This window comes from Vombatus ursinus, unplaced genomic scaffold (assembly GCF_900497805.2).
Source record: "Vombatus ursinus unplaced genomic scaffold, bare-nosed wombat genome assembly UNPS02014799.1, whole genome shotgun sequence".
Lineage (NCBI taxonomy): Eukaryota > Metazoa > Chordata > Mammalia > Diprotodontia > Vombatidae > Vombatus > Vombatus ursinus.
Window position 1 is genome coordinate 46,753,741 of NW_020954577.1, and position 62,973 is coordinate 46,816,713.

The 62,973-nt window shown below is 46.6% G+C and overlaps 3 protein-coding genes across 4 annotated transcripts; 1 reads left to right on the forward strand and 2 right to left on the reverse strand.

Moving 5' to 3' along the window:
* Window positions 1–1,338: 1,338 nt before the first annotated feature.
* LOC114050554 (60S ribosomal protein L14-like) lies at window positions 1,339–8,859 on the reverse strand. Its single transcript, XM_027872335.1, has 6 exons — window positions 8,738–8,859; window positions 7,568–7,669; window positions 3,892–3,986; window positions 2,406–2,505; window positions 2,264–2,317; window positions 1,339–1,660 (listed from the first exon to the last, which is right to left on the reverse strand). The coding sequence occupies exons 1-6, from the start codon at window positions 8,738–8,740 to the stop codon at window positions 1,376–1,378; spliced, it is 639 nt and encodes a 212-aa protein (XP_027728136.1). The 5' UTR covers window positions 8,741–8,859; the 3' UTR covers window positions 1,339–1,375.
* On the forward strand, window positions 8,739–15,514 carry LOC114050352 (52 kDa repressor of the inhibitor of the protein kinase-like). Its single transcript, XM_027871947.1, has 5 exons — window positions 8,739–8,835; window positions 11,956–12,032; window positions 12,136–12,279; window positions 12,806–12,930; window positions 13,035–15,514. The coding sequence occupies exons 1-5, from the start codon at window positions 8,739–8,741 to the stop codon at window positions 15,298–15,300; spliced, it is 2,709 nt and encodes a 902-aa protein (XP_027727748.1). The 3' UTR covers window positions 15,301–15,514.
* An 11,785-nt stretch (window positions 15,515–27,299) lies between these two features.
* Window positions 27,300–60,525, reverse strand: LOC114050640 (ectonucleoside triphosphate diphosphohydrolase 3-like). Of its 2 annotated transcripts, XM_027872475.1 has the most exons (12): window positions 60,497–60,514; window positions 58,383–58,436; window positions 57,334–57,378; window positions 50,839–50,966; window positions 47,575–47,692; window positions 44,412–44,562; window positions 39,697–39,856; window positions 38,459–38,692; window positions 33,987–34,259; window positions 33,730–33,840; window positions 31,988–32,122; window positions 27,300–28,734 (listed from the first exon to the last, which is right to left on the reverse strand). In XM_027872475.1, the coding sequence occupies exons 2-12, from the start codon at window positions 58,420–58,422 to the stop codon at window positions 28,543–28,545; spliced, it is 1,587 nt and encodes a 528-aa protein (XP_027728276.1). In that variant the 5' UTR covers window positions 58,423–58,436; window positions 60,497–60,514; the 3' UTR covers window positions 27,300–28,542. The 2 variants fall into 2 exon arrangements, with proteins under 2 accessions (XP_027728276.1, XP_027728277.1); XM_027872476.1 differs by lacking the exon at window positions 57,334–57,378 and having other exon boundaries at window positions 60,497–60,525.
* Between the last annotated feature and the right edge of the window lie 2,448 nt (window positions 60,526–62,973).

Here is a 62,973-nt window from a genome sequence, read left to right on the forward strand (position 1 = left end):
CAGTTACTGTGTGACCCTGACCAAGTCACTTACCTGTTTGCTTCAGTTTCGTCATGTCAAACAAACTGGAGAAGAAAACGGCAAACCACTCCAGTATCTTTGCCAAGGTAACCTCAAATGGGTTCAGAGCTAACTCAACATCTTGTACGTCTGTTAAACATTTTCCAATTAATTTTAATCTGCCTCTGGCTCCATTTGGTCTGCTGGGAGTTCTCACACACCTGCTCTAGAACAATTGTTGCCACAGTCTTGACGACAGTATAGTCTCTTTACTGGTCTCCATTGCTAAAAAGGCCTTTCCCCCCTTCCCAGTTGGTTTCATTATCCGGAACTCATTCCTCAACACCACCCCCAACACAACTCCTAAAATCCCAGGCCTTCTCCACAACAGCTCAAATGCCAACTCCAGCAGACCTCTCCTGATCTCAGCGTTAATGCTCTTAAAATTATTTTGCACAATATTGGATCCACTCATTTGTCTATATTCGTACACATTGGAATACAAATCTTGAAAAGCAGGGATATTTTTGTCTAAACCCAATGCCAAGCACATAACAGGCTTCTGTCCTATGACTAGCTGTTCAGTCACATCTCCCTTCTGACCCCTTGGGGGATTTTCTTGGCAGATAGTAGAGTGTTTTGCCATTTCCTTCTCCAGCCCATTTTATAGATGAGGAAACGGAGGCAAACAGGGTAAAGCAACTCATCACACAGCTAGCAAGGGTCCAAGTCCAGATTTCAATTCAGATGATGTCTTCTGAACTCTGGACCTGGCGCTTCCTCCACTGTACCACACTAGCATACGCTAGGTAATTAATATTAAAGATCTGACTGTCTGAAGGGGATTTTGAGACAGTTCATTATAACCAGACACTTTGAACAGATCATTATTTAATCTTACTTATTTAAAGCTACCACTTTACCCATCTCAAATGTGAAAAACACGCAATCGCACACCTGCATCATTCAACAGCACAACCTGCTTTTCTTTGCTCACTAGTTAAGTAGTCCACTCCAGTCAGGCAACTGCCTGAAAAACTCAGCAACGTCAAGAGCCTCAGCTGTCCATCCACCTCCATCCAGCCCTCCTCAGGATGAACATACCCACACCATGGGCGAATATGTCCTTTCTACGTTGGATAAGCTAGGATCATAAATTTAGAGCTAGAAGCGCCCTCGTCTTAAGGATGAGGAAACTGGGCCAATGAGTAAGTTATGCACCCAGGGTCACACAGCTGCGAGGCGGCAGAACTGTCATCTGAACTGATGTGACAAGGGCTGGCTCTCCATCACATGAGATTAAACTCCAACTCAACAAAGAACCATCGCGACACTAGGTGTGTAGCAAAACCTTTATTTGATTTCTGGCAGCCTCTCATTTTTTGGCCTTTGGAGCAGCTGTTTTCTGGGCAGGTCCTTTCTGGGCAGGTCCCTTCTGGGCGGGTCCTTTCTTGGCTGGGGCCTTCTGGCCAGAGGCTTTCTGACCCTTCTGAGCCTTCTGGCCCGGGGCGGCCTTCTGACCCTCAGCCTTCTTTGAGGGGACCTTCTTGGCGGAAACCTTTGCGGCCAGCGCCTTCTGGGCAGCCCCCTTCTTGGGAGACCCCTTCTGGGTAGACGCCTTTTGGAGCTTCTTTACTTCATGCTTGATAATTCGGTTTCTCTGAAATAGTTTTACAACAGGACAGAAATCACTGCTTGCTCAATGTTTTCTGAGCCCCCATTTACACACCCAAATGTCCTCGGCTCATCTACCTTACATGTACAGGAAAGGCTCAAAGGCAGGAAGGATCCTGTTAAGTCCCGACTGTGTTAAGACCAGCAAAGATTATGCCAGGTGATCCACTTTAGAGTCAGGATGTAAACAAAACCAAGGCAGCAAGGTCCAATTCCCAACTGAGGGTGCACTTATAACAAGCAACAGTTGAGCTCTCCAAGGTCTTCACAAGAAAGAATGTTACTTAATGATAAGAAATGTGAGGAAAGGAATTCTTGGAATAAATCTGCCATCACGTGAATACAGTCACTGGGCCACAAGGACTTCTGAACGTGCAATTCGGTAACATTTTAAAAGGCAGACCTAGTTCTCTTCCAGAAGCCCAGACCTACACCCATCTAAATGCCATGAGTTGTTAAGAAACAGCCAATGGCAGCCCCAGTTTGTGAAGATCAGGTAGCTTGGTTACCTTAGAGCATGTGGAAAGGTTGTGCACTGACATCCCTGACAGAGCTATTACTTTAAGAACATAAAAAACTTATCACTTACCATTTTCTTGGCCTTCATGACTTTGTAACGGTCAAAATCTGTCATCTTAGCTTTCTGTTGAGAAAATAAAAAATTAATTTTTCTACACCTCTAAGATGTTAGGAGAACTCTTGAAGCCCCTCACCCAACACCCAATCAATACCCTTTCTCTGGCTTCAATCTTCTTGGCCCATCTTGTGGCTTTCCATTTTGTATTGATCTTTTCTTTCTCCCAAGCAGCCCGGACATACTTCTGACGAGCACTAGAAAGAGAAGACAAAATTAATCAATATTCCAGATTTCTTGTACTTGAACTTATATTAAACTATTACTAGCCCTGATGCTGCAGAGCTCTTTAGCAACAGATATTCTTTTTAAAAACTATCTTCAGGCTAATTGGTCCTTCACTGTGGCTTAGTCACTCAACACCGACTAAGTATCATTTTATACAGCAAACCCAGAATCAAGAGAGTTAACTTTTAAAAACAAGTCCTTCCTGCTCAAAGGAGATGCAAGGTCCATCAACACCCCTGAGCAGGCCCCTCAGAGCCAGACCGAGAAGACAATGACAGAGTTCTCCCCGTACAGGAGGCCATGAATCCTCTGCTGGCTCTTCAATGAGTACCTTCACTAGCCTTGTATATACCCTGTGCCTAGTAGTGTCACACACATACACACAATCTTGCACACGCACAAGCGGCTTGATCAACCAGCTGACAAATGGCAACATGGCCTGGGGCTTCTGACCAAGCTAAAATCAGGGTTACAACTAAGTGTCATCTCAGTGACACTTTTATGAAAGCATTTAATCTGGGAGGTATGGCCAGTGAAATGCTGTCTTCTGAACTAGACACATAAGCAGAAGGAAAATTGTGTGCTGTTGTTCAGGCAAAACTCAAGCAAAGTAACCACTCAAAGAATGCAGCCAAGCCAAGCAGAAAGGAGCCCTGGGTCTGGGGGTCTGGACACTTGAATTTGAATCCAGCCTGTGTGCCCCTAGGTAACTCACTCTCCCCTCTTCCTGGTCCAGTTTCTTCAGCTATAAAATGAAAGGACAATCTTAAAATGATCTTATTCTAGCAACTATAATCCCATGAAGAATCCCAGGCAGGGGCAGTGAAGACTCCCAATCAGTGGACTGCCCAGCTGCCAGGCATCCACTCTAATTTTGTTACTGAAGATCTAAAGACCCTTCCTAAGGGTGTGCAGCACTGTATTTGCGGTACCAGGCCAGTTGCTTTTGGGTAAAGATGACACATGGAGAAAGTGGGGTATCACAATGAAACAAACAAAATACAAGAGGCAAGGGTTATGACTGCCCACATAAATCTGGCCAGTGCATGTCAGTTAAGACTGTAATCTCTCAGAGCCCTAAATAATCATCACATGCATCTCCAGCATATGCTTTTCTTAATGTCTTATGGTCTTTCAGAAAGTGACCAAACATCAGCTAAGAAAAGGAACCCAATACACTGCAGTGTTACAGTGGCAAAAGAAAAATCCATAAACAAACACCACCATTTACATCATTCAGTCTTAAGATAGTTAAATATGTACAGATATTACTGAAGAGAAAAACGAAATTTCCCCAAGTTCTTCTGAATTAAACAAACGGATAAATATTGTTTAAACAATGAAGAGAAAGTTACCTGTGTGGGAACTTGAGCACGAAGTCCGTAAGTTGCATACATTTAAATGGCATGGCCTGCCTCCTCACACCACTGCATGGGCCATCAACCAAAGCCTAAAACAGACAAGGGCAAGACCCAGTCACCCTCCAGTCCCATCTGTACAAGGCACAGGAATATCAGGGGGAAATGAAGCTCAAACTACGGTCCAATGACCACTGAAGCACTCCCTTTCCAAACAGCGCCCCACAAAGAATAGGAAACACAATGGAACTGTACAATTACAGGCACAGAACCATGGCTTCCATTTCTTCTGTGGTCTCCACAGCAGGGCCTCAACACTGGCTGAATGAGTTGGAAACAACATCCAATTCACTGGGAGAGTTTAAAAGGCCAAGGGGCACCATAATGAGCTTCTAGGTATAGTCAAGTCAGGTTATGCTGTGGATAATTCATACTTCCAAGCCCCCAACTGGCAGCTAAGTGTAGTCAACGAATGCTCTGCAGCACTGGCTAAAGTCTGACATCACTACAATGTTAACACTACCCCCCCAAATCACAAAAGCAGGGCAGAGTAAAAAAGAAATCCTCCTCTCATGACTTCCTTTTCCAGATCAGGCAAAATACTATTTACTCTCTATTACTTCACAAGCCCCAAATTTTAAACTAATAACAATATTTACAAAGCACTTACTGTGTGCCAGGCTATGCTAAGCATTTTACAGTTATCTTATTTGGTCCTCACAACACCCCTTCGATGCAGGTGCTATTATTCCCATTTCACAGATGAGCACTTATTATACTTATTCATCATTCCATTAAGTGCTGGAACAAACATTTTAAAAATGACAGTCTCCACTGTCAAGGATCTTCTAATCTGCTAGACAGATCGGTATAACACAAAATGGGGGTGACAAGAACAAAGCATCCCTTCAGATGAAAGTGGTCCAGGAAAATCAGAGGGTGAAAACACTGGGCTGGGGGGACCAAGGAGGGTTAAGGAGATGGCACCTAACCTGGGAGTTGAAGTTCTTGGAGATTTTGACAGAGAAATGAGATGCCAGAAGGCATGGGAATGCGTGTGGGAATGTAGTGGGGGACAGAAGGCTGAGTTGAGAAGTGGATAAAAGTAATATGAAATAAAGCTGGAAAGGTGGCACTGTGGAAACATTGATTCCAGATTATTTTTATCCTAAATGCAATGGGAAGATCTGAGAGTAGTAAACTGACCTGGTCAGATCTGTCTTTATAAAATACCAGGGTGAGAGACGACAAGGGTAGTGACATGGTGAGTCAGATCAGGATGGATGTATGGATGGGATTTGCCACCTCCTGTTTTATGGATTTGTATTCTACTCCAAAGCATGGCTCTGTGTATGATTTCTCTTCTCCACTAGATGCTAAATCCCTTTTACCTTTGTACCCTCCCTGCCTTGTACCAGAGAGACATATAAATACTGAATGATTAAGGATGGACTAAATTGCAGGCCTCATAATTCAAAATGTGTGGCACCTTAAGTCCTCAGCTCAGTGATACAGTATAGCAGATAAGTGTTGGATTTGGGATCAGTTCATTCAAATCTGGCCTCAGACACTGTCTCTGTAATATCCTGGGCAAGTCACTTACCCTGAATCTGTCTCAGTTTCCTGAAAAAAAAAATGGAGACAATAACAGCACCTACCTCAGAGGATGATTATGAGGATCAAATGAGGTAAGTTATGTAAGACACATGACAAAGTGTTAAAACGTATAACCTTCTGTGTATTCCCTACGGTATCCAACACAATAAAGGAGTGAATATTTCCTGATTATCACCTCTCCAAAGTAACATTGTGGTTAAAAACACTGTTGAGAAATCTTAAGTCTTTTACAGTATGGTAAAGACCTCAATTATAGTCCTAACTCAGGTTCATAAGCTGTGTGACTTTAGGTACATCTCTTACCCTCTCTGAGCCTGTTTCTTTCTGGGGGCATGGAGGACAGGAAAGGTGGCTTAAAAGTCAGGAAGACCCCCAGTTAAAGTTGTGTCTGTTGTACAACTATGGATAAAACAGTGAGTGCACATCAATGCTCTAAGATGAAGCTACAAATCAGTTTTCCTTCACCCCTGGGTCACATGGATTTCCTCTGTGCACACATGATCCCATCCCAGATCCTCCAGCTGACTGCTTCCTCTATCACTTCTATTCTCCCTTATCTTCAATCTCTCCCCACATCCTGGCAGCTTCCCTATTGCCTGCAAACATCCCCAGGTGTCCCCCAATAGCCACCCACCAACCACATATCTCTGCTCTTTGGTGACTAAACCCAAGGTCAGGTATAGTTATTTGTTTCCTCTCTTCTAAATGCTCAAATCTGGCTTCCAACTCCTAAAATTACCAAATTGCCCAATCTAATTACCTTTTCTTAATCCTCCTAATTCCTCATCTCTCTACAGCCTTTGATCTCGTCAATTACCCTCTTCTGCTAATTTCCTCCCCCCCACTGGCCATTCCTTCTCAGGCTCATCTGCTCCATCTTTATCCAGGTTAGGCCCACTCACATTAAAAGCGTCCCTCAATGATCTGTGGTGGACCCTCTTCTCCCTCTATACTATTTCACTCATTGATCTCATCAGCTCTCATGGATGTAATTCTCTCGGTTTTCATAATTGTCACTTATACAGCCCTAACATCTCTCTCAACCTCCAAGCTCTAACTACTCATCAGTCATTTCAACCTGGATGTCCTGTAGACATTTTAAACTCAACATGTCTAAAACTTAAGTCATTAACATTTCCCAACCCTCTTCCTACCTTTCACATTACTGTGAACGGTATGCTTTCAGCCACCCAGGATTACAATCCAGGTGTCCTCCTCAACTCCTCCCTCTCACTTACCTTTGAAAGTTCTCTTGAATGTATCCCTCTCTCTCCTCTAGTACAAACTCTCCAATCACCCCGCTCCTAGATTACTGCAATAGCTGCGGGGGTGAGGGTTTTTTGCCTGCCTTGTCTCTTCCTACTCCAACCCATTCTCCACTGGGCTGTTCACCTGATCTTCGTCAGTAGTTGTGACCATGTCATTGCCTTCTTCCCCATTAAATAACTCCAGTTCCCCACATGACAGCAGGAACAAATACAAAACCCTTCATAATCCACACCCTACATGCTCTGATCCACTGACAGTGGCCTCTGCCCACTTTCCCCCATGCCTGGAATTCTCTCACTCATCTCCGCCCCCTGCCTTCCCCAGCTTCCTATAAGTCCCACCTAAAATTCCTTCTCCCACAGATGTGTATGTTCCAGATACCCCTTAAAACTAGTTTCTTCTGTTGACTTATCTCCAATTTATCCAGTTTGTGTAAAGTTCCACAGTAGTTAGCACATACGTGTTTGCACGCTGCCTCCCTCACTAGTGCATGAGCTGCTTGAAGGCAGAAATTGTCTTTTGCTTTTCTCGATCTCCAATGCTTAGTACAGTAGCTGGCACAGAGTAGGTACTACGTAATAATGACTTGACTTGAAGTTGTCAACAGATGAAGGGCAGTTTAAGAGTTGTGGACCAAAAACTGGAATAATGCAATCTAGATTGCAAGTGTTGTGGTGAAACTCAAAAACAATGTGAGGATGGCTTAAAGAATACAAAGTGTTATTGGCGGTTGACACTTTGGGCAATATCGAACACCTATGGAAAACCAATGTTTACATAAACCTACCCTGTTCTGATCAATAACATCCACAATAGCCACCAGCTTGCCGGCATGTGGCCCAAAGGAAATGTAGGCCACCCGGCCAATTTCCACATAGCGCTTGAATACCTGTTTGGGGGGGGAGGGGGGAGAAAAAAAAAACATTAGGACTACTGTTAAACAAAAATATAAAGACTTAAACTAATGCAGCAGCCACTAACAAATGTCAAGTTAAGTAAAGGAGCTGGACAAGTGTGTTAAAATGATGGAGCAACAGATCTCCTACGGCCTAAAGCTCTAACCAGGGCCGGGGAGCCTAGACCAACGCTGTTCAGGCCCCTATGCATGGAGTCAAAGTTTTAAACCCAGGGCCTCTCACTTAAAACCTGTTAAGCTCTTCGTTCAGTTGGTCACTTAACTGAACTTCGTTCAGCTGGCGTCAGTTTCCCCATTTGTAAAAGGGGTAAGCCTCCCTGCACTTCCCTCCGAGGCTTTCCTTCCTCCAGGAAAGGCGATCAAGAAGCATTCCGAGGGCAGAGGAAGGAGGTCTGGGCTCGGGGTGAAGAGGACCCTCCAGCCCGCACCCCGGTGCCTTAGGCAACGCCATTAACCGCTGAGCCTCCACTTTCCTCGGAAGCCTCCGAAGCCCCTCCGTTCCAGCCCGTCCTATCGGGTTTGGAGGTGACCGCTTGCACGCTCCTCCCTTATTAGAGCGAGCTCCGGGAGGTCACGATTATCGCGACCTTTCTGGGTATCCCGACCGACACTTAGTAGCACCGGGATAAGCGCATGATCCCGGGGCCGCTGCCCGAGACCCCCTCTTCGGCCCTCTGGCAGGGCGCGGCGGTCTCCCCCCGACCCTCCGCTCTCCGCCCCAGGGTCCGCGTGGCCCGAGAGCTGAGCCAGATCGAGGCTAGGCCACCCTGGCCCCGCGCAGGCGCACCACGACCCGGCGGGGCCCCGCGCAGGCGCCCTAAGTCCCGGTCGGGGCCCCGACCCCGGCTTCCCCGCACGCGCCGGGAGCCGGGGAACGCGCCCTCGCCCCGTGGGCTCTGCCGCGGCTCCAGGCTCCCTCCCACCATCAGGTCCTCCCCGCGACCGCCTGCTGGGTTCTCGGAACCCGGCGCCCCCACGAGCGACCCCGCGGCAGGCCCTCCCGAGCCCCGAGGCCCGGAGCCCCAGCCCGCTCCTACTCACCATGTTGGCGGCGCCGAACGAGAAGGAAGGGCCTGCAGGGGACTGCGCACGTGCAGAATGCAGCTCCCGCCCCACGCCGGCGGGCGCGTACAGGAGTCGTAATAGACTCTGATTGGCTAGGCGTCTAGTTTCGACGCACGCGCACTGAGAGAAGCTCGCTTCCGACTCAGTGGGCGGGGTGAGGAAGTCTGAAACAACTCTTACGACACCTGGAAGAGCGATGACTGGGCGTGGTGCCGCGTCTGCGCGTGCGCCCAACTGTACCCGGACATTTATGCCCTCACGAGGGCAACTCCACATGACTTCAGTGGGCCTCGGAGCGTCCCAGGGTGATTCTTAGGTTCCTGTCTTGGGAAAGACCTGGAAGGGCTGGAAGAGGCCATCCAGACTTTGGGGGGGGGGGGGCGTTTCTGGCTCTGCGTCACGTGGGATCCACCAGCAAACACAGAAGCGAGCTTACGATCCAGTGGGCCCCTGGCATTAAAAAAGTGTTGATTTCATTTCAGCCTAGCTGGCCTCCTTGTAATCCTGGGCGTTTTATGTTATGCATTTAAATACTTTATTCTGAGAAAGGGTACCTAGGCTTCACCGCTAGTATGTAGTAGGTACCACATAAATGCTTGCGATTTCACGATTACCTTCTTGGGCCGGGGTGGGGAATCAGCCTCCTTCCCACAGAAAACAGAACAAAACAAAACGCAGACACTGCCCAACGTCGGAAAATGCTCAAAAGAAGTCGAAGAATCCTAGGAGAAGTAGAGTGGAAGCCCCCTGAGGGCAAGTTCAGCAGGCACTTAATAGTAGTGGAGTGACTGAGTCAGTCCAGTCTATACCCTGTTATAACATCCCTGATAAGTGTTATCAGCCTCAGAGGCTGGATTTGAATTCAGAAGGATGTCTTCCTGATTCCAGTGCTCTATCCACTTTACCACCAAGCCGCAGAAGAGCAGGAAGAGCAGAGTTCAAATCCAGACACAGACTACCTCCCAGGGTTGCTGCAAGGATCAAATGGGATCCTGTACGTAAAGTGCTTTGCAAACCTGAAAGTGCTACATAAAAGCTACTTATCGACTCCCCCAGGAGTCAGGGAGGGGCACAGACTAAATCCCGGTTCAGCCCCTGAGGTGCAGGGAGCCCAGGCTCTGCCGTGAAGAGCCTTAGCAGGGGCTTCCTCAGTTCTGTTTTCTCCTCTGCCCCTGAAGTTAAATCCAGCTGCCCAAGCTCGGGGGCATTTCACAGTTATCTGTAGATGGGAGCCAGGCAGCAAAATAATGACTAACTGGAGATAACTGGGGGCTTGTTCCAGGGCATCGACGTGGCAGGACCCATGCTTGGCCCTTTCAGCCACTGACCGGCAGCTCCTGAGGGGCCTCCTCCCCTCAAGCCCAACTCTCCAAGGTCTATGGGTCTGGTTACCTCCTTGCCAGCGTTATTGTAGCCAGACTGTCCTCAGTCTCCCGGGCACCTGCCCCACCACCGCAACTCTTTTTGCCACAGGGGACAATATTCCTAGTTGTGGCTGTAAAGTAGGCCAACTTTTGGTCAAGGAATGATCAGCATGGACAGTTTGGGAGTTAGAAGCAGCTTGAGGCAGTAGGGTATGAGAAACTCATTGTCCTAACTGGGGAGGATTCGGTCCGAATCTCACTGGCTTGAGCCCTGCAGGATGCCATTTTGTCCATCACCCTGCCTGGGGGCCACCTCCTCACCCCAGTGTGAGGCCAGCACCAGAGAAGGTCAGCGCACCACAAGGACGACTTCATCCTACAAATAACACCCGCAGCCCCAGAGCAGAGCACAGTATTCTAGGGGCGGTCTGACAAGGGCCTGGGGCACAGCTGGGCTGGCTCCCCTCCCTCCCTTTGGACCCACACGGCCCACTTCTGTGCTGAAGAACTCTGATACTCCTTTATCGGACCATTACGAGTGACGCTCCCCTTCTCCCTCTTCTTGTCCATCCTGATCTATCCTTCATCCTCCACCCCTAACCCCTCAGTTCTTTCCCAGGCTGTCGGCCCTTAAACCAGTTCAGCCTTACACTGTCCTCAAACCCCCACCATCTGCTGCCTGCTTCACTGCCTGTTGGAACATATTGTTCTCATCTGCCCGTTCTACCAGAAGCTCCACGTGCTTGGGGTAGACAGCCCACTAACTCACTGATGATTGGTTACCCTGAACCTGGTGCAGTACATCTGCCAGGACAGTTTTACCAGGTCTAGCTGATACACGTGCTGCAGTTGGGTGACGGGTAGACACCAGAGGTCACACCTGAGGTGCTGGTGCTCCCTGAACACCCCAAACACCTTTACATCTCCCTTAGGCTCCCTTCTCTCTGACCCTGCCCCTACCTGGAGCAGGCCCTCATTACCTCACTCAATAAATGCTCACTGAGTGACCGAGTGGCTGGTCGAAATAGTCCCTGCTTAAAATTCTACTGGGAGAAACATTGGGTGTAAAGAGAAAGGAAGAAAACCTAATTTGAGAAGAAGCAAGCCCTCAGATCTGTGGGATTAGGAAAGGTTTTCTGCAGTAAGGGGCACCTGCATTGTAAGTCTTGACGGGCACAGAGGATCAAAAGAGGCACAGGTGGGGAGGAAGGGCATCCCAGTCCCGGAGGACAACCTGGGTGCAGGAGATGGGGGATGGCACAAGTAGTCTAGGGGCCCGCCGGGAACCCCAGCGTGGCCAGAAGGTGGAGAAGCTGAGGCCTAGGACACAGCTCGGAAAGGCGGCTTGACTCAGACTGTGGACAGCCTTAAAGGGCAGGGGGAGGAATTTGTGTCTGGCCTTTTTTCCAGGATGCCTGGAAACCTCAGTTCGGATCGTGAGCTGCCCAAATCAGCTTGGGTTGCGACTGAATTTTGTAAATACTCAAGCTCGCGCCATATCCAGATGCTCTCCACGTGCAAGGGGCCATAGTGGTCCTCTCCGTATCTTGGCTAGCTCTTAATTAGGGTTTGCTGAACTGGACTGAACTGAGCATGAGTTACTGTGGCTGGGGCACTGCACTTGGGTCAGGTTCAAATCTTACTAGCTGGTTCCACCTGTGATTAGTCACTCCCCTGTGCCTCAGTGTCCCTCTGCTTAAAATAAGGAGGATGGGTGCAGGGCTCAGTGATCTCTAAGCCCTAATTCAAGCACACCTCCTTGCCCAAAGCCACAAAGGAAGGAAGTAGCAGAGGCAGAATTCAAACTCCAAGCCCTCTCTCTACTTGTAGTTCAGAGTTCTTTGCCCGGGTCCAAGACAGACCACGCCCAGCGTGACGCCACCACGTCGCCACGCCCCCCTTTTCAAGTGCGCCTCATCCATTCAGTCATTGAATGGGAAGGACGTTACCCAACAAACATGGCACGGCAACAGCGTTGTGACGTAAGGACGCTCGGAGGCGTGGCCTGAGAGCGCCCGCCTCCCCGCCCCGCCTCCGGGGCTCTGGAAGTGGCATCCGGTGCGCTTGCGCCGTGCGCTAAGCAGTTCCCGGGAAAGCGCCGAGGCGGGCTGTGAGGCGAGGCGGGCTGTGAGCGAGGGAGGCAAGGGCGCGGAGGTGGGACCCCGGCAGCGCTTCCTGCAGGGAGCGGGGTGCACCCATGGGAGCTGGGGGCGCGGGCCTGGGAGAGCGCAGGGCACGGGCGGAGCACGTGCTGTGTGGCGGCGGGCAAGTCGCTCACCCTCTCTGTGCCTGGGACTTCTCACCTGTAAAAGGGGGTGCCCCTCCTTCCCAATTATGGGGATGCTTTCGGTGGGATTAGGAGGGGAAGCCTCTGCCCCCCTTCTTCGCCTTTCCCTCCCTCCCTTGCTTCTCCCTTCCTCCCAAAAAAGAGGGTGTAGACAGGGTTTGGAGCTGGCAAGGACCCCAGGGGTCCATTTTACAGATGGGGAAACTGAGGCTAAGGGACTCGTCCAAGGTCATAGCTGGGGCACAACTGGAACCCAGATCCCAGATTCCAGATCTGGCGTGGGCCCCCTGGGGTTGGGTTTGACCAGGTCCCTGGCATCCTGGCCATGCCCACTACGCCCCTGGCGTCAGATAGGTGGGACCCACGGGTGAGTGTGCCTTGTTTTCTTCCCAGCGTGGGATGGAGGAGCCAGCCCTGCAGAGGAAGCAGGTGTCGGGCGCCCAGAAGAGGAAGATGTCCAGTCCGGCCCAAGAGGGGGCCCAGAAGCTGCCCAGAGCCCCCTCGTGCTCACTGGACCTGTAAGTTACCCCCGAGGGTCACCTCGGGTCATGTGGGGAGACCGAGGCCGGCTCCCCGGAGGCAGGGGGGGAGTCACGGCTCTGTTTCCTCTTTCTGTTGGCAGGCACGAGGACCCCGATGCCGAGCAGGAGATGGAGCCCAATGGCCAGGAGCAGCCCCTCAGCGGGGAGGCGCTGGACCTCTCAGTCACCACGCAGGTGCCTCTGGGAGTGGCCAGCACTGGGGCTGCCCAGGGGGCCCCTGATGGGGAAGACATCGGCCTGTTGAACCGCCAGAGCCTGACCCACAGGCAGAGGAGGGGCATCCTGGCCGGCCGGTGGCTGCCCCCCTCCAACTTCCAGTTCCCTAGGAGGCTGATGGGCTCGGGCGCCAGCCAGAAGTACCGGCGCTGCAGCGCCCAGCTCCTGCAGGACTACCCCTTTGCCCACTACTCCCGGCACCTTGACGGCGTCTTCTGCGGGCCCTGCTTTGTGTTTAACAGCAACAAGGAGGCCATCTTGGTGTCCGCCCCTTTGAAGGACTGGTCCAACAGCAAAAAGATCCTGGAGAGGCACAGCAGGTCCAAGGAGCACGGCCAGGCCGCGGTCAAGACGGAGGCCTTCGCGGCCTTGGAGCGCAAGAAGCAACTGAGTGAGCGGGGCCAGCACCCCCTGAAGCAGATGATCAAGCTCATCCTGCTCTGCGGCAGGCACGACATCACGCTGGGCCCGAGGCCCGCCGTCGCCAAGACCTTGTCCACCCTCTGTCGCTACATGGCCGAGCTGGACCCTCTGTGGAAGGAGAGCCTGAAAGGCGGCCCCTGTGCTGCCCCCGAAGCCTCAGAACACACACTGGAAGAGCTCATCAGGCTGACCGGCCTTCAGATCCAGAGCAGGGTCCTGGCCAGGGTCAAGGCGGCTGGGTTCTTCAGTCTTATCGTCGGCGGGAGCTCGGAACCGTCCACCAAGGAGAACGTCTCCCTCTCGCTCTCCCTGCGTTATGTGCATCGCCCTGAAGGAGGCCCGGTGGAGATCCGTGAGGACCCCGTTGACTTTGTGGAGGCGTCCGGGGAGGCGGCGGAGAGCCTGTCTGAACTCTTTCTGCAGAGGGTGACGGCCTGGGGTCTGCAGAAGGAGCTCCTGCGGGGCTACGGCCACCGGGGGGGCTGCCCCCGCAGGGGGCAGTGGGCAGGGATCCACGAGCTCTTTCCCGAGGCTGTCTGCTCAGCCTCTGCTATGCACCAGCTGACCGCGGCTGTCATCCGCTCCTGCGTCCTGCGTCCGGTCACCAAGTTACTAGACACGCTGAGCAGAATTTCCCTGGTGTTGAAGTCCTCTGCAGAGCACCTCGGTCCTTGGCCCCTGGCACTGAGGGCCTTCCTGGGTGATGATAGCGACCCTGGGGAGGAGGATGAGGAAGACGGAACAGAGAAGGTCTGGGGCACAGCTGGCCCCCGGCATCCTCACCTTGCCGACGTGCTCAGCTCCTTCCGAGACGAGTACGCCCAGGTCCTCGAGGCCTTGCAGACGCTGGCGGAGGATGACGGTGAGGCCGAAAGGCTCTTTTATTCCATCACCAAGTTTGACTTCCTGGTGACCCTGGTCTGTGTTGCCTTCGTCCTTTCGTGCACCAAGGCCCTTCACCTGGACCTGCACCCTCAACGGGTGGACGCTGATCTCATCCGTCTCTCAGAAGAGGCGAATCTCCTCCTTCAGAGGTTCCGGAAAATGCAGGACAAGGAGGACCCCGCGTTCGAGTCACTCTATGACGATGTGAGACTCTTAGCTGCCGGTGTCGGGGTCAAGGAGTCCCCGCCTCTGACGTGCGGCAGGCTGGCGTCCCCTGAGGCCTTCGGCGCCCAGGACCTCCGGGAGGGCTATCGGACGTCCTTGTTCATCCCGTTTCTGGACCACGCCATTTCTGAGCTCCAGGAGCAGCTGCTGGACAGCTGTCCCCGCTTCCTGGTCCAGTACCTCATCCCGGACAAGCTGCCTCTGTTGGACGGCCAGGAGGCGGAAGCAGCTGTCTACGAGGCCTTCCGCGGGGACCTCCCCAGCCTGGACAGCTTTTGCCTAGAGTTGCGGAGCTGGAGAGCGAACTGGACAGAAGTACCCAGGGAGGATCGGCCCAGTAGCCTCCTGGGTACCCTGCAGCACCTGAACCCGGTCTGCTTCCCCAGCATCAATGCGGCCCTCTCCATCCTGGCCACCATGCCCATCAGCGTCCCCCCCGGGGAGCGGTCCTCCCGGGCGCTGCAGAGGGCCAAAATGTGGCAGAGGAACCCGGGGAAGGGAAACCCACTCACAGGCCTGGCTCTGATATCCATCCATCAGGATATCCCGGTGGATGTGGACCAGGTCTTGGGGGGTCTCCATCTGTTCACACACTGACTCACTCAGGGGTCCGGGTAGGGTTGAAGCTGCTGTTGGAACAAGTTGGAGCGGATGAGGATGGCCTAAATGGGAGGGGTGGGTCTCTGATGGTTTATACCTGTACATAGTAACTAACACCTGGGGCTTATCCCAGGCTTCACCTGCACTCAACTTATTTTTTAAATTTTTATTTATTTATTTTTTTAGGGAGTCAGAGTTAAGTGACGTACCCAGGGTCACACAGCTAATACGTGCCTCAGGCCAGATTTGAACTCAGGTCCTACTGATTCCAGGGCCGATTACTCTATCCATTGTGCCATCTAGCTGCTCCCTCAACTTGTTTTTGTTTTTTTATGGTTCTGTTTAAAAGGAAGTTTTCCAAAGCAAATAGAACAGTATTCTGTCCACATTTCCCACTCAGAAAAGTGGGGAAGGTCTGCCTGGGTCCTGTGGATCCTTACTTACTACATTTTTTTGGGGGGTGGGAGCTGAATCTCTATGAAAATTCAGAGTTTTGTGGCCAAACAGGAAACAGAGGCTTGGGTAGAACATTGGCACTTATTGTCATTCTCAGGTAGGCCCTGGTGACTCCCTCAGTTTTATGTCTAGAGGTTAAAACTTGGGGAGAGGAACTGGGTCTGGAGGACAGTCCCCAAAGCATTCTGGGGTCTCTCGTTTCTCCCTCCTCGCACCCATCAGCACACCTGAGTGACCCAGCTGTCACTGGACATGCGTAGGTACCGCAGAAGCCTTGCAGGAGAGGGAGCTGTCCTCTTGGGTGTGAATCCCAGTGGGAGAAGCAGCACACCCGCTGCTGTGGCTGAGATTCTGGCCAGCATCTCCTGCAGATTCAGGTGGAATGTGGGCAATGGGGGACGGCTTCCCCAAAGCCACCATGACCACAGCCCAGGCAGCTGGTGTGCTCTCTGGGCCACCCAGAAACAGTCCATATTTTCTTGTTTGAACCTACACGATTTAGAGGGAGAAAGGGAAGGTTTCTTTCCTCTCTGATAGTAATTCAGATTTGTAGAGAGAGAGAGAGGCCATACAGCTTGGTGACTGAAGACCAGTGTCTGACATTTACTGCCTGGGTGACCCTCAGCGAGTCTCACCTCTGTGTGCCCGAGGCAGGTGCAGACCCACCTTGGTAGAGGGAGTTTATGCACAGGGAAGTCCAGATCCCCCCCAACCCCCCAAAGAAAGAACATATAAAAATAATGCATTAGGATTACAAGCCTGTCTTTGTGTGCCCAGGCTCTTGGTCAGTTCTTATGGAAGTGGAAACCCTTTCCTTTCCCCAAACTCTGACTGAGACGGCAGAAGTATTATTCCTGATTGCCATGCCCTCCTTCCCCAAACTGCCTGGGATCCTATATTCTTAGATGTGACCAGGTCATCCCCCCACCCCCAGAATGTAAGTTCTTTGAGGACAGGGAGTGTTCTGATTTTGTCTTTAGATCGGCAGTCCTAGGGGTCACAGAGTCTGACGTGACTTAACAACAATAATTAACATAATATAGGTGTCTAAGTCATACTTCTTTATTGATTATGGATGACTTTGGGGGCCACTTGGATACTTTGGGAGTCATGGCCTCCCCCCCCCACACAGACATACTGTGACCTTTCAAAGCCTCAGTTTCCCCAACTGTAAAGTGACCGCATGACCTCCACCTTGCCCAGGATCACATACCATTATGCATTAGCGGGCGGACATGAACGTAGGTCTCCCTGCTTTGAGAGCAGCTCTCATCCACTTCACCCCTGCCTCTGCCCTTTATAGATAACACTAATAACACCTGGTATTTGGTTTTGGGTTTTTTCTTAAGTTTAAGATGCCTTCTAAATCCAGAATCATTTGAATACCCTTCCCCCTTCCCCTTGTTTTACTGGTAAAAAAAATGATGAATAAAAAAAAGTGAGTTGGGGAATGTAAAGGAGGAATGTCTGAGCAGGTTGGATAGATTGAGTCTTTGGACACAGTCTTGCCAGGAAAGGATCTAGGAGCTGGTTTCAGAGAGACAGGCCTTCCTCGATGGTTCTGTTGAGATTGACTGGACACCCACCTGGTACTGCTTCAAGCCCAGCCCCTGGGAGGTTAGAGTAGGGCTTCCTAACCTGGAAGAGGGCGGGAGGAAGGCTCACAAGTTTGTTGTTGTAAAGTATTTGGATAACGATTTCCATATAATTTTGATAGCTGTATTTGAATATAATTCCTTTGTAATTCGGTGTGTTTTCTTTTGTGCATTTAAAAACATGATTCTGAAAATAGGATCCATAGTTTTTCCTTGACTGCCAAAGAGATCCATGACCTGTTAAAGGTTAAAACCCCTAGCGTGGCACATTTTCAGAGAGGGAGATGGAAGGTTGTGGGGCATTAACTTAATAGGGAAGGAGGTTAAGATGTCCATTGAGCCATGTGGATTTGGGTACAGTTCTGGAAAAGGCAGAGAGGTGAGACACATCTTGGATGGTTCCCCCATTGGACTGGGAGCTGCCTTTCTTTGTCAGTAAGCATATCGACTGGCACATCGGCAGCACTTAATAAATGCTAACTGACAGACCAGTTTCATAGGATCATAGATTTAAAACTGGTAAGGACTGAAGAGGTCAGCTAGTCCAACGCCTCTCTCTCCACTTAAAAATCCATCCATCAATCAACAGACACTTGTTTTTTAAATAAATTTTCACTGATGTCTTTTGTTTTTCTTTTATATCATGATAATTTCTCCCAGTATCTCCATCTCTCCCCTTCCCAGAGAGCAATCCTTTATAACAAAAAGAGATCAAAACCAAGAAGAAAAATCAACTGATTAGAAAAGTCTGCGAATGTGTGCAGTGTGCAGTATTATGGGCCTCAGACCCCTGCCCAGGGGAGGGATGTAGGCATCTCCTATCTCTTCTTTAGAGTCGGGCTTGTTCTAAATCATCTTGCCACATTCATCCTTTATTTTTTTCATGTTGCAGCCAGTGTGTATGTTGTTTTCTTGGCTCTGCTGACTTCCCTCTGCATCGGTTCATGTAGATCTTTCCAGGCTTCTCTAAATTCATCACATACATCACTTCTTACATTGTCTCCTGGTGTGGTGAGTGTTTATAGAAAGGCTGAGAAAAGACAATTTCCCCTGCTCAGGGAGATGCTTTTGTATCTTGATAAGTCTTAGCTTGAGGAGGGTGCTTCTGTCCTCAAGACCACCCTGGGATGTAAGGCTGGCCAGGCCCCTGGTCCACAAATTTCATTTCATTAAGAAAAGTAAATGTGCAAAAAAGTGTGGGGAAGTGTGTGGGGAAGTGGTTAGGGAGCCACATTTGGGAGGAGGAATAGTATGTCAGCACTAATACAGGGTTGAACAAAGTGATTTCAGAAAGGGAAATGAAAGAATACCTAGGCAGGATCTGGAAGGGTCTTCTGTAGGAGTTGGCACCTGAGCTAAGCTCTGAGTCAACAAATATTAAATGCTGACTGTAAGCCAAGCTCCGGAGATACAAAGACAAAACACAGCAGTCCCTGCCCTCATGGACCTTACACTGTGTAAGAGACAAATATTTCATATGTAACTGTGTTGTTTGTCCTCCTTTCTCAAAGAGGACCGTGACATCAGGGAGGGGATGTCATGACATGCAGGTGAATCGGATTTAAGTGAGGGAGGGCTGTGCAAAGTCACTAGCCTCACTTTCTCCTCCGGAGCCATCTGGGCCCAGTGGCCAGATATAGCTCAGGACGACTGGAGATGGCTCTGATTGAGTGGAGGACATTGGCCTTAAGCTAAGCCTGACTGAGGCAACACCCATTCAGTGATTAAGGCTAGGTAAGAAATGAGGTAGAGAATGGCCTTTTTTATCTAGTCCAAAAAAAAAAAATCCATCTAGGAGGGGAAGAGCTTCAGGGTTTCTGGCCAAAACAAACAATTGCTATTTATATTCACTCTGAGCCAATCTGTGCCTAAACAATGATCTAGCGGGGCTTGGCCTGGGACCTTTTCTAGACCAATCCTGAGAGCCTGAGTGATTTGGGTTTAAGGCATGGTCTTAAAAAAATCTAGTCCATAAACCCCAAGATATCTTGTGAGGTTTCAATGGTCAAAATTTGCATTCTTTTGGGCAGAGCACCCACAGGTAAGGTATGATACCCTTTGTGGACAGACGGAAAAGAAAAGGAAGGAGGAGGGTAGAATAGGAAATATATGCAAAATATGTCAACTAAAGCCAATCAAGTCAATAAGCACTTGTTAAGCACCTACTGTGTGCTAATTGCTGGGCTACAGAGGGTCAAGGTGGAGGTGAGGTGGAGATGCTTTTAAAGAACCGGAGCTGGCCTGTGCGAGCCGGCCTGTGCAGAAGTCGCTGAGCCAGAAGATGGAGGGGGTGTGACTTGTCCCAGGACATGGGGCTAGCTGGCTTCAAGTAGCCTCTAGGGATGGATGGATCTAGGACCAGGTCCCAGGGATCCAGGCTCCCAGTCTGAGGCCCTTCGCTGCTGACTTCCCAAGAGCTTGAAGCTATTTTTCTAGCAGTGATGATGCATGAGTACAGAGCCGTCCCCTTGCTCTGGCCCACTTCTGATCCCTGACACACGTAGTCAGACTCGCAGATGCAGCTTACCTGTGGAATCAAGTTTTCCATGAGGGTTGTTGCCATTTTTGACTATCTGTTGGCCCTGAAGTCCGGGGGCTGAGAGAGAGTCTTGTCCTGATGTTTGCCATTGCCTGATGGAGTCATGTTGGGGAAGGCAGCCTGGTTCAGACTAAGTTTCCTAATCTCTGAGATGAGGTGGGATGAGGGAAAAACTGCTCTATATTTGGAATCAGAGGATCCTGGGCTCAAATCTTGACAATGTTATTTACAAACTGAGCAAGAAACAGCACAAAAAATTATATGGAATGACTGGTTCAAATCCTGGCCCAGTGACTTCTATTTCTGTGATCTTAGGAGAGACTCTTAAGTGTTTGAGACCTCAGGCTCTCCCCTGTAAGATGAAAGGATGGACTGCAAGGCCCCTCTCATCACCAAGTCCATTATCCAGGCTCCTGAGTGACTACCATGGGCCTCAGTTTCCATGCCTGTAAAACGAAATGATCAGAGTAGATGGGCCCTACAGCTCCTTCAGTCCTAAGCCTGTGAATCTCTGGGGCAGATTTCAGTTTAATGTAAAGGAAAACTTCACATTTAGAATTCATTGAAAACAAGATGGGCTATGCCTTCAGAGAGCAAATTCCCTCTCATTCTAAGTGGGGCAGCTGGGTGAGGCAGTGGTTAGAGTGCTGGGCCTGGAGTCAGGAATTTCAAATCTGGCCTCAGGAACTTACTAGCTGTGTGACCCTGGACAAGTCACTTAATCTTGTTTGCCTCAGTTTTCTTATCTGTAAAGTGAGTTGGAAAAGGAAATGGCAAACCACTCCAGTATCTCTGCCAAGAAAACCCAAAGTAGGGTGACAAAGAGTTGGACGCAACTGAACAACAAAACTTCATTCTTAGTGTTCAAGCAGAGGTTGGAATGACCACTTTGAAGGTCTTGTACCAAGATTGCTGATTTGGGTAGGGTGTGGCCCCAGGTCCCCTGCATCCTGTGCCAGCCTTCAGGCAGATTTTCTCAACACTGCAATGACTAGCTGCCCCAGCTTTCTGAAAGCTGCCTTTTGAAAAATGTTTTATAGTAATATATGAGAACTATTTCAAACCTCCTACTTTACGTTTAGCCTAAAATTAGGAGAAGTAGCTCCAGCCAGCAGGCTCATAGTGTAGTTGTAATAAATGACTTGGCACTTTAATGTTTGCAAAACGGAGGGTCATAGATTGTAGATTTACAGCTAAAAGAGACCTTAGAAATCACTGAATCTCAATTTACAGATGAGGAAACTGAAGTGGGGAGAGTGTTTCACTCAGTCACCCAGCTAGCTATCTGAGTCAGGATTCAAACCCAGGGCTTTCCCGAATCAAAAAAAAAATTAAAAAAAAAAAATCTAACAATCTACCCACTGCACCACACTACCTCTCACTCAACAATATAAACATCTTACTTAATCAAATCTAACAACAGACACTTAATCTCTCCGGCTGGCTCAGAGAGAGTCATTTCCTTAAAACCAGTCAGTCCCTGTTGGCCACTCCCTCTAGAGCTCACTCCTCCCCGGCAGGTAACTGAAGTCATGAAGGGCCCTTCTCCCTAGACCATCCGCAATGGAGTGTTCCCCTCCCAAGGACAAGGGAAGGCCTAGAACTTTACCATGGTTCTCCTTTGAAGCCTAGCTACGATCCCTAATCCATTTTCCCAGACCTTAGCTTACATTCTTAACCTTTTATACATTTTTCTAAAAGAAAGAGGTTAGGATTTAGAGAAAAGGGGCTGGAAAGGATTTTAGGGTCTAGCATTGTTTCCTGAGAAGTTTGATTAAGTACTGGTAAAGTTTAGGCAAGTCTGCAAAGGACTTTAGCCTGGAGAGATTTATTTCTTAATTTTTTCAATTGAACTAAAAAGATTTTAATGTGCTTTTGCATGAGAGAAGGGTTGGGCTCACCACGCCACCTGGTCTTTCTTCCCTCCCTCCCCTCTTCCTTCTTTCCTCCCTCTTCCCTCCTTCCCCCCTTCTCCCTCCTTCCCTCTTTTCTTCCCTCGTTCCTTCCTTCCTCCCTCCCTCTGTCTCTCTGTCTCTCTTCATCCCTCTCTCCTTCCCTCCCTCTCTCTCTCCCCTCCCTGTATCTCCTTCCTTCCTTTCTTTGCTTTTACAAAGGGGTATTTAGTTTGAAGATAGAGCCAAGAACAAATGTACAACCTTTCCCCTCCCCCACACTACCTCACTGTGGAGGAGCAGGCTAGAAGCTTAGCTATGTAGGAGTTCCTGCCTAGCACTGGTCTCACTAAGTTCCTGTCCAGAGGTGCCCTGGCTGCCAGATGAGTGCTTTTCTCAGCTTCCGCAGGGCAGGGGTCCTGAAGATCCCTTGAGGAGGTAGCTTTGATGCTACCCTGGGTCTGGAGCTCCAGGCCACCAGCTACTTCCTCCTACCCATTCCAGCTCCCAAGGTTGGATGCCTCGGTCTTCTTCAGGCCCCATGGCTTCCATGGGGAGAAGGTCCCATGCATCATCACTGAATGAAGCAAAGAAAGGTCTGCTCTGCTGGGTTTCATCAGCATAGGCAATCTCTGGCACATGGGAGCCTCCTCACTCCCCAGTTCCTACTTCCTCTTCTGGTCTTATCCCCGCCATGGTCTTGGTTTCAGCACTAGTCCAGGGCACTGGAGAGGTGAGGCCAAGCTGCGGTTCCTGCCCATGATCTGTCTTCATCTCTTCTGATGCCCGTCCTGGTCACCATGGACAGAGACATGAGTCATGGCATATGGACACCCAAGCATCCAACCCCTCTTACCTGCATGGTGGCTGGGATCCTCATTCCCACTAGAGCAGCTCTGTGCCCCCAGTACCCAAAGGCCTTCCTAAAGGAAGGGGAGAAAAGCCTCATTGCACGGGTCCAGATCTTGTCCCCCTTTTATTTCACAGTTTCTGCTTCCAGAGTGTGTGTACTACCAGGGCAGCTGGACCTCTGAATTCTCTCCTCAAGCATCCACTCATCCACAGCTCCCTCCCCTGCAGTCCACAAAGAGTATGGCGGTCATCGAATGTCCTCTACCTCTCTCTGGCCTCAGACTATCATCACCTAGGGCCTGGAAGTAAATAGTAATTCAGAACAGAGAAGGGATAGACCCAGATTACAGATGAAAAATGACAAAACTTTAGCTATTCCCAGAAGAGGAAGCTTAGACCAAGAAACTTTGGACTTTGTCCCACCCCAGGATCCAGGTCAGTGGTTATGACACTGGGGTCTGTGAACAATATATACAAGTGTACACACACAGACATATACACACGTATATATGTGTGCATATAGATATACACACAAATGTATGCGTGTAGGTTATGTATATGTTTTATATCTTTGTATATGTATATATGTGTATATATATAATATATATAAATAAAATGTTACCTACCTCATATATATCTGTGGGTGTAGATAGATAACTATTGCAATAAATTTGGTTTCCTTGGTAACCTAGGTATTTTGTGCATTTAAAAACATGATTCTGAGAAGGGGCCCATAGGCTTCCCCAGATAATCAAAGGGGTCCAGGACCCACAAAAGGTTAAGAACGCCTGACCTAGACTCCAGAGTTTAAGCAGTCCCTCCCATCCAAGGTCTCTACTCCCTCCTAATTTGGGGGTAAGAAGGAGCGAGACTGTTGTACAGTGGAAGGGCCCTGGCTGGATTAGGAATCCAGCTCTGCCATTGACTATGAGTGTGACCTTGGGCCAGCCCCTGGGCCTTAGCTTCCTCCCCTGTAAAATTCGGCCAGTAATAACGCTGAACTCACAGGTTTGGACATCTATGAGCCTATGAATGGTACTTCAGGCTGGGTTGACACAGGAAAGCTTCCCTGCCTGGTCTCCCAAACTATTTGGTATTCATTTTCAGATATATTTTATCTCTCCTCCTATGTGAACACAGTGTTTGTCTCTGTCATCAGAACGTAAGCTCCCCGAGGGCAGAGACCTGTTCACTTTTGTGTGAGGTTTTTAGTACTAGGTAATTAATAGATACTGATGATTGATTGATTGATCAGAGAGGAGAATCGCCTCATTCCTTCCCAGACACGGAGCCCCAGTTCTCTCTGTCCACTCTACCGGCAGAGGGAGCCCGTGCCATGAAATGCACTTACTGAATTTTACTCATTTCAAGTTCAGTCAATCCCCTCCTATTGCTGCGACATCTGCCTGGTTTCAGCCCTTTCCCAATCCTCCCATACCTCCTACTGGAGGCAGCTGGAGGGAGCCCCAGTGCATAGAAAGCTAAACCTGGAGTCAGGAAGACCTGAGTTCAAATCCAGCCTCAGACACTTACTAGCTGTGCGAACCTGGGTTAAGTCACCTAAACTCTTTTTGCCTCAGTTTCCTCAGTGGTAAAATGGGAATAATAATCGCTGTTACCTCTCGGCATTGTTTTGAGAATCAATTAAGATATTGGTAAAGCACTTAGCACGGCGTTGGGCACCTAGTAGATGCTCTATAAATGCTAGTTATCATTGGTATTGCGGTTGTTGCCATCCCCTCCCTCCTTCTGGTGGTACAGGTGCATGCCTCGGGCTGGGCGATCTGTCCTTGAGGAGGAGCACGCGGGTGTGTGGCCACTCCCCTCAGAGGATGCTCCAATGCTGCTGCCTATGCTTTGCTTGGCTAGAGCCCGGCCCTCCCTGCGGCACCCGCCTGCCGTAGCTTTAGAACTGGCGGGGATCTCGGGTGCCCTCACTTTACAGAGCAGGAAAGTGAGACCTGCAGAGATGACGTGACCTGCCCCAAGGCACACAGCTGGGGGGAGGGGGAAAGGACCCTGCTTCTCTTCCCCCTTGAGGGTCAGATGGGTTTTGAGTCACATCCCAGGCCTCTGAGGGCGTCCCCAGCTGGCTCCTTCCAGGTCCGTGAGACTTGCCCAGGTAATCTGCTGTCTCAGTCTGGTTGGTTCTAGCCTTGACAGGATGCTCTGAGTTCAAATCCCACCTCAGACGCTCACTTAGCTATGGGACTGTGGGCAAGTCACTCAATTTCTCTGGGCCTCAGTTTCCTCATCTGTAAAATGGAGATAATATTTAGTACCTACTTCCTAGGGTTGTTGTGAGGATTATATTAGATAATATACGTAAAATACTTTGCAAACCTTTCTATAAATGCTGGTCATTATGAGATGAGACGTTAGGTGGCGCCATAGTGCACAAAGCGCTAGGGCTGGAGTCAGGAAGACTCATCTGAGCTCAAATCTGGCCTCAGACACTTACTAGCTGTGTGACCCTGGGCAAGTCACTTCACCCTATTTGCCTCAGTTTCCTCATCTGTAAAATGAGCTAGAGGAGGAAATGTCCAACCACTCCAGTATCTTTACCAAGAAAATCTCAAATGAGGTCACAGAGAGTCAGACATGACTGAAACAACTCAATAATAATAATTATGTGATTACTGGCAGATGATTCCTAAATCTATGTAAATATAATTAAAATAAGATAAAGCCTATGAAACATTTTGCAAACCTTGAAGTGCTCCATAAATGCCCGCAGTTATTATTATTCATGCATACCTCCTTTTGATCCCAGGCCCCCGAGATCTCTCTCTGTAGATCGCTCTGAAGTGAGGACACTGTTTATGAAGCAGCCTTTTCAGAGGGCTCCCCTGCTCTGGACGGGGTTGTGAAAAGAAAGTCAGATGGCCCCGGGTTTGAATCTTGACTCTGGCACTTATTAGCTTTGTGACTCAGGGTAAAGAACAGAATTTTAGTTAGGTGGGACCTCGCAATCCTTTCATATAGATAGTCCCTTGCCGCAGATTTAATGATCTGTGCCACATTCCTAATGAGTAGTCATCTGGCCTCTGCTTGAAGACATCCGAGGAAGTCAAAGCAGCACGCATTTATTAAACGCTTAGTGCATACCGGTCACTATGCTAAGGTGCTAGAACCAGCTGTTTGCCAAGAGAGCCCCTTCCATTTGTGAATCACTCTGATTGTTGGAGTTTCAAAGGACGCGCAGCCTAGCTCTCCCTCCCTCCACTCCCCAGCTTCTCTCCTCTAAACATCCGAAGCTCCTTCAGCCTTTCTTTATACGGACTCCAGTCACTTCGACATCCTCTTTGCCTTTATCTTGGACTCTCTGTGGTCACTTACCATCCGAGCCTCAGTTTCTTCATCTATAAAATGAAGATAATAATCATAGCACCTCCCTCAATAGGCTGCTGAGGAGCAGAAGCTGTTACTACTGGAAGGTGCTTTGCAGACCTGGAAGGTTAGCAGCAGCCAGAACGTGGAAGATCTTTAGTAGGAGACCAGGAGCTTCTCTTGGGTCAACTGAGCCATCCCAGACCTCAAGGCTCTCAGTGCAAAGCACACAGACCGAGAGAAACATAGGGGTGCTTAAATTTCATCGAGGAGATTTCCTAAGCAGCGCCTCTCTGGGTGAGAGAAGGAAACTGTGCCCCTGGAGCAGCAGGGGATTATGGCCACAATATGGGGGTATAGGGGAGTTGGATTTTGCAATCCATTATCAATCAATCAGTAACTATTTATTAAGCACCTCTTATGTGCATGGCACTGTGCTATCGCTGTGAATATACCATTTAGATGGTGTCAGCTACCAATCAGATGGTTTAGGTATGATGGGAAGGGGGGGGTGCCACGTCGCCTGTTTAGCAGATCTGTTTTTTTTTTTCATCTATAAATTCTTTAAGTTTTATAAAAATTACTTTTAAAATTTCTCAAATAACATCTTGGAAACGTCAGGAAAAAATTATACATGTTAACAAATGTATACATTTCCAACTAGGGAAAAATTATCATCCTTTATTTCATACATTGAATACTATATTAAACAGTTTTAAATCACTTAATTTTTGAAACTATTAGTAATTTAGTAAGAAACAGTCCTGTTTTGGAATCTCTCCACTTTGCCCTGCATTCAAACATTATGGCAGTTTCCCACACCTCTGGACTAAGAGGTCTACACATTCCAAAGTCTAGGGCCATGGCCCATAGACTTGGGAAAGAAATTGATGATTGAGCTATGAAATAAGGGTTTTCATTCAGCTTCTATTTTTAAAGGCATCGAGCCTGCCTATGGGAATGGTGAAAAATCCAATTCATTCAAATCCAAAAAGCATTTATTAAGCACCTAATATTTGATAGGCACTGGGGATATAAAGAAGATTTTCTTAAAAACCCATCCCAGCCCTCAAGGTGCTTCTATTCTACCAGGGCAGGCTATACTGGACGACTGTCAAATGCCTTCTGGCTCTAAATCTACATTCTATCTACATTTCCAACTATTTATTGAAGGGCAGTTAGGTGGCACAGTGGATAGAGCAGCGGCCCTGGATTCAGGAGGACCTGAGTTCAAATCCGACCTCAGACCCATAATACTTACTAGCTGTGTGACCCTGGGCAAGTCACTTAACCCCATTGCCTAGACAAAATAAAAAAAAAACCCACCAAAAAACAACTATTAATTGGAAAACAGCCCAACGCAAAAGGCCAACTCCAGGAATGGTTGGGTATCCGATGATTCTATGCCACATTAACGTGTCAGGTGTAAAAACTACTGGAGGGAGAGATGGAATGGAGGAGGGGGTGTATTCCGATACTAGTGAGGAGACTGGAATCAGGGCATGGGGTATTCTAAGTGGGCAGAAGAGTGCTGCACAGGGTGATACCATTTCTACAACAGCTGGCTACTTACTGTACAACTCACTGCGAAGGCGTAAGCCTCTGTTTTATATGGCTAGGGCAGGGGTCATGGGCAGGCTTCCCCTTCAGAGTCCCACTGAAGCAGTGATAACTGAGGCGACAATAAGCAGAGTGACATCCTGGGGACCAGCAGAGCAGACGTCAGGCCCAAAGTTTTGCCAGGAAGCCCTCCCCGGTCATGGGGTATTCGATCAAAGGAAGGCGCCCATTGAGAGCTGGTAATTAGAAGGACATCAAAGGAGCAGCTTGACTGATCAGAGGTCTTACAGGTCCTAACGAACATTGCAAAGTGCCGTGTTTTCAACAAAGAACAATCCAATTTAGCAAGCATTTATTAAGTGCCTCCTACGTGCCAGGCGCGCTATGCTTTCTGAGAATACCGCTCTACCCCTGGTACACTCTTCCACAGTCCTGCCAGCAAGGATGCTGCTTTCTTTCAAATTCATTAGTCATAGAGTATGTTTCTTGGGGAGGCAAGATGGAAGATGATCCCTGGGGTATGGTTTCTACGCTCGTGTTTATTTTAAAGCTAGCGGCCCTTCATCCCAGGGGACTTCCGCGAGGTCTGACCGTGAATGTTCGCAGAATCATAGGATTGTCTGTTTGGAGCTCAAAGGGACCTTCAAGGTCATCTAGTCTAATCCTCATATTTTCAAGGTGAGGTAACTGAGACCAGATTGGGGAAGAGGACTTTCCCAAGGTCATACAGGTTCTAAGCCGTGGAACCAAGATCCATTGCCATCCAGGTTTTCTGACCGCCGTCCAACTCTGCTTGCTCCTCTTCTCAGTGGGTCGTTGGAGGAGTGGGTTGCCACCATCACTGCAGGCGGGTAGAAAAGGTCGCAGCTCAGAGCCCTCTGGGAGGGGACCCTCCTTGGACCCCGCTGCCTGCTTCGTTTTTCCATGCTGAGCTTTGCCTTGCCTGCTCTTGAATGCTTTCCTCCCTGGCTCACTCAGCATCGAAGCCAGGATCCATGACACGCTGGGAGCTCATCTACGGCTTGGACACCATGCACAGGTAGATGAGGAAAACCAGGCAGAGCAGGGCCACCCCGGCAAAGAAGACCATCATCCCCGTGAACACCGGCGGCTTCATGGGCAGCTGGGTGAGGGGGCTCTCGGCCGGAATCATGTTGGTGAGGTTCAGCATGTAGCCCAGAGACCAGGCAATGCTGCTATTCTCCACCTGTGGGGGGCAAAGGGGAGGGTTCACATGTAGGCGGTGGAGAGGTGGAGAGGCCAGAAGTGCAAATAATATGCCTGGGACATGACTGTGCTGTGTAGAGGCACAGAGATGGTTAGGAGAGATTTGAGTTCAAATCCTACCTCTGAAATCTCAAATATCTCAAATTTGATCATATTTATAAAGCACTTAGCACAGTGCCTGGCACAGACTAGGCACTTAATAAATACTTATTCTCTTCCTAGCAAGTCACTTCACCTTTCTAGGCCTTTTTATTCTCATTTTTAAATTGGTAATTAATAATAATAATAGCATCTGCTATACCCACCTCCCAGGATAGAGCTCTACCACCAAGCCTTCTCCCCAACCCCATTACTTTCTTTCATAGATTTAGAGCTGGAGGGGACCTTAGAGGCTGAATCCAAATCAAATCTAGCCTCAGACACTTATTAGTTGTGTGACCTTGGGCAAGTCATTTAACCTCTCTCTGCAGTGCTACTCTGGGATCCTGTGACATGCATGTACGTGTCACGCCAATCATTTGGGCACCACAGCTTATGGAGGAGCCAGTGCCCATGACGGGAGACATCATCTGTCCAAGCTGGGTTTGAAGGTGTAAATACTTTATAGAGAAAACTACAGGAAACTCAATGCGATTTCTACAGGGCTGGAGAATGGAAAAGATGGAGGGAGAAAGACTGGGGATAGTGCAGGGGTTGTGGAATAGAGAAAAGATTTGGCATTGGAGGACTGGATCCTGGATCTGACACTTGCTGTGTGACCTTCACCTCTCTGAGACTCAGTTTGCTTTTCTGGCAAATGGGGGTGTGTTGAACTAGATGGGCTTTGAGATTCCTTCCAGCTCTAGAACCTTTAATCTTTGTCATTACAGTGGCTAATCTTGGATTCTCTTCCTTACTACTCCTTCACCCTTCTTTCCCTTACTCCCCACTTCTCTTACTCCCCTAATGTCTGGCATAATTCAACAAACAGACTAGTTTATGGGCCTTTCTGAGATAGGAATGACTCTCTCTGCCTTTTTCTCTGAAAGAGAAAAGTGGGGAAAGGGAAGAGGAGAAGGAGGGAGAGAAAAGAGAATGAATGAAAAGGAGAGAGAAAGAGAAAAAGAAAGAGAAGTAAAGAAAGAGAAAGTGAGAGAAAGGAAAAAGAAATAGATGGAAGGACAAAGAGAAAAAAGAAAAAAGGAAGGAGAGAGAAAGAGAAAAAAGAAAGAGAAGTAAAGAAAATGAAAGAGAAAGGAAAGAAAGAAAGAAAGAAGAAAAAATGAAGGAAGGAGAAGAGAATGAATGAAAAGGAGAAAGAAAAAAGCAAAGAAAGAGAAAGAAAGAGGGAAGGAGAAAGAAAAAAGACGAAAGAAAGAAGGAAGTAGGGAGAGAAGAAAATGAATGAAAAGAGAGAAAGAAAGGGAGGGAAAAAAGAAATAAAGAGAAAGGAGAAAAGTAGGAGAAAGATAGAAAGGGAGAAAGAGAAAGAAGAAGGAAGGAAAGAAGGATGGAAGCAGAAAGAAATTCACCAACTTTAGATACAACATAAAATTAATAACACCCTGTATAGTCTCCTCAGATGAAATCTGTTTCTACAATTCCCTAACAAAATCCATTCTGCCTTTCTTCCAGTGCACTGCAATAGTTACCAGCCTGATCCCATGGAAGATGAAAATGCTTCTGTCGTCTTAAACTCTTACTGTTGTTGGCAGGGGATAAGATGCCAATTATGCAGGTCATTATTCTTATTAAGTCAATTCCACATCTATTTCTATCATCCAGAATGAGATCACCCATGCAAGCCAGATAGAAGTCATAACTACATAATTTTATTAGATTCTTTAGGAAAAGAAGGCAGCCAGGGAAGAGCCCTCTCATCCCCTCATCTGGGCTTCTCATATTCCTAAAACAGAAATCTCTTCTCCTAGGAAACATGGCGCTAACTGAAGAAATTGACAGGATGAAACCTGAGCCAAGATTGGAGCCTCCTAGCATGAATGGCCATCCACTCTTCCAGATCAGGCAGGAGCATTCCAGAACACAAGCGTCGATTCTTTAGCGAAAGTCTTTTTTTTTTTTTTAATGGTTTTGCTATTTTATTTATTAAAGGTACAAAAATCTTTTTGGCTCTCACTGAAAGAACCTACTTTTTTTTTGCCTTTTTTTTCCCAGACAACTGGGGTTAAGTGACTTGCCCAGGGTCACACAGCTAGTGTCGAGTGTTTGCTGTGAGGCCGGATTTGAACTCTGGTCCTCCTGACTTCAGGGCCGGTGCTCTATCCACTGCGTCACCTAGCTACCCCAGAACCTACTTTCAATAATGATTGAATAGGCTTCCTTTTTAGAAATTTTTAATTATACAATAAAACAAGCATCTTCATAACATAGTACAATAAAAAAGATGATTGTATATGAAACTGCAAATCTGCTATGCACAACTTGCTAATTCTTTCAAATATACAATAAAATTATCACGTAAATTTCTTTTTTTTCTTTATTCTCTCCACACCCTGCTGCCCGAGAGATGGCTACCATTAGACACAAATATCTATATCAATATGAATAGCTATATCTATTATGTATGTTGAAAGTCTCCTAAAAGGAGACTTCTCAGCCTTTTTCGGTAACTTCGTGACTGTTCATGGTCAGGAAGCTCTTGTTCAGAGCTAGCCTAAGTCCCTCATGCTATCATTTTAGCCTATGATAAAGAAGGCAGAAGAGCTGGTCACTATCCTCTTTAAAGGCAGGGGGGATGTGTAGAGGACAGTAGGCACACTGAATTGAGACTCAGAGGACCTGGGGTCGCATTCCAGCTTAACTACTGTGGCTAGTAGCCATGTGACCCTAAGGTCATTTCTCTCGGGGACTCCGTTTCCTTATATCTATGAAATGAAAGGGGGTGGTACTTCCAAAGGCTCTTCCAGCTCTAAATCTAATACCTACCTGTTCATGACTAACATTACTAAATTGCTCAAAGACTTAGTTCCTTAACTCCCTTACTAGTTTTAGGCAACAACCCCTAGTCCATTTGAAAGTGTGGTCAGGGACATACTCAACTCTGATTTCTTTACTTTCCTCTACAGTCCACAGGAGCGCCATGTCATAGTCTGATAGGTCTGACAAATGTTGAATTTCATGAAAGTAAAATCCACCAACATGCCAGTTTCTAAATGCCTTTCATGTTAATGCATTTACTTGGAGAGGGAAGAATAATAGGAGAGAAGAATCAGTAGCTTTTTTTTTTCACTTACTTCTTTTTTAAAATGTATGTTAGGCCAAGTCTGTCTTGTAAATTTATAGCCATTTATTAGCAGATGATAGATATAGTGAGCGGAGAAGCAGTAGGACCGGGCATATACCTCATCAAACTTGGGCACCAGACGCAGCTGGAAAATAGATTTAAAAAAAACACACAACATAAAAATGTGGCACAGGCATGCCACACACACATTTTCTGGATGCATGCATCCAGAACACGGGTGACTAAGGATAGAGATAGTAAAAGGCACCTAGATTTATCCCCAGGATAAAGGTGACAAAACACAGGTTTAAGCTATAAAACAGGCAGTTCTCCAAATAAGACATAAGAACGTTAGTAATCCCTTGAAAAAATATACACAAACACTAATAATCAAAGAGACGCAAACTGAAACAACTTTCCATCTAGTACTCATCAAAAATTAGCAAAAATAACAAAAAGCCAAGAACTCAATGCTGGAAAGGCTGTGGAAAAACAAACTCATTCATTATTGGTGGAATTGCAACATGTAGGAACTTTTTTGGAAAGCAATGTAGCAATACACAGTAAAAGCTCTAAAAATAATTACATCCTCAGATCCTATAATGCTGTTGTTGGGAAAACACTTTGAAAGTATTATCAAAACCACCACCAGCAAAAACCTGAAAGTTCAGCGATTTTCTGACTTCCTCACTGGAGGTCTTCAAGCATGGGATAGATGACTATTTGGTTGGGTAAGCTGGAGGATGGATTCTTGCTTAGTTCTGGGTTGGATAAGAAGGTCTGTAACATCCCTTTCAACTCTGAGATTCTGTGCTCTGTGAGCAAAAAATTAGAAGCAACCTAAACGCCCTATAATGGGAGAGTAAATAAATTATACTATATTCGTGTAATATATAATGCAATTAAAATGGATGAGTATAAGAAAGACAAAGACACATGGAAGAACATTTATGAAATACTACAAAACAAACAAAAAAAAGAGCAACTTTGAAAGAACAATAGATGGGGCTAAGCCACCAACATGGAAACTTATAACATATCATATTAATCACTTGGTATACAAAGATGGCAGGAAAGTATATGGCTCTATCGAACACCAACAACAGAAAAGAACAATAGACACTCACTGTGACCATATAAGAGAAAAAGTACACAAGAAAGAATGGAAGAATCCTGATGGACACCTAGAGGGCCTGATTGAAAAGTTCTCACAGAGGCAGCTAGGTGGTGCAATGGTTAGAACACAGGTCTTGGAGTCAGGAGGACCTGAGTTCAAATCCACCTCGGACACATAACACTAGTTGTGTGACTCTGGGTGAGCCACTTAACCCCAATTGCCTTTAAAAAAAAAAAACACACAGACCAAAAAGAAAGAAAAGTTCTCAGAACAGTCTATATATCGAAATTCATTTATCTAAGTATAAATAATTGCAAAGCAAATTTAATTGGGCTTTCTGATATTTGATATTTGGTGATTTAGGCAATCACTAAAGAAATAATCACTGCATCCATACAAGCAGATCGCCACCTTTCAAACTCAAGGTGCGTCTGTCAACACGTATTGATTAGGCATCCGCTATCTGCAGGCACTGTGCCAAGCACTGGGGGTACAAAGAAAGATCAAAAGACCAAAACCAAAAACCAGTCCCCGCTCTCAAGGAGCTCACAGTCTACGGGGGAAGACAGCAGGCACACAATGATGTACAAACAAGATTCTTGCAAGGCCTTCCATACCTCAGAAGCCCCACTGACCTGACTCCAGCTCTGCAAACAGAAATCCCACGTGCTTGAGTTAAAGGCGTCCAAAGGAGAGCTCCCCGTGAGGTTCAAAGCGTTGGCGGTATAGTAGAATCCAGAAAAAGCCTGCAAATCCAGCCACACAAAAGCAACATTACTGGACAAAAAAAGAGGGGGAAGGAGTAGACGGAGCATCGGTGGGGGCAGGACAAAGGGTTGACAAATACATATTTTTTTTAAAACATTAAATCTTCTGTGGGTTTCGATCTTACCACAAACGTCCCTTTAACCTTTGGCTGATAGACCCCATCAAACGAACAGTCTTCCCGGTCGTGACAAACTTGAAAGTCGAACAGGGAATAGACCTTTTCTCTGCACAAAGTGGGGTCCCCAGTCCCTTCCAGGGCAATTTTGTATCCTGGGTCGTAGCTGGCTGGCCTTAACTCTTCTGTACACAGACTTCCAAATATGTGTTCCATTGTTAAAGTGGTTACATAATCCCGAGGATAGCAGGGGTTGACCAGCTTGCCTTTGTGTGTTGAATTCTATAGATTGAAATGATGAGGTATAAGTCATAATTCTCTGATTAAAAATTATATTCTGGAAATGGTATAAAATTCTCCCAAACACTGTACCTACATTACCCTAAAGCAATCCTCAGGTCGCTGTAAAATAATAATAATAGCAACAACAACAATAACTCCATGTACATAGCGCTTTAATGTTTGCAAAGCAATTTACAAATATTATCTCATTTGATCCTCACTAGTGAGGTAAGGGCTATATTATCCTCATTTTACAGATGAAAACACTGAGGCTGAGAGGGTAAGTGATTTGCCCAGAGTCACACAGCTAGTAATTATCTTGAGTCAAGATTTAAACACTGACTCCAAGTCCAGAGTTCTATCCACTGTGAGCCTCAGCTACCTCGAAACACAAGTATTCACCAAGATGATTTTATTATTTGTTTATTTTTGTTTGTTTGTTTGTTTTTGGCTAGGCAATGGGGTTAAGTGACTTGCCCAGGGTCACACAGCTAGTAGGTGTTATGTGTCTGAGGTCAGGTTTGAACTCAGGACCTCCTGACTCCAGGACTGAAGATGATTTTATTATTTAATAAATGTAGAGGAAACCATAGTGTAGTAAATAGAAGGCTGGTTTTAGAGTCAGAAAGACCTGAATTTACATCCTGACTCTGCTACATACTGTCACATCACTTAACCTCTTAGTCCTCAGGCCACTCTGGAAAGACTAAAGTTAGGAATTGCTAATCTGCACAAGTGAATGGCCTTTTGTTGTGTCTGACTCTTTGGGACTCCATTTGGGGTTTTCTTGGCAAAGATGCTGGAGTGGTTTGCCGTTTCCTTCTCCATCTCATCCTCTAGATGAGGAAACTCAGGCAAACAGGATTAAGTAACTTGCCCAGGGTCACATAGTAAGTGTCTGAGTCCAGATTTGAACTCAGGTCTTCTAGACTCCATGCCCAGTGCTCTATCCACTGTACCACCTAGCTACACCAAAGGGCTTTCTATCCCTGCACTACTAAAATCACAGGTTTGCACCAAAAAATAAATATAAATTAAATGATGTGATTGTACATGTAGCCTATTAGAGACCAGTTCTCATTCTAGGTAACTCTTAAAGTATAGTGGTGTTCCACCAAGAGAGTTTTCATGTGGTCTAGTTGAGGAGTGGAAGGATGGGCCATTTGGTATTTTCCACAGTTTAATTACAATGACCAAGTTTTGTCCCAGAGAAGAATTGAGAAAATGAACCTTTTTCCTTTCATTACAGAAGTGGGGGACTGTGGGTTTGGAATACAGCATACACTATTAGACATGGTTGATATGTTGGTTGGTGTTGCTCAAATGCTTCTCTCTCTCTTTTTCTTTCTTTCTTTCTTTCTTTCTTTCTTTCTTTCTTTCTTTCTTTCCCACTGTTCCAAGGAATGGCTTGCCAGGGGCAGGGAGAAGGGAGGGATATACAGAGTATTTTAAAAGGTATTAAAGCTTCAAACTGCACCAAGTATCAGAAGCACTACAGCTCAGAATAAGCTGAGGCTGGCAAGGAAAGCTAAGAACAGCAGTTTTAAAGCTTTACTGCTGAAAAGAGGGAGATCAAAGAAAGCAGAGGTTCCATCCAAGTTGGATGAGCCAAAGATAAGAAATGACAGAAAGGAAAGGTGGAAGCCTCAACTTTGCTCTCATTTTCTTTGTCAAGAAGATTGATCTCTGGACCAGAAAGGGCAGACTGAAAATGGCTAATAGGAGGTAGAACCCAACAGCCTAAGTGAGGAAATAATGAGGATATATCACTGTCCTAGGTGAGTTGAAGTGCCCAGGAACCACACCTCACTGACTGACCTGACATAGAGGATGGGTGAGTCTTAGTGAGCTTCCAAAGATCATGGAGAATGGGAGAGGCGCCACAGGACTGGAAAGAGGCAAAGATCCTGATTTTCAAAGAGGGAAAGAGAGTGGAATCTATAAATTATAAGCCTGTGAGTTTGACTTTGATTCCTAGCAGAACTGTAGAACAGATCATTAAAGGGATGAGTCATAGGAATCTAGAAATGAAAGTGATCACAAAAAGTCAGCCTGGCTTCCTAAGAATAGGTCATGCCAGACTGACCTCATTTCTTTTTCTGACAAGGTAGCCAGACTAATTGGACGGGGAATGTGGTAGCAATATACCTGGATCTTAGCTAAGTGTTTGACAAAAACTCTCATGCAATCCTTTCAGACATGATAGAGAGCTAGGGGCTAGAGACAATTGGATGACGATCTGATTGATTAACTGGACAAAAAGAGTAGTCATTGATGACTCAATGTCAACTTGGAAGGAAGCCTCTAATGGAGTGCCACAGGGTCTGTATTTGACCCTATATGCTTTCACATTTTTTAGATACATTCACTCAAAGTATAGACAAGAGGCTTATCAAGTCAGAGATGATACAAAGTTGTGAGGAACAGTCAACACGAGATGACAGTTGGGGTCCAAAAAGATCTCAGTGTGCAAGAACACTGAATTCAATGACTTAGTAGGAATCAATATAAAATTCTGCACCGTGTTGACTTCCCTCCTAGCTCAACTCTCTCTCTCTCTCTCTGTGTCTCTCTCTCTCTTTCTCTCTCTCCTTCTATCTCTCTCTCTTCTATCTCTCTCTCTCCTCTCTTTCTCTTTCTGTTTCTCTTTTTCGTTCTGTTTCTCTTTATTTCTCTTTCTGTTTCTCTCCATCTTTCTCTTTCTTTCTCTCTGTTTCTGTTTCTCTTTCTTTCTCTTTCTCTCTCCCCCTCTCTTCCTCCCTCCCCAGCCACCTTCCCATTCTGGAGAAACCTTTGCCCTGAGGCGCCAATCTCATGATTGGTGACCCTCTTATTGGGACCACCATTTCTAGAGGGGCTCCAGCATGTTTACATCACTCCCAACCTGACTCAAGTTATGCTTCATGAGTATTTTCCCCCTATTAGATTGTAAGCTCCTTGAGTACACAGACTGTCTTGTTTGCTTGTATTGGAATCCCCAGCACTTAGCACAGTGACTGGAAAGCCTGTCATATAATACATACTTAATAAATGCTCTATTATCTATCTATCTATTTATCCTCTATCTGTCTGTCTGTCTGTCTGTCTATAGTTGATTCAGATAATCAGCTTCACAAGTACAAGAATGGGGAAGATGTGGCTAACTTTTCATCTGAAAAAAAATCTGGGATGTTAATAGATGTCAAGATCAATATGCATCAACAGTTCACTAAGCCAGCACAAAAATGCTAATGTGACATTAGGCTGTATTGAGAGGCAGCATATCGAGGACTAGAGGGGCAAGGGGCCCCCAGCACTCTGCCCTGGCCAAGCGACATCTGGAGCATTGTGCTTAGTTCTGGGCTCCACATTTTAGGGAGGATAGTGACAGGCGGCAGACCAGCCAGAAGAGGGCAACCAGGAGGACAAAAAGCCTCCGTTTTGCCAGACAAGAACTGGATGAAGGAACGGGGGCTCTTTAGTTTGGGGAAGAGAAGCCTTAGAGGTGAAGGGTTGTCAAGTGGAAGAGAGATTAGATGACTCCAGGTCAGAACCAGCAGTAATGGCTAGAAATGGAAGATGAGCAGATTTCAGCTTTATGTGGCATGCTCTGGTCCATGGGGCGATGAGGGGCTGGTCCCAACTGAAGAGCAACAACCAAAAAACTCCTTCACTGTTGGATCTGCCCAACACAGGAGGAAGCAGTGGGCTTCCCCTCCCCGTACCGCAGGCTCTCAGGCAAAGGCTGGATGTACGGTACTGGCGGGATGGTATAGAAGGGAGTTCTGTACAGGTTCTGGTGCATGTAGAGGGATGCTATGGTCCTGTCCAGCTGTGGGATTCAGTGATTCCACACATACGCACTACTGGTCATTCAAATGATATTTATCAAGCCCTACTGTGTCAGGTAGAAACCCTCTCCCTGGAGGTCAATTAGTTTCTTAGCCAATACTGGTCAGGTTGTATGACTCCCCTAGGGTCACACAGCTAATAGGTGTCTGAGTCAAGATTAGAACCCAGACCTCCCTGACCTGAGTTGGCCCTCTGTTCATTTTACCACAGCCCCCTCTCACCTGATCATTATTTAAACCCAAGAGATGTGGGGTTTGTGTCTATGGTTTTATATATCAAGGCTTCATTTGTGACTAAACACAAATACATGAGGAAATCTTGGATACCGTCATGCCACCCCCCAAGGCCCCAACCACAGCTGTATTTACCTGGAAGAGCCTTGCAAGAAAGCGCTTCTCAGCTTCGTCTCGGCCATAGCATTGGAAGCTGTGGGTGTAGAGAGTGTAGGTGTAGCCGTAGAGGGACACCTGCACAGTGCTGTTGGCGCTGTGTCCAGCCTCCTCTTCGGGGACGAATGATATCTGGGCAGAGGCCCCGCCGAGGTCCAATGCCCCTGTAGTCTCCCCCCCATGAGGGGGGCTCCTCGTGTTCCATACATTCTTCTACATCATAAGAAAAGAAAAGGAAATATTTAACGCTGGTTTGTCTGAGGCTCTCCCAGTGAGCTCCTACACACAACACTCTGTGCCCCGGGGAAGCAGCCGGGTGCCAGACTCTACATCAGGAAACGTGTCTTTGGGGAAGGATTTTTCTTGGCACAGAGCAGGCATGTAACCATTATAGATATTCAGAGGAATAAGGTAGTGGGGAAGCCCAGTTTTAGAAGACTCTAATCTTAGGGTTCAAAGGGACCTCAGGGATCACCTAGTGACAGAACTATAGATTAGAGGTGGCAAAGACCTCAGAGGTCATCTAGTGCAACCCTCCCAATTTACAGGGGAGGAAACTGAGGCCCAGGGAGGTGCAGTATCTTGCCCAAGGGCCCATACTAAGTGTCAGAAGCAGGATTTGAACTCAGTTCTCCCACATCCTAGGGATCTTGCCACTACCCATTGCTACCTCCATATGGAGCCTCAGTGGAGGCCCCTAGTAAGTTTAAATTGTACGTGTCCAGTAAGGAGTCGGGACAAAACCAAGCATACAGTTTCATTCTTAATCCTTTTTAGGATAAGGGTAGGGAAGCTGAGAGTTGCTTTTTCACATTCCTAGCACTTAAAGCTGGGCTCTTTTTCTATAAGTTGGCAAAAAAGTGTCTCTCCATCCCACACCCAGCCCCAGTTTGGTTTTATGTTAGCAACAAATTATCTCCTCCACTGTAAGCCTATGTGATTGTCTTTTCAATGCAATCCAGCAAGCATTTACTAAACATCTGCTGCATGCAAAGAACCATGCTAGGCATGGAGGATACAAGAGAAAAATGAAGGCTGTCCTTCAGGAGTGTCTTTCCTGAGCAGTCACCTGAAGGACATTTTCCTGACTCCATATGCAAAGGGAATTCTACACAATGACTATGCCAGGTCAGCATGCATGGGTCCAGACTCAAGCTTGCCACCCCAGGGGACAGTAAATAGCAAGATGAAGAAACCACGCGGTTGTTTGCACACACCTCCAAGAAATTGCCCATTAAATAGTTGGCTGTAATCCATCCATACACCCCTTCCTCTTGCCCAGAAATGATTTCAGCACCCCTAAAATCAAAGGGCTGAGATTCGAAGTAGGTCTGAATGCTTGCAAGGACTTCTCGAGCTGCGGATTCGTTTTGCAACCTATGCAATGCACAGAACACAAAGAGCTGAGCAAGGGGAAAGACGGATTGTCCTCTTGGCTTCACTCCAGAGAACGCGACTGTCGCCCCTCATTGCCGCCGCCTCTGGGGAAAGATTCCTGCAGGAGCAGCTGTGGCATAGCACAGAAGTACCCCATGCAAGCCGAAGCCGCCCCGGGTAGCCCCCGAAGCGCCAGGATGGGGGAGGCGGCCACTGTGGGGTTGGGGAAAAGGGGTGGGGGGGGGGTCCTTGTTCTAGACCTGGGACTTCATCTGTTTGGAGGCTTCTCAGGGTGGTGATCCCCTCTACCAATGCAGATCTGTAACTTAGAGCCTTAGGGAGCTTCGTAGGGCACTGAGCCACGTGCCCAGGGTCACACAGCAAGATACTCCAGAGGCAGGTAAAAATAATTCCCTTTGCTACTGCATCCACCTGCACCCTCCCACCGCACAGCAAATCAGCCGATCAGATGGGAAGGTTTAGGAAGGGAAATAATAATAAGAATAATAACAGCTAAAATGTATATAGCACTTTAAGGGTCATATGATGATTATATATAGATAGGGATGTGTGCATATGGATATATATAGATGTGTGTCTGTATGTATATGTAGGCATGTGTATACATAAATGTGTGGATATAGAGATATGTGTACTTATGTCTGTATGTGCACGTATAGATATAGATAGGTATTTGTGTATAAAGATGTATATGTATATGTAGATATATGTATGTGTAGAAATGTGTGCTCGCATCATAGATACGTATATTATAAACACAGATATGCATGTGAATATGTAGGTATAGGTGGATATAGGTGTATACAATGTATACATGTGTATGTGTGTATACAATGTGTGCATGTATGTGTATATATGTAATCTCGCTTGATTCTCACAATAATCTTGTGAGGCAGATGCTATGATTATCCCCATTTTACAGAAAAGGAAACTGAGGTTGAGAAGGGCAGAATGTCTAAGAGTCTGAAGCAAAATTTGAACTCGGGTCTTCCTGACTCCAGTCCAGGACTCTATCCAGAGAAAGCCTTGCCGCCTATAAAAGAACTGGGGAGGCAGGGACTCCAGGGTGCAGCCATGGCCTCAAAGCCTTTCCATTCAGGGGTAAAGCCTTTTGCCTGCCTGTGTGGGGGCAGGTAAACGGAAGGGGGCTCTTTTCTCTGTTCTTCCTGTTGCATCCTCTGGGGGGGGCAGCATCCTCCTTGTTAACAAAGAAGTCCTTTTAGCATCTGGGGTCACAGACAGATCTAGAAGGGACCTACTCCGAGCCCCTAATTTTACAGATTCGGAAACTGAGGCCTGGAGAGGTATATTCACAGGTTGATCTAGATTTAGAGCAGGAAGGGAGATCAGAGGTCGTCTAGCCCCACCCCCTCATCTTACAGAAGAGGAAACTGAGGTCCACAGAGTTTAAGTGCCTTGTCAGTATTTGAACCCAGCTCCTCTGACTCAAAGGCACCCATTACCCTTTCCACCAGGCCAAAGGCAGTGCCATTGTACTGGCATTGTCAAACCCTATTATTTCTGCCTTCATAACATCTCTGGAAAGCGCCCCCTTCTCTCCCCACCACTGCAATCCCCACACCACCACCCAACTTGCCCCTGCAGGCCTGAGCATTGCAGTAGCTGCTGATACTTCCAGTCCCTCCCCACTCCAGTCCATCCTCCACTCAGCTGCTAAAGTGATTTTCTCAAGTGCCCGTCTGATCAGTCACCCCCTCCCTTATGGTCCCCTTTGATTTGGTCCTGCTTCCTACCCTGGGTCAATGCTTGCTGACTGAATGGGTGAGGCGGAGGAGGAAAGGCCATTCTGCTAGGGGCATGCTGGCTTTCCTCTGAGAATGTCCTGCTACCACCAATTTTAAAAACACCCAAATCACTATCTTCCCAGTTCCCATCATAACCAAACATCCAGTTTCATCTTATTTTCTGCCTGTGATTTTGCTGGGACCCCCTCATTAAAGCATTTTATAATTATTTCCTCTTCCCCTTAGAAACAAATTAAATTCTGATGCCTCATAGGAAAAAAAATTGTTATAAAATAATTCATATTTAATTTTCTGAAGTGAGCCTTTTCCCAAATAGTAAACCCTCTTAGGTGTTTGCTTCTGTGAGTAACATCAACAGTTTCTTACTGGAGGGGAAAGGGGGGAAGCCAAGGGGATTTTTTGGAGCAATCATAGGGTAGGGCTAGAGAGTGGACAGGTGACGTCATTAATCGAGGAAGCTCTGGGACAGGGAAAGGTGTTATTACTCTGGGCATGTCAGCATCTTCTCTGGAACTCACAGGCTTAGAGATTTCTCTAGACCAGTGGTGACAAACTGAAGTAAAAATGAGGGCTTCATGTTGACTCAGAAAACCACACACTAACATTATCTATGTTGTACTGCATTTTATTTAATCTGTTGTAAACATTTCCCATTTATATGCTAATCTGGTTTGACACCTCTGCCTGGAGACAAATGACTTGGCTAGGGTCACACAGCCAGTGTGTGTATCAGGCCTGGAACTTGAACCCAGGTCTTCTTGGCTTCAAGAACAGATTCCTATCCACACTACCACAATGTCTCTTTGGAGCCATCATACTGGGGGAAATTATGGAGTAAAAAATGTCCATGTCGTTTGGGTTAAAGCAAATCCAGTCTGACATTGAATTGCATCTGGGGTTCCTCAAGCAAAGAGCTGAGACTTTGAATTCTCTCCCTACTCCAGCTGCTCATCTAAGGTAGCTGCAGAGAAACAAAGGCAGAAAACTGCAGGGAGGGATGCCTGATGAAGCTGGGAGAGTGACTCCCTCACTGGAAAGCCTAGATTTTCCGGAGAATCTAGAACGTGAGAGGGCATCAGAGAAGAATGAGCCTTTTTATCTTAGCACCGCAGACCTACACGCTCATAAATTCATGGATTTGGTGCCAGGGGAGACTTCAGAGACCACTAGTTCCGTTCCCCCATTTTGCAGGTGAAGAAACGTTGGCCCAGAGACGTTCGCGCCGTGTCCAAGGGACAGAATCTCATGGCTGATTTTGGATGTGACCCAAGGACTTGGGATTCCAGGTCTGATCCTCTTCCCGCTTTCCCGCCCCACTGAAGGAAGGAGTAGTTCTTGTTTCTGAAACCAAGGAACTTGAAGGGACATGGTCCCCACCCGCACTCCAGATCTTCAATTTCAAGGGAATTATACAGTAGAGAAATACTACAAAGGACAGTCAAAGACGGTGGGATTGGGCCACAAGTCATGTGTCCAAATATAGTTGACCCTAAAGAAATGATGTCTCTGCTTTAATTGAACCACCCAGTGTTTTAAATCTGTCCATCTGGTCCACGATAACTTCCAAAGGAGCTGGTAGATTTATTTGTTTTTTTGTTTGCTTTGGACTGGACCTGTGATTTCATTTGGGTAGAGTACCACACCAAGGAGGAAACTACTCTTACTAACACAGACTAACACCAGCTCTTCTTAGAGAATTGTCTAGAACACTGAATTAATAATAATAATAGTAGTCAACAGTTAAATAACACCTACTATGTACCAGGCACTGTGCTAAGAGCTTTACCAATACTATCACATTTGAGATTGTACTTCACTAAGAAATGAGGTGACTTGCCCACTGTCACACAGGCAGTCTGGGGCAGAGGAGTTTCACTGAATAGCCTCTTGGGTCCTTCCCTGCCCTCTGTCTATCAACCCATGACTTCCTCACTCTGAGGCCATCTCTCTACTCCACCATGTTGCCCCTCCTGATTTGGATGGAATGTGGTATAAACTAAGAAGTATGAACATATTACCTTCAGTTCAATTTGAGATTCAGTCTACCATCTTGAGAAAATGGCAGCCAATAAAAGATTTTGCATGGAAATAGATCCTGCAACTTGACAATTTTTCATTACGCTTGATAGATAAGAAGTAGTTAAAGAAATATGTAACTGAAATGAGTGAAGCCTTATTGTTCAAAGAACAACTAATTACAGAGAAAGCTAAATTGAAGACCATGTACTCCAAAGCCTACGTTTTTCTATGGAACCACAAGGAGATGCCATAAGCAAGATTTGTTGTTGTTGTCTTTTTCTTTTTTTCAATGCAATGATTATTTGCCTTCCATTAAATCGTCAAAGAAAGAGAATCATTTGGGAACCTCTAGTCCACAGAATCTCAAAATTAGAAGAACTGAGCAGGAATTCCTTCTATATTATCATTGATAAGAGGTGATCCAGCCTCTGGTGATGGAGAAACCCACTACCTCTTGAGGTGGGACATCCCCCTTTGGGATGGCTCTCCTTGTCAGAAAACTCTTCCTTACCTCACACTGAAATCTATTCCTTTATATCATCCACCCACTCACTGGTCCTCATTCTGCCATCTGGGCCAAGAAGAAAGACACCCCAAAGTCCCCAGCTCTTTAGAAATCTAGTTTTCTTTCAAATAATGGACTTCCTTTCTTCCGACTGGTGTCTAGAGACTGATCTATGATCTTGGTGAATTTTACCACTGAATGCTTCAGTATTTCTGTAAATCAGGTGGTATTTCCAAGAACCTACCTTAGCAGCCTCATTCCTGCTGTAGCTCCCAAATGAGCCAGTGTGCTTTTGTGTAGATCAGCTGGAATCTTCTCCTTTACTCTTTGCATGCAGTCCTCAAAAGTTTTGGGAACAGCTTGGGGGTTATTTCCATAACTGGAGATCCCAGAGCCTAGAAGGACAAGCATAGAACAATACTTGGCATCTAATGAGTGTTTAATAAATTCATTCAGCTCTCAGCTTTATCAGTTAGCAACAACAGATTGTCTCATTATTTATTTTTTAAAAAGTTTTAAGAATAGAATTCAGAGAGAAAAATAAGGGATACAATGTGGTATCCTGTGATAAAGGCTCTTGTGGGTAGGTCCCATGAGAGACTGAATTGCCCTGTCAGGCAACTCCCAAGAGCCCAAGAGAGGGAATAACATGGGAGCAAAGCCTGGTCTGAAATTAATTAAGGACTGATTTTAAAGTAAGAATCACTGATAACGCTTTAAGGTTTGCAAACTGCATTTTACACTACAACCCTGAAAGTTAGATACTGCTGGTATTATTATCCACATTTCACAGATGCTGGCAGAGAAGGGGCATGCCACCAGAATCAGAGGTAGGGCTTGAACTCAGGTCAACTTTCTAGGCTCAGCGGACGCTAGTCACCGTCCCGCCCTCAACAATCCACCAGACTGGCCTGTTCTCTGCTCCTCACACAGGACGCTCCAGTCTCCTGCCCTTTGCACTTGCTTTTTCCCAGGTCTGGAACACACTCCTTCTTAACCTCTGCCTCCCAGAGTCCTCTTCTTTCAAGACATAGCTCAGGCACCGCTGGTTCTATGAAGCCTTTCCTAAACCCCTCAGTTGCTACAGCCTTCCCTTCCATTTGATATTTACTTGTATTTATTCATTTTACTTTTGTTCTTTATATGTATTCATACAGAATATAATATATACAGAATATATAAATGTATTAATATAAATAGATATGTATGTATATATACATATGCATGTGTGTATTTGTGTGTATATATATTTTATATGGATTATATATGTATACAAACAAATACATATGTAAATGTGTGTAGATAGATAGATAGACAGATAGATAGATAAACAGACAGACAGTTAATCAGTCTCTGGTGTTTCCCCCATTAGAATGGAAGTTCCTTGTGAGTAGGAATCATTTCATTCATTGTACTTGTATTCCCATCACCTAGCACAGTGTGCTTGGTATGGAGTAGGGGCTTAATAAATATTTGTTGATTGATTAAATAGCCTTTAAAATTCTATGATTACGTGAAGCTCTGCTTTTTGTCTTTCTAACTCTTCCCTTTTTGTCTAATGATAGGAATAGAGAATCTTCCATAAGGGTATTGGTAGATTGATTTCTCACTAACTTATAGGGCAGCTCATTAATGGTGTGGCTCTGTGGATATCTGGGCTGTGTGGCATCCCATAAACAAGGGGAGTGGGAAAGGTGGACTGCCTTGTCCAGAGGACCATCTGGTTGTCTTGGTTCTGAGGTTGGGTTGGGAGGTTGAGAGGGGGCCCAGAGTTAGGGGGACATCTGGGACCAAGGATGAAATCAGTGTTAGAATATGGCTGCTACCACTCCAGAAAACAAAACAAACAGGTCTCAAAGATTCACTAAAGAGTGGAGGCACTGTGGTCTAGAGGGTAGAGCATTGGACTTGGAGTGACAAGGACCTGAGCTTGGCATGTGGTGTAAGATGCTGGTCTAAACCTCATTTCTGCCAGATTGCCTTTTCAGTTTTCCAAATAAGTCTTGTCAAATAGGGACTCCTTCCTCCAGTACTTTATGTCCTTGGGTTTATTGGACGCTGGATTATTGAATTCACTTGTTTTTTAGCCTATCTTTATATAGTCTATTTCCCTGATCTACTTTTCTACTTTTCAATCAGTTCCAAATAGTTTTGATGATGACTGCTTTAGAGTATACTTTGAGATTTCAGTCCCCTTTCATTAATGCCTTCCTTTTATTATTTCCTCTAGGATTCTAGACCTTTTGTTCCTGCCGGAAATTTTTGTTGTTATTTTGTTTAGCTGTAGAAAGTACTTGAATTCAAATCCCATCTTAGTTATTAGCTCTTTGGCTCTGGGCAAGTCACTTAAACTATCTCAGTTTCAGCTTCCTCATCTGTAAAATGGGTACAGTAGTTCTTGTAGCATTTATCTGACAGGATCGTTGTGAGAGTCCAATGGCAAAATGTATGTAAAGAATTTTGCAAGCCTTAACACCTTCAATATGGGTCCCTCTTTACTATTCTCGCCTGAGTCACTTGCTCGTGCAGATAGATGGATACCTGCCTGCTCGACATTCAGAGAAGCTCCCTGACACGTCTAATTGCCTTGGACTAATTTCAGACACCCAAAGGTGAGCCAACAAGGATGAAATCTGGGTCTCCTAAAAGGAAAGACTAATGTAGGAATGTTTCCTCCCACACGGCAGCTTATTCACAGGGCTACTTAACCACACACATATCATTTTCCCACTCAGAAAGTACACATCTCATTTTCAAAGGCTCCTAAAAGCACAAGTAATTGCAGAGGCCTCTCTTCCATGGTGCTCCTGAAAACTGCTGAGGGGGAACCACACCCTCCTGTCCCCTGTATTTTCACACTGCCCCTCTCCAAGAAGTTCAGAGAGCGTTAACTTCACGTGTCTACACCACACAGAGAAGCCATTACCTTACCCTTAGACAGGAGCAGGGACAGAGAACCTCTAGAATGATAAGAGTCATTGCACTGCAGACTTAGAAGGGACCTTGGAGAACGGACTAGCAGAGCTGGGAGGGACCTGAAAAGCAGTGTGGTGTAATGGTGTGCACACTGGACTCGGAGTCAGGAAGAACTGGGTTCAGATCCCCACCTCATACCTTCACTAGCTATGTGACCCTGGGCAAATAACCTCCCTCAGCCTCCCCCTTCATACAGACACAGGTAAAGTGACTTACTCAAGGTCACTCAGTTATCAGTGGAGCCCTCTCCAGGCCACCACCCTGCCTCTCTCTCTGTCTCTGTGTCTTTGTCTCCATCTCTGTCTGTCTGTCTGTCTCTCTTTCTCTCTCCTCCTGTTTATCACTGAAGGAAAGACTCTCCCACAGGGGATGCACTCAGCCCTCTCTCCCTCTGCCTTGTTATTGGACCGCCAGCTGGAGGAGGGTCTTACCTTTCACACTGCACCTGTAGGTCTGATTAACCACGCCTGTGTTGTTTTCTTTCTCCGCCGGCCACTGGTACACGTAGACAGTGGTCCTCGACGATCCGGCATCAAGCACTATGCCGTACTAAGGAAAAAAGAAGGAATATCAGAGACTGATGGACTCCCCTGCCCCCAGGCTTCTGAGAGCTATCGCTCAGCTCAGTTTAATAAACATTTATTAGGTATCTTTTTATGTGACTGCCACCCGGATACAAAGACAAAATCAAAATAATCCTTGATCTCAAGCAGCTTCCATTTTATCAGGGGAGACATACAAATATTATCTCATTTGATCCTCATAGTAACCCTGGAAGGTAGGTGTTATTATTGTCCCCATTTTATAGTTGAGGAAACTGGGGCAGGTAGTGGTTAAGGGACTAGGAAGTGTCAGAGTCTGAACTCTGGTCTTCTCGACTCCGGGCCCAGGGCTCTACCCACCTGGTCATCTGGCTGTCTCTCTATCTCTGCTATGGACACTGTTCTGTATGAATCCCATAGGCATTGAAGGCACATTTACTAATTAGGTGGTGATATCTAAGAACCAATTCCATCTATATCAAATTGCTCGCCTTCTCAATGAGGGAGGAGAGAAGGGAGGGAAGGAGAGAATTTGGAACTCAAAAAAAAGTTTAAAATTATTGTTATATATTATTGGAAAAAAATAAAATATTAAAAAAGAAGCAATTCCATTTTAAATTTCCCCATGTACATAAAATCCAGGTCAGGTCAGATTACAAAACAAAGGAATGAAAGGATGAGTCCTGCTAATATGAGGAAAAGTATTTGGCAACGAGGCTTTCTGAAGAGTCTAACTTGCATATTAAGGAAAGGGGGATTTCGGAAGCCCAGTCCCAAGGTTAGGGCATTTCCGATCCCCTATGGCTCTGGCTCCAACCTGGTCTCGTTCCCTCCAGTTTCAGCTTTAACACTGCCTGGAGAAGCCACTCAGCATTTGTCTCACCAGCCATGGGAAAGAAAGCCAGCACCCTATGCAGTAAGCCAACAGACAACAGTAAAAGGTGTGGCGGACGTGCATGTAGCTACAGATGCCACACTATAATTGTATCTAATCTAAGCAGGAATTGTTAATGGAACTTTTTTTTTTTTAAGATGGAAGGGACCTTAGAGATTACCTAATCCAATACCTTCATCTCACAGTGGAGTGAGCAGACCTAGAAAGGGTAAGTGACTTTCCCAGGATCAAACAGAAAGTTGGCAGGAAACCTGGAGTCCAGGATCCCCCCCTCCCATTTTGGAGCTCTTCGAATCACACCACACCCATGAAGTAAAGCAAGCCTATTACAATCCTAAACACTGATTACAGCGCCCAAGTATGACGGCTTCCACGCTCAGCTACTGATTTCAAAGACCAGTCCTACCCTCACATCGCCCCAAAGAAAACAAGACAATAGAGCCAGGGTTCTGACTTTACCCAGCAGGACTAGACACGCCCTGTAGAACCTAGAAACTAAATGGAGAGAGGGGAGAGTGGTAGAATGAGAGGACCTGGGTTTGAATCCTCATTCTGCCTGGATCTCGGTACCTGTGTGGTCTTGGATAAGCTACTTCACCACTCCCGGGACTCAGTTTCCCCATCTGTAAAATGGGAGGGCTGGGCTGGATGACCGTGAAGGTCCTTTATAGCTCAAAAGCTATGATCTGATTTTGACAACAAATACTCGCTGAGGTGGGTCTGGAGGGTGTCTCCTCCTGCCCATCTCGTAGTCACTTCTCTGACGGCCACCATGGCCAGCAAACGGGACGTTTTACCCACAGCTCTGTTTTCAACTCCGACAAATTTAATGTAGAAGAGGCTTGATCAAAGGAGGGTGTGGATTTCTCAGCTACTTCCAGCCTAGCCGCAGGCTCACAAGGCCACAAATAACAGAGTGGGGTTGAGTCCTCACGGAGGAATGAGAGCTCTAAGGGGAATTCAGGGTCACTAAATTCAGTTCAGCCAGCTAGGCTGTGGAGGATACAGAGACAAAACTGTTCCTGCCTGGCAGCAGTTTACATTCTATTGCATTATTATTTCTTCAAAGCCTGCAGCATTCTCTACCCCACCCACTCCCATTAGACTGTAAACTCCCTGAGGGCAGGAACTATCTTTTACCTTTCTTTGTACTCCCAGCCCTTAACACAGTGCTTGGCACATAGGACTGCTCATGTATAATCTGTATCAAATTACTTGCCTAATCAAGGAGCCGGGGCTGGGAGGGAAGGAGAGAATTTGGATAGTGCTTAAGAAACGTTTGTTGTTTACTAGCTGTGCGACCCTGGGCCAGTCACTTAACCCCCACTGCCTCACCAAAAAAAAAAAAGAAAAAAGAAAAGAAAAGAAAAAGAAATGTTTGTTGACTGACTGAGCAACCCTGTGAGGGAGGCACTCCCCGCTTTTTATGGAGACAAAAAACTGAGCTCAGGACGTTAAGAGGTAATTCCAAGCTCCCCCAGCTGGTAAATCTCAGGAGTGATTCTCTTCTTTCCTGCTCCCCTGACCCCTGCACAAGGGATTTCTCCCCCTTCAATAAGCTTTGAAAACTGTGGCTCTCTCTTGCCTTTGAAGTTACTCTCCCTGTGGTTTACAGCTCTTCACTAGAGGCACGGTACCTACGTGGGAACATGTTCAACCTAAATGCCCATGTGCAACTAGGGAGCAGAATTAAAATTATGTGCATTGGTCCTTCCTTTTTCTGGAGAGGTGGGGGGCTAGTGGTATGGAATGTTGCACGCCTTATCAGTTGTGTCAGGATTTCTTTTTCCTTTGTTATAAGGGAAAGCAAAGGTGGGGAGAAGGGGTATGTTCAGAAATGACTGGTGGGCAACAGAAGATATCAATAAAAATCAACAAATAAAGGCGATTTAAAATGGGCATTTGTAAACAAGACAAAAACATTTTCTTCACAGTCCACCCCCATCCCCACCACCTCCAGGGCCCGCACTGTGCCCTGAGTGGCTGTTATCTCCCAATTCCGACTCTGAACCATAGACACAGTAAGACAGCTTGGGGTGTGGGGGTGGCTGCCCCCTCCATCACCCAGGTGGATTCAGCCACCACAACAGAGCCTGTTCAGACTGTGAATGGTACCTTCCTCCTTCCCACTAAACAGATTTGACACAGAACCTCTTCTCTTTACTCGCAGAGCTTTCAAACAACATATGTGGCCGAACCCATGTCACGCCGTCTCTGAAGGCCTCCGCACTTCACATCCCCTCAGTCAGAGACCTTACCTTCAGGCCTGGGCCCAGGACCTCTTTCTGGTTGATCTGAATGAGCGTTATGGCCATCAGCACAGCCACGCTTACGAGCAAAACCACCAACGCGACCACAGCGGGGGTCCGGGACAGGGCCTTGAAGCCTAAAATGGAAAGACCACCCCCAACACATATAAGGACCCAGGCAGCCACGGTCATTGTCCTCTTGATTTGGGTGCCTCTGGGGAACTGACCTAAAGATTAAGAGCTATAAGGACATGGAAACCACTCATTTATTCCCTTCAATGCACAAAGGAGGAAACTGAGCCCTAGAATGGGGAAGGGGCTCCCAGGTAATCAAGAAGAGAGGGAGGATCTGAATCCAAATCCTCTGGTTTCGAATCCATCTCTTTTCTTTCTGTCTCTCACTCCAGGACTCTGCTGCTTTCATGGCAAGTATGCAACTCCCCTCCAGCTAAGGACTGGTTATTTTATGGCCATTCTACGGATGAGAACATTGAGACCCAGGGAAGTAAAGTGATCACTAGCTAGAGACTTTGGGATTTCGAACCCAGGACAGCAGAGTTTGATCCTACCAGATCCTTTGAAAAGTACAAAGTGCTCTAAAAATGTAACGTGCTTCATATAGCCAGTTGAACCAAACTCACTGTGTGTTACCAGCTGACTAAAGGGCACTCCCTGCGCTAGGTGATGGAATATTTTAAAATGTTCCCATTAATGATGTCTTGTCCTTAGGAACTGTTAAGTGCTAAGTTACTCAGTTGTTGGAAGGCAGTGCTTACAACCTTGAGGTTACAAGCTCGGCCAATGCTTCCACATTGTCAATTTCCTCCCAGTCTTCATTTTGACTTTTTTGTATCGTGTTAACATTTCCCCCATTCCCCACCCTGGGCGAAGGAGTCAACCTTGTAACCTGGCAGCCGAGTACGTCCAACCCTCCTCTTTGGATCTCTGCCTTCTCAGTACCGTCTTATCCTGTTAAGTCACACGTATCAGATAACCTCTCCTTCACCTTCCACCCACACAAAGTGCTTTTCCTAAATAATTAACAGCAACAATAATAACTCCCAACATTTGTATAGCACTTTAAGGTTTGCAAAGTACTTTATAAATATTTTCTCCTTTGATTCTCACAACCCTTCAAAGTAGATGCTGTTATTATCCTCATTTACAGCCAAGGAAACTGAGGCAGATAGGTTGTGACATGCTGAAGGTCACACAGCTAATAAGTGTCTGAGGCTGGATTTGAACTCAGGACTTCCTGGTCCCAGGTCCAGTGCTTTCTCTGCTGGTGTAGCTCCAGTGCGGGGTGGGAGGATTTCTATAGCAGAATCTCTTTCTCCCTATTGCATAGAACCTCTCTAGCATCTCTCCCCTTGGAGAGAAGGGTCTTAAACACATCTCTTTGGAACGATCCCAATTTTCCTTCATTTGCATCATTGATTATTAACTCATAAATCTCAAAGTACTGGATTCGAGGTCAAGAAGACCCAAGTGTGTGACACTTAGTCACAGACACTCACTAGCTGTGTGACCCTGAGTAAATCACTTCACCTCTGTCTGCCTCAGTTTCTTCGTGTGTGAGACAGGGCTAATAGTAACTGCAGTACCTAGCTCAGAGACTCGTCCCGAGGACCAAATGTGATCCTCAGACCCCAGATCTGGAACGGGAAGGGACGCAGGGGCAAGAGGACAATGAGCACCTGTGCCAGGCGCCATGCCGAGGCTAGAGTAGAAGAGAGGCAATCCCACCTACCACTCCTCTCACTGCAGGTGTAATCTGAGCTGGAAACCTGGCCTACATAGAGGTGGAGAAACTGAGGCACGGTGAAATGTCTCACCTAAAGTCATATAGGCAGTAAGTGTCAGAACCAGGCTTTGCACCCAGGCCACCTGATTCCAAATCCAGCACGCTTCTGACTGCACCCACAGAACCCCCCATTACCAGGTAACAACAAAAGCACCTGTTCCAGGAACCCCTGGGTTTGCAGACTAAGTGTAAAAGTCACTCCCGCACATCAGAAGCAGGGCACTCCTCTGTAAGACAAATTGTTTTTGTCATTGCTGCTCTTCCCTCGAGTGACATCGGTGCTTGGAAGAGGCACAGCTGGAAAATCTTAGCGGAAGGAGCCCCAGATTTGGCCCTAGAAGACCTGAGTGCAAATTCGAATTCTGCTGCAATCATCCTTGTGACCTTGGGCAAGTCACCTCATCTCCCTCAGCCTCAGTTTCTTCCTTTGGAAAGTAAGGGGGTTGGATGAGATGTTTTCTAAGCTTGCCTGGAGCCTGGCTTCACCCTCAAAGGCACAGCAGCGGGGGCGTCCATCTCTGAGCCAGCCCCTGCTCTTTCCCAGGGGGATACGACGGGCAGCGGGAAGCAAAATCCAAAGCTCAGCTGCCAGGAATTTTCCCAGGTGGTGACTTCGTGTAAGAGGAAGGACCTACCTCTATGGCAAGTTGGGGCCTGCCCCGCTGAAGGTGCACCCTGGCCCCTGAAGCCTAAGTAAGCTTGAATCCTGGACTCTCTGCTCGCCCTGGTCAGCCTAGGCTCTGTTTGCTGCTGGTGCAATGCAAAGGACATTGAAGGTATGCAGGGGAAGAGACGGGCCGGAGATGGTGAAAAGTTTGGGAAGTGGGTCCTAGGAAAATGGGATTCAGGACCAGGGGATACGGAAATACTGGGAGGCTGTGTGGACGGGACAGTCGAGGTCATCTTGTCCAACCTCCTCATTATAGATGAGAAACTAAGGCCAAGTAAGTGACTTGCCCAGGGTCACACAGCTAGCCCATGTGTCTGAGGCAAGACTTGAACTGATATCTTCCTAACTCCTAATGTTATAGCATGCTACCTCTCCAGTCTCCCTCCTTAGAGACTCTAAAGAAAACAGGGTGGGGGGACAGCTAGGTGGTGCAGTGGATAGAGTACCAGCCCTGGAGTCAGGAGGATCTGAGTTCAAATGTGACCTCAGACCAAACACTTGACACTTACTAGCTGTGTGACCCTGGGCAAGTCATTTAACCCCAATAAATAAAAAAGAAAGAAAACAGGCTGAGAGAGCTAGTGTATTTTGAAGCTCTAGCAAGAGACGGTGTGGTGTGGTGGTAATGGGAAGCAGGAGAGATCTGGGTTCAACTACCACCTCTGACATTCACTAGCTCTATGGTGACCACAGGCAAATCACTGTTCCTCTCAGAGCCTCAGTTTCCTTCTCCGTAAAATGTAAGACTCAACAACCATCTATTAGGCTTCTCCCATGTGCCAGGTACTGTACTAGGTGCTGGTGATGCAGAGGCCAAAAAGGCCCCCGATCTCCTGCCTTCAAGGAGCTTACGTTTTCCTGAGATGATGACGGCACTTGGAGCAGTAGCTTTACAGGTTTATTATTGTTGTGAACCTCAAACGAGATGCTCATAAAACATTCTGTGAACTTTAAAGGGTATAGGAATTTCAGAAGGTTATCATTAGAATAAATACATGAAGTTTATGACTTAGAAGCTATCACATACAGGAAGAAGACAGGATTCTGCCTTGGAGTTATGCCTGGCACTGTGTATCTGACTGTGGTTGACCTTAGAGGTCATCCAGCCTGACCCTTTCATTTTACAAATGAGGAAACTGAGGCCCGGAAGAGGTGGAGTTTCTTGCCCAAGGTCATATAGGCCGTAAGTGAAGAGGCATGACTTCAATTTCTTCTGAATATCCCAAGTAGGGTACCCAGCTCCAGGCTAGGAACATAATGGCCATCAGTGAAACTATCAGTGGAAGTGAAGAATTCCAGCCTGATATTGTCAGGAAACAGCCCACCTAAAAAGTATTTCCATAAAGTCATCTATAAGTTATAGCTTGATTAAAGTCTTCAGTTTAGGAAGAGGTCGTCCGATCACCCTTTATCAGTTTTCGCCAGAGTGATCATCTCATGTTTTCTCAGTGTTTGTTTGTCAGCCTGCTGAGATAAAGAACGGACTGGATAGTATGGGAGTCATGATGGGGAAAGGAAAGGTGCCTGGCCTTTCTAACAAGAACAAGATAAACTTCCGGCAGCCTCCAAGTCATAACATAGGTTATGGCTCCTTGCTTAACTTGATCTTTCCTTACTCTTATTCTTCTTGACCTTCATTGTAAAGGGATCAGGGCATTTTGGCAAGGTTAGGGTCCTTCCAACAGACAAAATGGTGGAGTGTGGAAGAGATGTGAGTATAGTCAACAATTCTTGGCACACAGTAGGTGCTTCATAAATGATTGTGGATTGACTGATATCAAGTCAGTGACCTTAAGCAAATGTCTTCCCTCTCTGGGCATCAGTTTCTTCATCTGTAAATCAAAGAGCTGAACGAGGTGACCTCTAAGGCACCCTGAAGCTTTAGTTCCATGAAATGGATAAGCAGAAAGTAATAATGAGGCCAACCGAAAAATGTGGCTGTAGCATCATCCATTGTATCTCCCCTAGCAAACCATCAAGAACTGAACTTTGCCTTATTTCTTCTGGCTCAATGCAAATGGGCTTCATATCATGGCCCCTTGACAATAAAAGTCATGAAAAATAAGGGAACGAAAGATGAAGTTAGACAATGAGCCAGGAATGGATGAGCTATGTCGTGATGGTGAGGTTGGGTGATTTTTCTTCATTTTATCATAGATTGAGAAGAAGGTGGGACCTTGGAGGCCAGCTAGACCAACTTGCTCATTTTGAAGGTGAGGAATGAGCCCCAGGACTTCAGGTGACTTGCCCAAGGTCACACAATAAAGACCAGAGCTGTTCTTTGAACCCAGGTCCTTTGACTCCAAAGCCAGTACTTTCTCCCACTGTGCACAGGACCTTCCTTGAAAATATGGCTATTAAACAAGAGGCACGGAGTCTCTGGAGAGACTTCTTCCTCATCCTCTTGGTCATTCATAAGCCCCTTGTACTGGGCCATTGTTCCATCAGCCATCTGTCCACCTATCCCATCCCCACCTCTCCATAACCCGAGGTTCACAGATGTTCCCTGAGCTCCTACTCGGTCCAAGGCATTGGGCTTGATGCTGACACCAACTCTTGCCTTTGGTTTCACTATTTTGATAATTATTTCAATAGAATTAATTTCTTTTGCCGCCCTATGCATTTTTTATGCACTTAAAAACATTCTTATGAGAAGGGGATCTAGCCTTTACCAGACTTCCAAGGGGTTCCATGACACACACAAAAATTAAGAATCTCTCATAACCACCTCATTTTACTGATAAGGAAATGTTAGATGACATATGTAGGGTCACATGATTGGTGACAGAGACAGGACTTGAACCCAAGTCTTTTGATGCCTAAAGCAGGGTTCTTTCCAAGATACTTCACTGCTTCTTAGATTCCCATATTCCAATGTGCCTACGAGCTCATCTAACTCCCACTGCCTCTTAATTCAAGCAAATTAATTCAAGAGAAGCTACCATATTTAATTTCCAAGTGTCTTTTAGGATAACAGAAAATAGTTCAGTCCTAGGGATGAACTAGCCCTGAGGGCAAGCTCTCCTCTAAATCCTCCCAAATTGGAAGACTCATTTACTAGAAGAAAAACAAAAACAAAACAAACAAAAAAATAAAAAACAAATGAAAACAAAACAAAAACAAAACACTTCCTTAGGTAAGGAAACCAAAACCAAAGAAGAAAAGTCCTGGAGAAAATCTGTTTATAAGGGGTGCCTAAGATGGAAGAAACTAGCATAGCACAGTAGAAAAAAATGCTGGTTTGGGTGTCAGAGGACCTGGGTTCGAATCCCAGGTCCTTGGGCAACTCACCCTATGGGCCTCAGTTTACCTATGTGCAAAATGAAGAAGTTGGACTCCATGGCCTCTAAGGTAGCTTCCAATTACAAACCTTGATCCTATTAACGTCCAGACCCCTGATTCTGCCAGCTGACTAATGGCGGGCCTCTTGGGGAGGGCTATGAGTACAGAGCCATGAGGCAACATGATGGGATGTGGTGAAGGAATTGGGGATTGTTAGTCTAGGAAAGACATGACAGCAATGGTCCAGTATTTGAAGGGTTGTCTTTGGGAAGAGATCCGCTTTGCTTGTTTGTTTACTGTGTTCCTTCTCAGAGGATCAATGATTTCAGGAGGGTGACAGTCTTGACTTACAAGTGAATTGGTTTTAAGTGAGGCAGATTTAGGCAGATTTAGGCTCCTTGTGAGAAAAAGCTTCCTAACCATCAAAGCTGCCCAGAAGCTAAATAGAAGCCTTGGGAGCTAGACCTTCCTGGAGGTCCTCAAGCAAAGCAATTTGTCAGCTACGTGGCGGAGGGGAATCTTATTTATGGTCACAAGGGTCCTTCCCAAAACTGAGTTTTATATGATTCAGCCAAACTTTCCTGTAAAAATTCCTCTTTCCAGCAGTTTCCATAGCAGGAAGAGTAAGTTTTTTTCTACCCTGGGTCATAAAATGTCACCAAAACCCAATATCCATGTGGAAGGTGCCTTGCGGGTTATGCAGATAATGCAGAGGTTTAGCCAAATATTTTAATTACATATTTCATACCTGGTTGTGGCAGAGCTTGGGATTTCCATGATACTGGAACGCCAACTGCAAAAAAGTAAAAATAAAAAGCCACCTAGTAATGCTGGGCAGAGGTTCTGCTCATGCCCAGCTTGGCACCTCTCGACAAGTGTTTCATGTGAAGGGTGTCGGTGTACATTTATTTCCCATGGAGTATGTAAATAACCTATTAAGAAAAACTGGGATTTATCAAGTGCTCAAAAGTTTGTAAAACACCTTACATAAATGGGAGTATGTAATGATCTCATCTGAGCTTCACTAAAACCCTGGGAGCAATGTTCTGTTAGCCCCACTTTACAGTATATGATTTAAGGTATATGAAGCACCTTACAGATATGATCTCATTTGATGCTAAACAGGGAGGCAGGCCTCTTAGTGTGGTGGGAAGAGTAGAAGGTTTGGAGCCAGAAGACCTGGGTTTAGGCCTCTTCTCTGAGTTTCAGTTTAGCTCATCTGAAAGTGGGATGACGATTTGACTAGATGATCTCCAAGAACCCTTTCCCTTTTCAATCTGCAATCCTGCGATGCTCATAACAACAAAATGAGGTAAATACTACTGGTATCATTAGTCTCATTTTACTGAAAAGCAAAGCAAGAGAGGTTGAGCCGCTTGTCCATGGTCAGACAGCTTTTAAGTGTCAGGAGCCTGGATTCAAAACCAGATATTCCTGTTTCTGAGTCCTATACTCTCTCCAAGATGCCATAAAAATGCTTCTGTGTCCCAGATTTACTGGTTAATTTATTCTAGAACATAGTTTCTTAATCTGGGGTCCACAGATAGTCAAGGAGTCCATGGACTTAGGTAGGAAAAAAAATGCGTCTTGATTTTCACTTACCTCACACTGAAATTGAGCATTTCCTTCAATTATTTAAAAACATGATTCTGAGAAGGGGTCCATAGGCTCCAAAGGGGTTCATGACACAAAAAAGTTAAGAACCCCTCTCCCTGTTCTTCATTCAGGTTTATGCCCTAAGCTAAAGCCCATTCCCCTAAGCCTCAAAGCCATTCCTTCTCTTTCCCAGATACTAACCTGATTGTTCGCAGGGCTGACGGGAAAGAACAGTAAACATCTTCCTTTTTTAAACTGTGAGATAAAAAACCACATCAAGACAATCTTTATTTATGTAGACATCAGCTAATGAAAGTCAAAGTAACTTGCACACATTAAGAAACAAATACCCCAGGACACCCTCATCCCTCCTCAGATCAAAGCATCAAGGTCGTGTTTGGTGACTGGAGTTATTCAAACCAGGTGAAATAAACCAAGAACCAGAGTCTAAGAATGCCAAGAGTCGTCAGGAGATCATGGAGTCAAACCCTTTTTATTTTACAGGAGAAACTGACCTACAGCACTTGCTTACCCTCACACAACTAAGATGCATCAGGGTCCAGTTCTTCTGAGTATCATGGTCCAGTATTTTTTCTACCACTCCATGCTGTTATCATCAGGCATTTTAGGACAAAGTCCTGTCAGATAGGAGAGCTCAAAACTACTTTGAAGATTTCATTTTCTAAAGCTATTGCTCACCTTACTGTTATTTTTGTAGAGGGATATTTTGTCTAAATTCCTTAAAGAAATAGCTGTGTAGCTCAATAGATCAAGGACCTGTGATTTAAAACTCAGGAGAAGCTGAGTTGAAATAATACTCAGTCGTGTGACCATAAGCAAGTCACTTAAACCTCTGTGTACCTCAAGCAATTCTATATTACTATAATAGACTGTAACATGGAGACTAGTCACTCATTAATTCCATTTCTTTATCTAGGGTTTGTACCCTGTCAAACTCTTACCCATTAGAATGTAAGTTACCCGGGGGAAGAGATTTTTACATTTTGTCTTTGTTTCCAAAGTGCCTAGGACATGGTAGACATCGAATCTTTTTTTAACTGAATTGACGTTTGGGGAGCTATGATGGCAGGTAGGTGTCATCTGAACCTGAAGTCAGGACTATCTGAGTTCAATCCTATCTTATATATTAACTCTTGTGACTCAAGGTAAGTCACTTAACCGCTGTCTGCCTCAGTTTCCTCATCTGTAAAATAGCGATAATAGTACCCACCTCACAGGATTGTTGGGAGGGTAAGATGAGATGATGTTTGTAAATCAATTTGCAAACCTTAAAGCATTATATAAATACTGGCTATTATTATAATTATTTATATAGGTTATGCTTTGCCTCTTCTGAAAATGATGAAGAGGAAAGGACAAAGTTTGTTCCCTAGGGGTGTTGGAGTGATCCTGTTAACTCATAGCTCTTACTGTAACTTTCATATTGGAAAATCAATCACAAATACTAAATTATTATCAATGATTTAGAGCTAGAAGGTATATTGGAAATAAGCAAGCCCCACACCGTCATTTTTTGAATGAGAAAATCCCGGGTCAGAAGGGAAGCGACTGGTAGGCAGTAAGTAGCAAAGCCGGGTTTTGAACCCAGAACTTCTAACTCCAAAGTCCACGTGTCTACCGCCACTCTTTGGGTTCTCCCCAGATGATCTCTAAGGTCCCTTCCAACTCAGTCTGGGAGGCCATAATTTTACCCAAGGGTCCAAAAGCCTTCTAAAACCTAATAGGGCAAAGATGAAAATCTTTCTTGTAAAAGGTTCGAGTGTCCTACCTACAGGCTGAGGCAAGATTCTTTCTCCTCAGAGCAGGGAGCCCAGCTAAGCAGCCTTTTAGCACTCTGTCTCTGGCTCACCAACTGCATGGAAGACGCTTTGGATGTTGTGCTGGTCAGCATCTCTTGGAATGCTTAATGACAGGCTAAAAAGGTCTTAGCTAGCTCTGCCCAGCTGAAGATGCATGAACTGATTTTTTTTCCATTTTTTGGGGGACAGGGGAGGGGAGGACGACCGGAGTCCCCTGGGCTTGAGCCCTCTCCCCCGCCTCTAACACATCTGTCCATCCTTTACATGCACTCGTTCATTACGTCCCGTGTGTCCGCAATTGTCTCGACTTTCCCCCCAGGGATTCGGGTCTGCCCTCATCCCTTCCCCCTCCCCTAACCCTTAGGAATCACGTTCACTTTCCCCTGCTTTCTAGATAAGCGGTTCGAAGCCCCAGCCCTAACTCCGGAGGCTATCCCGCCCAGAGCATCGGTTGCGCTCTCTCCCGTCCCCCAGGGGCAATCTGTCCTTCCTTACCAGCCCCCGAGATACAGGGAAAGGAGATGAAGATCTGATCTGTCAGACTCTGGTCCTGGGCCGTGAGAGCAGGCGGAGAGGAGGCGGACGCTTGGGAAGGGAAAGTCCGGAAGGTGGAGGTCGGGAGGCCAGGGTACCTGCCTCGGGCTGCAGCGACTGTGAGGGCGTAGGAGAGGCACTCTCTCGTCACTGGGGAGGTGGGGAGGGCATGGCAGTCTCCGGGAGGGGGAGCAGCTTCCGCACCACCTTTCCTATTCGGAGACTCCCCAGGGGTTTCCTACAGACTTGTCAGGACCCTGGGCAGATCCAGGGCAAGCTCCCCCCGCTCCAGGACGGGAGGACGAGGTAGTGGCTCGCCCGCATTCCCCGCCCCTTCCAAGCAGGCTGCACTTTGTCATGTAATGAGCGGCCCAGAATGATTTTCTGCAGCCTCTCGCCCACTGCCCTCGCCTCCGACCTTCTCAAGCAGAGCAGCAAAGGATGCTCCCTGGGCCCCGCCCCCATCTCCCCAGCCTACCCCGGGAAGGCGCCCAGTGGGTTTTGGGTGGGAAAGAATGTGGCACACAGCCTGCAGGGGACCAAGGCAACCCGAAGGCACTGAATGACGCAAAGGGCACCGTGGCCAGCCCGATGATCGAAGGATCATGGCTACAGAGCTGGGACGACTCTGGGAGACAGTCTGACACAACTCCCTTCGTTTTACAGAAGAGGACACTGAGGACCTCTGGGAAAGGCTCTCTGCCAAAGTCCCACGGGTAGTAAATAGCAGAGTTGGGCTTCAAATCCAGGTTCTCGGCCTCCAAAATTCGCTTCCCTCCAGGCTACCTTGTCAGACTCTCCCTTCTCATAGCATACCCTTCCCCCAACACTTTCATATAAGTGAAATCATGTTGGAAAATTAACGTCAAGTTAGAGCTTGAAAGGGAAGAAAAGGGGAGGAGATGTCCCAAAATGACAAGGTGTAACCACCAGGGGGGCTTGGAGGAAGGGAGAAGGAGCTGGAAGCCTGCCACACATACCCTGCCCTCAGGCAGGCACCAGCTCCCTAAGTCACTCTACCAGGCTGATCTCCGAAGTGGAGTAGTAGGAAGGGGTCCAACGTGTGGTCTCTCTCCTACTACTACATTACACATTTCTACTCTCCTAACAGCCCAGAGCCTTCAGGAGTTATTGGGCATAGGACCAGGGAAATTTGAGCTCCAAAGAATGGGGGGGGAGGGGGACATCTATTACTCTCTTTTTACAGATGAAACAATCAACTCAGAGAGATGAGGGAATTAGCCCAAGACCACACAGCTAGGAAGTCCTGGAGCCAGGCTTTGAACTCAGGTCCTTTGGCTCCAAATCCAGGCAGGTAAGTATGCCCTCCCCTCCTCTGCTGCCCTCCCCTAATTTCTGCACTTTGGAGACAGCTATTGCAGCACTTCTCTGGAGGAGTTGGGTATAAACCTAGTGTGATACGCTGAAGGTGTAGGCTCGCCCTAAACCTGAGAGCTCAGACTTGGGTGTCAGTCATGGCCCTTACCCCGGCAGTGTCACTTTAGGCAAAACCTGTTGCTCCCCTGGTACTCAGTTTCAAGCTATCTTGTGTGAAATAAAGACCAAAATATCTTTCTTCTAAAGAGGCTGCAGGACCAAGTCTGTACGACATCTGGAGGAGCACGGGAAGGAGCGCACTTACCTGAGGAAGGCTGAAACGCTCTCCCTCCTGTCTCCATCTCCCGGTGGCTTCCCTGGCTTCCTTCAAGTTCCAGCTCAAATGCCGCCTTTTAAGGGAAGCATTTCCCCATCCCTCTTAATGCTGGCGCCTCAGATGCTCACTCTCATTTAACCTCGCTGGGTCTTTGTCACTCCATTTGTAAAATGAAAGGGTTGGTGCTGATGACTTCTAATGTTTCTTTTAACTTGAAATCTCTGGTTTTATGATATTTTTCCTCATAAGCCCCCCAAGAGGGAGCTGACCAACAGGCTAGGACCTTCCTCTGATCGCTTGATATTGTTCGGATAACCGGGGAGCACATGGGTTCTTCACGACCTCATTCTCACTAACCCTGCTTCTCTTCTAGGCACAGTTCTTGAATGACAACCTTTATATCACTTCTTCTGCTCAGTTTTTTGCAATTGCAAATGAGATAATATCTGTAAAACATTTAACACAGTGTCTAGCACATTGTAGATGCTTAATAAATGTTTCCTCCTCTCCCTCCTTCCTTTCTTTTCTCCTTCATTCTTTTCCTCTATTCTACTTTCTTTCCCTCCCTCCTTTCTACTTTCCTTCCTTTCCTCTTTTCTACTTTCCTTCCCTCCTTTTTCCCTTTCTCTCCTTTCCTTCCTTCCTTTCCTCTTTTCTACTTTTCTTCCTCCTTCCCTCTTTCTTTCCCTTCCTCCCTCCCTTTCTTTCCTTCCTTCCTTCTTTCCTTCCTTCCTTCCTTCCTTCCTTCCTTCCTTCCTTCCTTCCTTCCTTCCTTCCTTCCTTC

What these genes read in the sequence shown, in the direction of transcription:
- LOC114050554 (XM_027872335.1), bottom strand. An exon ending in GTGCTCAAGTTCCCACACAG is followed by an intron (nt 2,506 to 3,891) that starts GTAACTTTCTCT and finishes TTCTCTTTCTAG; the next exon opens with TGCTCGTCAGAAGTATGTCC. An exon ending in TCATGAAGGCCAAGAAAATG is followed by an intron (nt 1,661 to 2,263) that starts GTAAGTGATAAG and finishes AAACTATTTCAG; the next exon opens with AGAAACCGAATTATCAAGCA.
- LOC114050352 (XM_027871947.1), top strand. Translation starts at nt 8,739, where the DNA reads ATGTTGGCGGCGCCGAACGAGAAGGAAGGGCCTGCAGGGGACTGCGCA. An exon ending in CGCCACGCCCCCCTTTTCAA is followed by an intron (nt 12,033 to 12,135) that starts GTGCGCCTCATC and finishes GCGTGGCCTGAG; the next exon opens with AGCGCCCGCCTCCCCGCCCC. An exon ending in AGGGAGGCAAGGGCGCGGAG is followed by an intron (nt 12,280 to 12,805) that starts GTGGGACCCCGG and finishes TTTTCTTCCCAG; the next exon opens with CGTGGGATGGAGGAGCCAGC.
- LOC114050640 (XM_027872475.1), bottom strand. Translation starts at nt 58,422, where the DNA reads ATGTTTACTGTTCTTTCCCGTCAGCCCTGCGAACAATCAG. An exon ending in CCAAGCTCTGCCACAACCAG is followed by an intron (nt 50,967 to 57,333) that starts GTATGAAATATG and finishes TTTCCATTTTAG; the next exon opens with GCTTCAAGGCCCTGTCCCGG. An exon ending in GCAGGAATGAGGCTGCTAAG is followed by an intron (nt 39,857 to 44,411) that starts GTAGGTTCTTGG and finishes TGCATTGCATAG; the next exon opens with GTTGCAAAACGAATCCGCAG.